At 49.0% G+C, this 70,914-nt stretch overlaps 2 protein-coding genes across 2 annotated transcripts; both read left to right on the forward strand.

Moving 5' to 3' along the window:
- Positions 1 to 3,553: 3,553 nt before the first annotated feature.
- Sft2d1 (SFT2 domain containing 1) lies at positions 3,554 to 23,625 on the forward strand. The gene is made up of 8 exons (XM_026393144.2): positions 3,554 to 3,692; positions 13,281 to 13,367; positions 14,168 to 14,250; positions 15,229 to 15,310; positions 17,077 to 17,112; positions 19,217 to 19,275; positions 20,830 to 20,859; positions 23,101 to 23,625. Exons 1-8 carry the CDS (start codon positions 3,630 to 3,632, stop codon positions 23,138 to 23,140), a joined length of 480 nt encoding a protein of 159 aa, XP_026248929.1. The 5' UTR covers positions 3,554 to 3,629; the 3' UTR covers positions 23,141 to 23,625.
- Positions 23,626 to 29,499: 5,874 nt separating this feature from the next.
- Prr18 (proline rich 18) lies at positions 29,500 to 30,393 on the forward strand. Its single transcript, XM_026393136.1, has one exon. The coding sequence runs from the start codon at positions 29,500 to 29,502 to the stop codon at positions 30,391 to 30,393; it is 894 nt and encodes a 297-aa protein (XP_026248921.1).
- Positions 30,394 to 70,914: the final 40,521 nt, after the last annotated feature.

The following is a 70,914-nucleotide window of genomic DNA, read 5'->3' on the forward strand; positions in this document are numbered from 1 at the left end:
GATGTCACCAGCCCTCTAGAAGACACCTCACTGTGCCTCAAGAGTCCAAGAAGGTCACCTGCAGCAACAAGAGGCATTTCAAGTGGGAATCAATGAAGGCAGGAAGCATGGAATTTGTGTGGAGAGGAACAAGACATTTTGGAGAGCAAGATTCCACACAATGAGAGCTGGTGTGTGTACAAAGTCTAGTTGGTGAACCGTGGCTTCGCAGACTGAGCAGGATGGTCCAGCTGAGCGGGAGTTTCCACACTGTGTACATATGCATGTGCTGGGGAAAGAAAGGGTAGAGCGATGCCTTTGGAGAAAGAAGATGGACCACATCATTACCACCTCCATCATATGATGCCAAGACTGTTGCCTCTACTCTGCAGATAGAGGGAACTGTGGAAGGTTTTTAAACACAGGACGAGAGGCACAGAACCAAGAGAAACAGCTTTCCATTTTAAGTGACCTGTGGCCGCAGGTGGAGAACGAGAGGAAGGCCAGGCTACCGGATCAGACTGCAGGGTCAGTGGAGTTTATCCTGGCCATCTCTGTGTCTTGCATCCATTGGGTCTTTCCAACCTCTCAAACCCCGTGCAATCTATCTGCCTATATGTCTGCCCTCCCTTGGGGAAGGGGCTGCCTCTTCATCATCTTCATGTCCATGACTGCAAGCAGGGTTGGCAACAACATTCCTTCCCTCACCGCAGGTGCACAGTCATGGTACCACTTTTTGTCTCTGCCATCAGAGCAGTGCACTTTGCTTCAAGGAAGCATCAACAGCAGAAACACCAAACATGTAAAGGAAAGGAAATAAGGTTCTCTGGAGAGGAAGCATACCTAATAAGCGGTGCTGCTCTGCAGCTCTGTTGCATCTCTTCTCATCAATCATATTCCTTTCAAAAGGTATTTCTAAATTCTCCTTCTCCCTCATGCCTTGACTGAGCCCTTAATTCTCTGTCAGGGTGGGCCTTGGTTCCCCCTGGTCAGCTCCTACATCAGGTGACTATGGCCCTGACAAGGAAATGGACAATGTTCAATCACAAGATCTTTGGGCCTTTGGCTTCAAGGAAGAATAGCTATTGTGCTACTGTTTTGTACCAGGATTTGTGTACCAGGATTTGATATCACATCCAGAGAAGCAACCGAGACAGCTGCAAGAATAAAAGACCAATGGCCTAAATACTGTTTTTATCCCAAACTCATGGGTCATACACATTTTATACATTTCTAACAGAGACTCAATTTCAAATGTAACATTCTATTTAAACGGTCACAGAAGAGTGACACACTGACATATTCAATGTTTTTGACCAAGAACAACATGAAATCTTAGAGATGGGATCAGGAAATTTAAAACTGTGGCCATCAAGGCTCCACATTACATTTATTTCAAAAGGCTGAACATTCCACCATTGGAGAAAGGTTGGCATATAACCAAGAAGTCCTCTGGGAGCAAGATCTTTAACCAAGGTCACTTGGGTGTGGGATGGTCCATGGGGGTCCCATCAGGCCCCAGGTCCTGTATCTTCCCAGCACAGCCTTGGGCTTAAGGAACTTATTTGCCATTTCAGCACTGTGCCTAGAACCATCTTAAACAGTGAAATATTCAACAACAACAAAAAAGAACAAAAATATTTTTAAAAACTTGGCACTTATGAGGCTGATAGGGACACATTTACAGTATGAGCTGAATCAAGAAGGCAGGAATGTGCACTTTTGTTTGCTTAAAAATTTCAGTCCTCTGTCCAAGTCCCTGAATGACCTTGATTATACTACAAGTATCCACTGACTTGGGGGCTACAAATTTTAGTGGGTTTGTGTGTTTGCAAATACAGAACCTGTGGAATGATGAGAATCAAATTGCACATTTCATTTAATCCTCATAAAACCGGAAAGTAGGAAATATGTTGATTTTCACATATCAGAAATGAAACAAATTTAGGTTGCCTTGTCCTTAACCCTGCTGTTACAAAAGGGTAGAGTAAGGATTCTAACCCTCAGTTTAATGCCAGAGCCCATTCATTTTGTTTGTTTTAGCTATACATGACAGTAGAGTATATTTTGACATATATACAAGGAGTATAACTTATTATAATTAGGAGCCCATTCTTGTGGTTATACATGATGTGGCGTTTCACTGGTCATGTATTCATATATGAACATAGGAAAGTTATGACCGATTCATTCTACCATAAACCTTTATGTCATCTCTATAAGGGTCTTGTCTCAGCAAACTTATGGAGTGTTTTTAAGGAAACTATATGCTTTTATATAGGGTGTAAAAGTAAAAAAAAAAAAAAAATCCCACAACATTCTTAAAGCTTCAATAATACTTGGGTATAAAAGTTTTTACCCAAGTAGATTGACCATATGATGTTGCCCTTTTTAGTTTCAAATATTTTAGTTGATCATTGGCAATTTCATGTTTCAACCTCATAGAATTCTTGGAAAAACTCTTTCATTACTTTATTTCATCATTTTCATAAGGGAAACTAGAATCTTTAAAGTACTTATTCATGTATTCTATGCTTCCTTTTTCTTCTTTATTTATTTTTCTTGGTGGTACTGGGGATTGAACCCAGGGATATTGGACCACTTAGCTCCATCCTAGACTTTCATTTTTTTTAATTTTGAGACTGGGCCTTGCTAAGTTGCTGAGCAGGCGTTGAGCTTTCAGGAGAACTTCAAGTTTCTCCTGCCTCAACCTCCTAAATCATAGATATTACAAGCACATACCATTGCCTGCGAGTATACTTTCTTAAATAGAAGTATAGAGGTTTATTTTCCAAATTATCACCCACTTTCTGATCTTTTAAGGGATAAAAAGATAAGACTTCACACTTTACTATAAATAGGACAAATATTTTGTCTTGGGCTGTTTTGTCACAGGAAGTATAGGACCCGATTCTCTAGGGTCTTCTGTTCTTATCAGGTACAATCTCTCCTGGAGGCAACAGGATGGACACGAACGTCTTTCGGGGACCCCCTTTTAAGGCTCAGATTTCAGCCAAGGGGAAAGTGGGTGAAAAGTTAAACGAGGCTTTTTCAGCCACGTTAACAAATCGGAGGGGCAGAACCTATCGCGACGGTGGGGAGGCGTCGGTGGAAAGGTTCCAACCTTCCCTCGAACCTCTGTGACCTTTCTCGGCAAGGTGGAGGGAGGGAGGGAATGCCACCTCCCGGTCGCTAGTGTCGTCGCCAGGCCTGAGGAGGGCGGCGGGCGCTCGCTGCGGGGCCGGCAGTGCCACTGCAGCCCGGAGGGCGGGCGACCTCGCGGAGACAAGCACGGCTCTCGCGGGCGGGGGAACAGCCGCCGGCTGCGACGTCCCAACAGTGCGAAACCTGCCACCATCCTGCAGCGCCGGCGTCGGCCTCCAGACCAGCCAGCCGCGCAGGAGCGGGACGGACCGTGCCCGCACGGACCCGGCCCCCGAAGGCGTCCTGCAGCTGCCGGGTGCACCCAGCCCTAGCGCGCGGGGTGGGCGGGGCGCCGACGCGCGTGAGCGCACAGCTAGCTACGGTGGCCTCATGGGCGCGCCGGAAGCGCCAAGCCGGACTTCCGGTCGGCGCGTGGGTGGAGGGGACTGGGTTCCGAGTTTCCGGGTGGGCGCCAGCGGCAGGCTCTGCGGCCCGCAGACTGGGCCATGGAGAAGTTGCGGCGCGTCCTGAGCGGCCAGGACGACGAGGAGCAGGGCCTGACCGCGCAGGTAGCAAGCGCGCCCGGCCGCGGCGAGGAGGGCGAGGGGGGCGTGGGGCGGCCGTGCTGGCCGGGGCCGCCGGGGCCCGCGGTCCGGGCCTGCCGGGCTCGGGAGCCTGGAGGAGGACGGGTCCGGACGAGCGGAGTCGTCTGCCGCGGCCTGAGGCCTAGCGAAGGCCTCTTAAAGGACGAGCGGCCCTGTGTCTGCACGGTCCCCGGAAGGCTGGGCGAGCCTGGTAAGCGCGGCTTCCCCGAGTTGAGAGGTGCGGTGGGGCTGCGCGGAAGCGCTCGGGCGGGCGCGGCCTCGGCCCCGCGAGCGGAACTCCGAGGCCGGCTGCCGCTGGGGCCTTCCGCTGGTCTCCTGGGCGCTCCTGGCTCCTTGTCGCGTTTGTTCAGCGCTTCTCGGGGACAGGGTTCCGGGCCAGCCCTCAAGCCTACGGAGACTGTCCAGCCTCTGCCCTCGGTGACTCTTAAGAGGATTGCAGGAGCCCAGGAGCCCGTAGATGACAACATCAGAAGTGACAGCCCATATTCTGTGCTCTACGTTATGCTGTTTGTACCACACTAGAGAGTGGCCATAGAGAGCCATGCGTGGCCACTTACATTTAAGTTAATTAAAATTTAATAAAATTTAGCTCCGTAGTCGCACTGCCCTATATTGAACCTATATTTCAAGTGTTCAGTGGGCACGTGTGGACACTGTATGGGCAGTGCATGTTTACCACATTTCCACTCCAGGAAGGTCTGTGGCACAGTGCTGCTGAGAACCTCGGGGACATGAAATTGATATTGTCCTTTCTCTTGAGGCTACTATCTGGAGTTGAGCAAGATGTGTAGAGATTTGTGTTGACAAATGTTGTTCATTCAACAAATCTTCAGGTTTCCAGCTTTGCTTGGCACTGTTCAAGATGCTAGTTAGCAGTGACCAACACAAAGGCCTTTCCCACACGTTTTAATTGGGGAACATTTAATAAACAAATGCATGCTGCATCAGGCAGCACTAAGCGCTAAAGAAATAATCAGCAGGTCCAGGAGCGAGGGATTGCATATTGTGTAGGGTCCTGGAGGAGGCTTCCCTGTGGGGGTGGCATGTGAGTGTAGAGCTGCAGGCCTCTGGGAGAGTCATGGAGAAGGGTCCCAGAGAACCTTGTGTGTTCCTTGGATTCTAGGCTAAGACAGGGTGACTGGAGCAGAGGGAAAGAGACAGGCATAGGAGGTAACGGCAGGAATGGGGTTGCCAAACTTGTTGTGTCTCCTACACTGTAGAAAAGATTTAGCTTTACTAAGTGTGGGGTGGATGGCTTTTGGTTTTGAGCAGAGTGACAAAGTACCCAGTGGATTTAAAGGATATTTCTCGTTGTTCTGTGGAGAACTGACTGTAGAATATAGGTGGAAACCCAGAGGCTGGTCAGGAGACTAATGTAGGAAGTAGTCCCAGTAAGAGATGGCTCACTGGGTTGCTTGAATTCATAATAGAAATGACAGTGGTGAAAATGGGCAGACTCTGTAAACGTCTTGAGTGTAGAGTTACAATATTTAGATTGAATGTGAGAGCAAGAGGAGTCAAGGCTGCCTCTGTGGTTTTGAGTTGAGTGACTGGAAAGATGGAGGCAACTTTAACTGGGATGTGGAAGGTGCAGATTCAGGGAAGAAAATCACTTCAGCATAGATGCTGTCTGAAGTGCCAGGAAACATGAAGTGGAGATGACAGGAAAGCAGTTGAAGGTAAATTTCTGGAGTCATAAGGAGGAAATAAGAGAGATGAACTTGCAAAAGGGTTGGGTGTAAGTAGAAAAAAGTTGAGTCTAAGATTTGAGACATCTCTGGATATCTCTGGTGTGTAAGGTTAGGAGGGTGAGCAGGCGACAACAGGTGAGGAAGGAGAACCAACCTAGAGAGACATCCTAGGAAGGGAGGGAAGAGAGGGTTTCATATGCTACAATGGATCCCTTAAGAGCTGAGATTATCAATGGAGGTCATTGGTTTTGGTGGTTATCTATGGCTCCGGAGGAAGAAAGAAAGAGATGATGACTATAGTATCTCAGTGATTTTGCTGTAAGGCAAAGAAGTAGATAGTGGTGGGATGATAAAGTAGGGTCATCTTTTTTTGCCGTGCTGGATATAAAACCCAGGGTCTGTTAGACAAATGTTGTTAGACTGCTTACCTATATCCCTAGCCCCAACATTTTATTTTATTTATTTATTTGGTACTGGTGATTGAACCCAGGGATACCTAACCACTGAGCCCCACCCCTTATTATTTTTTATTTTGAGACAAAGTCTCACTTAAGTTCCGAGGCTGGTTTTGAACTTGCAGTCCTCCTGCCCCAGCCTCCCAACATTTTATTTTTTAAGCTGGAAAATACTGGATGTTTCTGCAGACTTGCATATGATCCAGGAAAGGAGAAAATTATGATTCAGGCAACACAGTACCTTTGCAGGGTGCCTCCTGGGCATGTGGCAGTAATTGGGAAGCTGTAGGATTAGATGGGCAGTGGGAAGAGAATTGTGCAAGCTGCTGGAAGCAGATGCAGACGCAGATGCAGATGTGGTAGGTGGAGCAGGTGAGTTCTTCAGTGATTCCTGAGCTATTCTCACTGAAATAGGAAATACGGTTCCCAGCCATGAGTCTGGAGAAGGTGGGTCTTAGAAGTCTAAGGAAGAGGTATAAAGTAGTGGTTCAGAAGACTGGGAGTAGTGAGTCCATAGGGAATCACAGTAGACTTGTAGTTCCTCATCCCCACCTGCTGGTAGTGGTCCTAAACTGAAAGTGAGAGTTGGCAAGGTGAGCATTTTCTCTCCAGCCACATTTGCAGTGGAAGTGCAGGACAGGGTTCAGATTTGTCTAGTGAAGATGTTGAGAGCCACAGCCGAAGGGGCCCCAGCAAACTTCCAGCTGCCAGCTGATGAGTGGCTTACAGCAGCTCCAGCAAACTTCTAGCTGCCAACTGACTGGCTCCTCTGTGGTGATGCTCATTGGGTTGTTTCCCCGCCCTTTCAGACCAGGAGCTGCTCATTGGGGGACTTTTTTTGGCTCCGCCCATGCGACCCAGCCAGTCAGCCTCAAGAGCAGGAGGAGTGGGGGAGGTTGAGAGGCTTGTGGGAAGCCGGTGGTGGCAGTTGGGCTCTGAGGGTTTTCCTGAAGAGCTGTGTGGTTTGGCGTGTGTTCTAAAAATAAAGTTCGTTTCTTTTGACAAGTGGCTCCTGAATTGTGCCCAGCCAGACTGCGGCATATGGTGGCCCGTAGGGGGATCGAACCCGCGACCTTGGCGTTATCAGCACTGGGAGACCAACAGGGCATAGGGAGTTGGGATGGAGGGAAGGGGTAGACCCTTGGACTGTGGATGTTGGTGGGTGGCTGACTAGAGGTGCTGGAAGGAAGGAGTGATGTCCAGAAAATGGGGTACTTGAACTTGAGGTTAGAGACTACTGTGTTCATGGTGTGCTTGCTAGTAATAGATATGAGATTTGGTGGTGGAAGAATAAGCTCAGTGTGTCACTAGGACTGGGGTTCCAAGGAGGTTCCCTAAAAGGAAGTGGACCTCTTCTTAGGCTGTGAGGATCCTTAATATTGTTGCAGTAAAGAATTTAAGTTTGGGACAAAGTGAGGCACAGATTGATTTTATTGAGAAAAAGAAAACAGTGCCCACCCAGAGGAAGGTGCTGGCTGCAGTTTAGCAAGGCACATTTATGCACATAATATCTATAGTGCAGAGATGTGACTTAAGAAGGCCTGGTAGTCCTCATTTGTGTTGGTGACTGGACATGTTGACCAGTACCCACTAAGGGCCACTTTCTGTTCTTCTTTGTTTTTGGTGGAAATTGTGAATCATTTCTCCACCAGGGTTCAGTGTTCTGCTTTGTGAGCTTAAACAGTACTATGTTGGTGTGACACCAAGAGTTTACTGGAGAGTGTGACATAGATGAAGTAATTAGACCCTAAAAATACAAATCATGAGAATTTGTTGAACAGAGGCATTCTCTGACCTGATTTTCTTTTAGGTCCAGGTGAGGAAAGAAGTTATTTATGGATGGATTTCTGGCTAAGGTCTAATAATTGACTTAATAGTGCTGTTTGTGATCGAAGTTTGGGAAAATGACCTTTAAATCTGGACTTTTAATCCATGTGAAAGTAGGCTTTGAATCATGGCCCACTCTTGATTTGTCCTACATGTCTGCTTTTTACCTATTCTTATGTCTTGTTGGGGACGTGATGTAATAGCCCTGGGATGGTCGTGGCCCTCTGCCAGCCGAGAAGCTGGGTGAGGCAGTGGGTGTTGTGAGGTGTTCAGAAGCCTGGGCTGTTTCATCCTGCTGAGGTGGCTTGAGTCCTTGGGAGATGCCAAGTAGCCAGAGTTCTGGGCCTTCCTTATGAGATGTCTGGAAGAATTCAAGAAGGGAGAGGCCTGTAAATCCAGTCTTAAGAGGATCCCATTGTGTGTCCTCACCATAGGACACCATTGAAGTAAATCCAGACTCTCCCATGGCCTCTCAGAGCTGCCCTGCCTGGCTTCCACCCTCCTCCTTTGTGTCCCCAGGGCTCACCGTGTTCCAGGCCTCTTTTCTGGCAGTGGCATTTCTTTTTCTCTGAAGTGCCCCAGCCTGGCTCTTTTCAAGATTATATTCCTTGCTCCTGTGTCTTCAGAGAGGCCCTTCCTGGTTGCAGTACTCATTACCCCTGTGCTTCCTCTGTGTAACCTGCCCCCTTCTGTCACTACCTTTGATTTGTTGTTGGCTTTTTGTCATTGAACGTAAGGTCTTGTCTGTCCTGTCTACTGTTGTACATCCAGAGCCTATCAAGTACTTGCTGCGCAGTATCTGTTCTCAAGACTTGCGGGCCAGACAGGTGAGTGCTGAGAGGTTGAACTTGAACAGCTGCTGGGAGAAGAGCATCTGTTGTTAGTCACATAGGAAGGATCTCACAAGGGAATGTGCTCCACAGGTCTTTTATTCCCCCCAACTTTAATAAGTTGCAAGGTATCTCAGTCTCTTCTGGTTGTTCTAACAAGATACTTTAGCTAGGTGGCTTACAGACAACAAAAGTTTATTTCTCACAGTTCTGGAGGCCAGAAGTCTAATACAGAGGTACCAATAATCCTGTGTTTGGTGAGAGTTGCTTTCTGATTTGTAGATATACTTTCTTGCTGTGTCTTCCTGGTTGAAAGGGGCCAGGGAGCTCTCTGGGGCTCTGTTCCCATGACCTTATCACCTCTCAAAGATTCTGCCTCCTTCCTTTATCACCTTGGTGTTTAGGGTTTTAACACATGGATTTTGGAGGAACACAGGAACTCACAAGTTTTGAGACAAGTCGCTTGTGGATCGACTGTGTTTACAAGTGGAAGTAATTTGTCTTAATGTTTCACTTAAAAAGTTCATCACATGGAAGATGGTAATAAGAAAAAAACAACATATTGTACAAATTAAGCTCTCTTTCCTTTTATCACAGGGTTGGAAGTATAACATCTGCTCTCATATTGTGGAATATGTATTTGGTCTTCCTCCTGCTTCTTGGCATACAACTCCTAAAATCCTTGGAATCTCTGATGCAATAGTGTTTTTCTGTATGCCAGTGAATCAGCCTACAGGTAGCTTCAGGATGGGAGCTGATCCCCTGAAAGACCAAGGCAGGATTAGAGGATTTGGAACTATTAGCCTTGTCCTCCAGCCATCCAGGAGAGTTGAAGGTTGTCAATCACCAGTGGCCAGAGATGTGATCTACCTATGCAGTGAAGGACAGGGCTCTGAGCTACTGAACACAGAGAGGCTCCCAGAGGGTGTAAGCCCCAGTTGACCCTGGAGGCTCCATGCCCCTTACCTCGCCCAGTGCCTTTCTCTCCCCTGAATCCTATATGACATCCTTCATAATGAACCAGCGAAGGTAAGCAAGTGTCTCCCTGAGTTCCAAGAGCTGCTTTAGAGGAATCATGGAACCTGAGGAGGGGGTTTTAGGCAGTCGGTCAGAAGTGCAAGGAAACAAGAAACAATTGGCATCTGAGAGGCAGTCTTGGGGACTGGTCTTTGGGTCTGCATTGCACCCAGGTGGTGGGTGAGTTCCTGCTAGGTCCATGTGCAGTGGACTGCCTGCCTGGTGTGAGCAGGCAAGGCTGAGTTTGAGTTGGTGTGCCCTCTGTACCTTCAGAATTCCCTTACCTGTCAAACTTGCTGTTCCTTGTGGATCTTGAGGAGGTGGTTAGGGGGAGAGGAAAGAAGGTGAGGACAGGATCAGGAAGAAGCTCTTCCCTTCTGGGGAGAGGAAGCTGAGACTGCAGAGGGAGGGGACACAGGAACACTGGACATTTGAAGGCAGTGCCATAGGATGAGCTGTAGAGCCTGGCCCCCAGGGGAGTGTTGAGGGTCTGGTGCTGCTGAAGTGGAGATGAGACCACATAGGTCTAGGTGCTAGTGCCCTTGCCCAGCACTTAGAACAAGTAGCAGCACTCAGTATGCATTCTTTAAACCAGTAGGTGAGCACATGAATGAGTGTGCAGAGGCGGAGGGTGACATCAGGAGAGATTTTGTATGTTTAAGATAGAAGAGGCTTAAGCATGTTTAAAAGTAGGTGGTCATGGTCTTAGGATGGTATACTAGAGAAAAACCCCATTAATGTTAATTTTGGAGAGTGTCTGAAGGACTGGGTCCTAAAACAGGTGGGCAGGACCACCAGAGCTAATAGGAGAAGACCTGACCTGGGAACCAGAGCAACATGTAATTTCCACTGAAAAAGGTGAAGACAAGGACCTGATAAGGGCTCCCCCAAGGCTGAGGACCAGCCCAAGTGGTAGCTATTGAGTCAACTTGCTGCTGGGAGAAGTTTTATCATTAAGCTACATACTGGATTTTGGCAGTGCAGTAGGAAGGGATTTCAGTTAGGAAGTGAGCCCTGGGAGTGGGAAGTGCGAGGAGTTGGGGAGGGTGGTGGAGGCCACTGTAGGTTAGGGAAACAAAAAGACCAGGCTATTCACATGGATGCATCACAAGGATCAGAACAGGACTGAATGAGATAAGAAGAGCAGAGGTGACCAATTAAGAGGGTGAGGGGGGCTCTTGAGTTTGTGAGCTTGAGTAACCAGTGGGCAGTACTACTTGGAATGGCCTTAAGGAGAGGACCCCAAGGAGGTGTGGTGTGGAGCCCGTTCCAGAGGGTCTTAGACACTTCTGCTCATTTGCTTTCTGATCTTTTTTTTTTTTTCTTTTGACATCATTATTTTGAAAAAGGATAGGTAGGAATACTGGGTTTGGTGTAGGAATTGAAAGCCACACACATTTCCTTTCTTCCATGGCAGTAGCTGGGAACCAGACCCACTAGCACCCCCAGCCATGCAGTGGCTTAGCTCTGCTGTTGCTGGCTACAAATTAGCATCTGGTTTTCTTTTTCTTTTCTTTTATTAAGTGCAGTTTGGTTGCAAGCAGTACTTTGTTTACTGCAGCAGGAAGAAGGCCCTGAGAATGGGGAGAGGGGCCCTTACTCTTGAGGCCCTTTCTCTTTGCTTCCTCTTCTGTTGGTGACAAGTAAAATAATTGGTGGCAATTGAGGGGGAGGGGGATAGCAGTTTTAAAGAGTTTGTATTTTTGTCCTAAGACTAAGTGATCACCAAAGTTGCTGATTTAGTGGGATAGTTCCTCATCCCGTTGTTACCCAACAAGGTCAAAGAAGAAAATAGCACCTACATCTTATGCAAAACAAAGGAGGGGGTGGCTCTTTCTCTTACTTAGAAATGCAGAGCCAGGTTTTCTTGCATGTTGAAGCATTGTAGAATTTTCTTACTTAAGAGTCGGGAAATCTGTGGTGGTTTTTTTTTCCTGTGCCTGGAACACAAGTCATTTGCTTATGAATTTGATTATTCTGTATTTACAAATGGAAATAATTTATCTTTATTTTCATTTTAAAGATCATCACATAAAAGATGGCAATGATAGGCAAAAGACCTATTGTACAGTTAGCCATGCCATTCCACTACTGCAGGAAAAATAAATGGAAAAATGAACCGTTGAACATGGAAACAATGGGGTGACTTAAGTTTGCAAAGGAAAGTTAAATGAATGTTTTTTCTTTTCCACTTAAATCCTGACATCATTGTAGTTTCACATCATTAGTAATCATGATCAGTGTACTATTTCCACTTTTTAATTGACATAAAAGTTGTGTATATTTATGGTGTGCACCATAATATTTTGATATATGTATACATATATTGTGGAATGATAGAATGAAACTATGAATGTTTCTAATTTTTTTTAAATGAAACATTTTTTTAAAAATGAAATAGTGTACAGGCTTTAGGTTGTATTCTGTTCTAGGTAGTTAAAATGTACTTGGTATATGTTTTCTCTGATCAGAATGAAATTTAGATGTTCTCGTAGACAAGTTCATTCTTTATCTAAAACCAGGTAATTTGTTTGGCTATGACATTGCTGAAAATGTTTATGAATTAAAGCAAACTTTAAAAAAAATGTTAAAAGTGATTTGTGTGATATTGACATAGTACTTAGTATTTTGTCTGATTTTCATGCTGCATGTGGATTCTCAGCTTGACCACTGAGGTAAGGCTGTAACCAAAGGTATTGTGAGCTGTTGTATATAAACTTCCTGATTTTGTTTCATTATTCTTGAAAATACATTATAAGCATGTGGTCTTATTTTTAAGTGTTATAATAATGTAAGTTAGAAATTTAAATTTGGGGATTTAATTCAAGACTGTTGACAGTTGTTCAAATTCATTGGGAAGATAAGTTTTAATAGTGTCTTGGTAGTCTAAATTCACTAGGTCATCACTGTACTGTTCAAAGTATGCTTCTGCTTCTTCCTACATAGTTGGGTTAGAATTTGCATGGCATGTAGTCTTTTCATGGTGGAAGAGGTATCTAAGGCTCTCAAGAGAGCTTTTTGAGAGTAGATGTTGTCCAAAGGTACTGGTGCCTGCCCAGGCGTCCTGCTCAGGCCCTGCAGTGTCCTTTGCTGCTGCCCCCTGTAAGTCTTGCAGTCACCCACTGGGGAGGGGTTGCAGAGCGCCAGCCTGCCTTAGGCAGCCCTTCACTCTTGCCACTCATCACCAGGGCCCAGGCGGACCTCCAGCTGAAACACTGCCTTTTTTGGTACCTTCTGCTTCCCTTGCAGCCTCTCTCATTCCTCTTAAAGGATTCTGCTGAGAACAGTTCTTGTAGGAGCATCCCATCCCAGGCTTTAAGACCTGCAGAAGTTGAGGGAATGTAGGATGAACCCTGTGTGCCCCACCCAGCTTCAGTTACCACCTGTTACCTGCTTTGTCTTATCTTTCCCACTTTACATCCTCAAGTGTGTCACAACATACCTCACACATGATGTCATTTTATCCAGATCAGTATCATCTATGGCCCTGAACATGTAAGGGCTGTACTAACTCCTACTACCAAACCTGGCAAAATTACGTTATTCCTCAGTGTCGCCTGATACAGACCATGTTCATATGTCCTCCACCACCGTGGTAGTGATACTACAATGTACAAAAGAAATCAAAGGTTCAGTGTATGTGTTAAGGTAAAACATTGCTATAAGTTAGAATAATCAGTTTAGTGCATGGTGATTTAAGAACATGTTCTCAATTGTCCCTTCTTCCCTTAGGTCCTGGATGCCTCGTCTCTTAGTTTCAACACCAGATTGAAATGGTTTATCATATGCTTTGTGGCTGGCATTTTCTTTTCTATCCTTGTGAGTTAAGGCTTTATATTGCTTAATTATTTTTATTTTGTATTAGATTAATATCCCATTTGGTACAAATAAGCAATCTGCTTTATCTGAATTCCTGTTAAGACTGTTTTGATGGAGCATAGTCACTTGAAATAAAGGGATAGAGATTAATAAAAAGATGCAGAAATCAGTAGTTCAGGGAGTTCTAAGAATTATTGAAATAATTTTAAGAAAAATCATGCCTCACATGCGAGAGGCCCAGGTTCAATCCCCAGCTCTGATAAGAAAATAAAAGAGAAATCAACATGAGTTAAGAGAACTGGAAAGTCAAAAATTTAGATATGTTTATTACATATCTTTTTTTTTTTTTTTTGGGTACCGGAGATTGAACTCAGGGGCATTCAACCACTGAGCCACATCCCCAACCCTTTTTTGTATTTGATTTAGAGACAGCATCTCACTGAGTTGCTTAGCACCTCACCAATGCTGAGGCTGGTTTGAACTCGCAATCCTCCTGCCTCAGACTCCTGAGTTGTTGGGATTACAGGGGTGAACCACTGCGCCCGACTTTATTACCTTTTTTAACTCGCCATTTAAAATGGATGTTTACTTTAAATAGCATAAGATTTACTGAACAAATACAAAGACAGTTTTCTTCTGGCTTATTTATATTTGTTTAGGAAAATAGGCAGAGGATTCAATTTAATGTATGTCATTGAAAATTAACTGTTTTTATATGTAACTGGACTCATAGTAACACTTACATTTTAAGCCTTTAAGATTATAAAATCATTTTTACCTCATTGTAATGTCTGACTCAGGGAACTGGATTGCTGTGGCTTCCTGGAGGCGTAAAGCTTTTTGCAGTGTTTTATACCCTTGGGAATCTTGCTGCATTAGCCAGGTATGGATATAATTTAGCTTCTCAAAATAGCTTGTTTGCTGTCACTTCTAAATTTGCCTTTCTCATAGCACTTTGCTAATAGGATGTTTCCATAGGTCTACACATGTTGTAAACATAGCCAGACTTTATTCCATAAATACCTAGTGATTCCGGCCATGTGGCCAGCTACCATAATACAGAGTACTACTATGAGTAGCCAGCATTTGTAGGAGCATGTACTGTGCACCAGGGACTATTCTGAGTGCATGGTGTCAGGATAGCAGGTTTATGGGGCAGGTACCAGTATCGTATTTAGCTGGAGATGGTAGTGCAGAGGGGGCAGGTCACTTGCTCACCATTTGATCCTCATAAGTTGCCTGGGGCAGACACAGGGCTCCAGAGCCCAGGCTTGTAGTGGCTATGCTGTAGTTCTTCTCTTGTGGAGCTTGGGTTTTATGAGGGAAAAGTCACACAGTAAACCAGAAAAAGATCTGAAGTTGTTGGTACAGGGCAGAGAACATAAAATTGGTGCCCCAGCAATGACAGGGTAGCTGTATTAGGTTGGGGTTTGAGGTTTCCTAATTTATAAAAGCAGACATTTATTCCTTATAACTTCAAGGGCCAGGAAGCCCAAGAGCTAGGATTCAGTTGTCTGGTAAAGGCCACATCCTGGGGGTGGGGGGTGGGGGGTGAATGCCCCCTTCCCCTCCCTCACATGGTAGGAGAATGGAAAAGCAAGCCTCTGGGGACACCTTGTTTATTGCACCCTACTCTTGCTCCAGGGAGCGGCCCAGGCCTCCTCACCTCTCAAGATGCAGTCGAGTTGATGGCACAGACTGTAGGTTGTCTGCTAGAAGAATTGGCAAGTGTCCTGTAAAGTCAACGAAAAGCAAAACAGATTGAGGGAGAGAGCTAACAAGGTTTCTTTTTTTAAAAGTTTATTTTTGTTTAGCCAGACAAATGAACGTGATCTCTGTTATTTTTTTTTTTTTCAAATAGTACGTGCTTTTTAATGGGACCCGTGAAGCAGCTAAAGAAAATGTTTGAAAAAACTAGAGTACTTGCAACAGTCATTATGCTTGTAAGTAAATATTGGCAGTTTTAAAAACCGTATGTTGTAGTGTTTTTCATTATTATGTCCTCAAGGCCGTGTTGTTAAAGAATTTGAATTATAGAGTGTTGTCTAAAGTTATTGGATTGAAGAGGCCTACTTACTATTTTTGTAGCTTTGTAATTATAATTATAACAAAGACTGGAGCTGGGTATGTTTTCATTTTCAAGCCTATAGATTGTTGGATGGTCTGTAATCTTTGGAGGGTTAGGAGTAGAAGACAGGTGACTTCTGAGTCTACCTCTCAGGTAGAATGGGCATATTTGTCGTTTGGTTTTTGTCCCTTCCCTATTTACTAGTGGACAAATAATTCTGCTAATATGGCTTCTGTGACCACACCTTTAAGTTGCCCTTCATTGCGTTGGGGGTTCTGTTCCTATCAGTCATCACTCTTAAATGACTTGTTCTCTTTATCTTAAACCAGGGGTGGGGGGTATGAAAGCCACACTTATAGTCAGAAAGTTTCCATCATCGTACATTTTGAATTTTAGCTGAAAATAAGTGTTTTGTGTGAGATGGGTAGAGGAACCCTTCCTCCACTTCATCATCCTGCCTCTGGTACCAGCTTACCTATTCTGCTTCTCTTATAGATTTTTTTTTTTTTTTACTTAAAACATTTGTGCTATTTAAAGAATTTAAACATAAGCATTAGCCAATAAGTGTTACTTTACTTTTAACTGTTAACATTAGCTTTTCAAACACAACTCATTTTTAGCTTCTTTATTCAACTTTATGCTTTTTATTATCATTTTTATAACTCTTCCAGTTGTTTTGAATTTCCTATATTAGCATTTATATCAACATATGTCTTAGCATTTAACTTTGCCTAAGTTACTAGGAAACTATCTCCTACTGTTAGACTACAGGATGTTTTTATTCCACTAAGATTTTGCTTGGATTTGTTTTATTTACAATATCCTGGCATTTATGATTAACAGTTTTAGTAGTATACCTTAAACCAACACATGTAGTGAAGAGAATGTTAGACTGCAGCAAGTATCCCCCAAGGGACCATAGCTCCGGTGTGACACATTGTGGAATAGCTCAACCTGTCTAGCTCGCTATTGACATGGAGATTTGTTTCTAACTCAGCCCCCTATGCCTGCCAGCCCTATGTCAGGTGTGTCATAGAAAATCCTTTTAATATTTTGAGCAGGTGGATAGGTGCACCTCTTTAAAGAGAAGAAAATGTCTAGATGGGCCCACTGTTTAGCAGGGACCCCTAGGTTATAGGTATCAGAACTAGGGTCCCTTAGGTCTCTAGCTTAGACCTCCAGCCTGCTTGTGAAAACATAGGGTGGCTGAAGTTGCTTTCATGAGGATGTGGAATGATAATGTAATCTTTTGTATGAAAAAAAATATTAGGGTCACCATGTAAAATTCAATACAACTGAACTTACTATGTACTGCCAGTTGTGCTAATGCTAACCATTGGCACTGTTATTAAATTTTAACAGGAGCATAAGAATAGCTTTTTGTCATTCGAAATATTCTTAAACTCAAAAGTTCTTTCAGTTTAATCAAACATTTATTAGGTGCTTTACTTTGCCAAGGAGTATTGCAATCAGGGACTTCAAGTAAAAGAATAGTCGTGGAAGATACGTGTAAAACTAGTCCGCCGTCTCATTGTTTTAGTTGTAAGGTATATTGCCTATGCAAGTGAATGCAAGGTAGTCAGTGTGTTTTTATTAGACTTTGAAGATCTCACATTTATTACTTATCTTCCCTTCCTGTAGCTCTGCCTCATATTCACCTTGTGTGCCGCTCTTTGGGTAAGTTGCATCAGCTTGCTAGCTTTCTGCCAACTGTCCCCTCTGCACCTGAGGTGTTCTTACATCATCATCTCAAAATGACTCCCAAGTTCAGTTTCTTAGGACTTACCGAAGATCGTGTGTTCTTAAAACATGACTTGGCAACATCTAGTTGGCTGGACATAAGGTAGATACTGCTGCCCATGAGATAGATAGAGGAGGTTGTTAACAAGTGGGTCCCCTTGTGTGTACTTACCCTTAGGCTGTGTTGATGCCTCTGACCACACCTGGATGGGGAGAGGCCCAGGCAGATGCCTGGGTCCTCTGCTGTACATGGGCTGTGCTTTTCATGCTGCTACAGGAGGAAGCAGCAGTGAGCAAGTGCAGTGATGAATGACAGGTAGGCAGGCCAATAGTAGAGAGGCCTGGAGAATAGAACGGTTAGCAACAAGGAACAGCAGAGTCTCAGTCACTCCTGTACCACTTGTGAGTAAGCAAGCAGCTCTTTATTAGCTCTTGAAGAAATTATATTATAACAATTCATTTTATTTATTGGTGTGCCTGATTCTTCATTATATTTCTTTACTTACAATCCTTTGCCTCCTTCCCAAGAGATTTTGAGGCAGTTCTTGAGCGGTCAAGAAAACATCACATTTTTTAAAAAAAGGGTATTGTACAATATATTTTAGAAATATTCTAGCTGGGTGCAGTGGTACACACCTGTAATCCCAATGACTCAGGAGGCCAAAGCAGGAGGATCCCATAAGTTCAAAGCCAGCCTCAGCAACTTAGCAAGGTATTTTACAACTCATTGACCCCTGTCTCTAAAAAATACAAAAAAGGGCTGGGGAATGTGGCTCAGTGGTTAAGCGCCCCTGGGTTTAATCCCCGGTACAAAAAAAAAAAAAAGAAAGAAATATTCTATAAAGCCAGTCATGGTGGTACATGCCTATAATCCCAGTGTCTTGGGAGGCTGAGGTAGAAGGATCACAAGTTCAAGGCCAGTCTGGGCAACTTAGTGAGATCTTGTCTTAAAATAAAAAGTGTTGGGAATGTGGCTCAGTTGTTAAGCACCCTTGGGTTCAATGCCCAGTTACCGCCCCCACACCCCACCAAAAAATTCTGATTTTCTTTTTTTATTCTGAGCATTTAAGACTGGCTTTAGTTATATGAGATGCCTTCTAGACTTCATTTTCCAAAAATAAAAGAATATTTGTTTTTCTTTTGGTACCAGGGATTGAACCTGGGATGCTTTAACCATTGAACTATATCCCCAGCCCTTTAAAAAAAATTATTTTGAGATATAGGGTCTTGCTAAGTTATCTAGGGCCTTGTTAAGTTGCTGAGGTTGGCTTTGAACTTGCAATGACTCAGCCTCTCGAGCCAGTGGGATTTCAGGCATGTGCCACTGTGCCCAGCTAAAAATGTTCTTAAATAATTTTTGCACATCCCTGGGAAATACTAATTTCCTATTTTGGAATAGTATAGCAGCCTGCTTGTAAAAAGATTCGCAATAAGTAAATAAAAATAAAAAATAATTATAAGGATGGAAGTGTAGCTTGGTGATCGAGCATTTGCTTAGCTTACTCAAGGCTCTGGGCTCAACCCCAGTACCACAAAAAAGTAAAAAATAAAAATAATGATAGTCAAGAAATTGTCAAGATAGATTATTTTAACGCACCCATGGAACTATTTATATTCCAGAAGATCATAGTAATATACAGTTCTCCTTCAAAAAAATCATTCAAAAGGAGCAAGGGGAATGAGTAAGTAAATTCCACAAGAATTGTGAATTTAACTAAGTAGGATTTTAAATATTGATTCTGGAAAAGTTGACATTAATGTCAAAGACCTAACCTTTAAAAGTTTTATATTTTCAGCCTGTGCACAACTATTTTAGTGAAGTTTATTTAATGTCATATATTTTGCAGTATTTAAATTAATAGTTAAAGACACTTTTTGAAAGGAAATATACTTTATGGGTATTTAAGTTTCTTAAATCAGACTACAATTTAATAAAGAAAATAAAATATCTACATTTTTAAAGGGGAAGAAGAATTGAACTTAATTGTACAAAGTATGTTTTAAAAATTTGAACTCACCATTCTCTGTTTTTGCTTTTTAGTGGCATAAGAAGGGACTGGCCTTACTATTCTGCATATTGCAGTTCTTATCAATGACCTGGTAAGTCTTTTATTACACTAGTTAAAAAGCTAAAGTGACTTGAAATGTTATAAACATTTTGTTTGGAACCTGTAACGCCCTAAAAATGGACCCAGATCTCCTGCAAGACCAGGGGAAAGGAGGTTTGGGGTGAATCCTTTTGTTCTTGACAGCATGCTTCAGTGGTACCTTGGGAGAGCTGTGGAGTTGGTACACTGGTAGTGGGCTGGGAGTGGGAGTGTTCTCAGGAAGTTACAGAGCACTGCGTTCCATGAAGAAAAATAAGAAATGTAGGGGATGTCACATGGATCCATCAAAAAGGGAAATGTAGGACACACCCAGGAGGATCAGTTTACTGGGCATTCTGCTCCCTGTTGCTGGGTGATCAGTCACAGGAAGAATTTATTCCCGTATGGCCCCGTAAAGGCTGGAGTTTTCCTCTACATGGCAGCGATTATGTTACTTGTTAAGAACTGCTTTTGAGCTGTCTCTCTCTTCTCCCTCTTCTCTGAATGTTGAGGTGCCCTTCTCTTGTGTGTCTTGCACTGCAGCTCATCTTCCTGCAGGCAGGCAGTGCATGTTGTCTGCTTAAAGGTGTCCCTAGGCTAGCTCCTTGCCTCTTCTGTGTTGGAGGGATAGAGTGCTTTTCCTGTTCTTTTAAAGCCCTGTCTTGCTTGTCGTAACTCCTTCCTAGTTTCAGATCTCCTGTTTGATGTCACCCATCCTGGGATCAGTCATTGTTTTGGCCTAATTCCCATCCTTCCCTGATAGATTTAACATCAGTGAATGTTAAATATAGTTCTTTACATATTTCAAAATAACTATGCTGTTATATATAGTGTTACATTTTACTTTTTCATTAGAATCTGAAGAAATTTAATTGAATCTCTTATTTTCTCTAATATTCTACCTTTTAGTATCTAATCTATACTCAATAATTGATTTATCCCCAAAGGAAAACATAATTAACATTGTTATTTTACAAGTTCCTATTTTTTTAAAAATAACTTAAGAGAATAACTTTTTTATTATAAGAAGCTCAAACTTCAGTATGTATCAGAATCATCTAGGGAGTTTTTGTTAATGTTGGTCTGGGAGCGTAGCTCAGTAGTAGAGGCTCACCCAGCTTGCTTAAGGCCCTGGGTTTGGTCTTACAGACAAAGAAAGCACAGAATGCTTGATAAAGCAATCTTGTGATTGAGGAGGTCACAGTGGGGCCTTGTGATCCACACCCCACCACCCCCTCCCCGTACCGGGGTTGAACCCAGGGGGAACTTTGCCACTGACCTACATCCTCAGCCCTTTTTATTTTGAGACAGGCCTCACTAAATTGCTGAGGCTGGCCTTGAACTTGGGATCCTCCTGCCTCAGCCTTTCAAGTCACCACATCTCCCAGCTAGTGATTTACACCTTAACAAGCTCTCAGATGGTACTGTTGATGTTCTGAGCTCACATCTTGAGAACCATGATATAGTATTCTGCTGCCATGCTGGTCATGCTGCTAGCCATTGCCACTTGGCATAAAGGAAGCTATGATGTAGAACAAATGTCAACATACTTGAATTTTTCTTGCAGGTATAGTCTGTCGTACATCCCATATGCAAGGTGAGTTTGTTTGAATTCTGTCTTATTCTTTCTGGTCCTTTAACTATTTTTACACAAATACATAAATTTAAATAATTTTTATATTAAAACATTGTTTAAGAAGTTTTTCAGTTGTCTTTGGCTACGTTTTTGCTTAAAGAGATAAAAAGAAGGTTGTCATATAAAGTATCTCTGTTGATGCGTTCTTCAGGCTGGAAATTTACTCCTGTCTTACCACATGAACTTTCTCAGGGAATTTTTACAAGAGATTCTGGATCCTTCTATAGCTGTGCATGTTCAGTAAGTAGGATGCAGAGACTCTGGTAAAAAATATTCTGCTTTTGAACAAAATGGGAAAGTTACTAGAAAATGGCATATGATATATAGATGTTTTTAGCAGCAGAAACATCTGTAATCTGCATGTCAAGAGATGACAGTTAATTCCTTACATTTTCCAGAGCAGTATATTAGTTTTAGTTGGGGAAGAAAAACAAAACTAATTCCAGCCTTCAACTTGATAGATTTAGAAAAAGGTTCTGGTCACCATTTGACCCAGTTATCCCTCTCCTTGGACTATACCCAAAGGAGTTAAAAACAACATACTACAGGGACACAGCCACATCAATGTTTATAGCAGCACAATTCACAATAGCTAAACTGTGGAGCCAACTTAGATGCCCTTCAGTGGATGAATGGATAAAAAAAAAATGTGGCATATATACAGAATGGAATTTTACTCAGCAATAAAAGAGAATAAAATCATGGCATTTGCAGGTAAATGGAAGGTGTTGGAGAAGATAATGCTAATTGAAGTTAGCCAATCCAAATGTGTTCTCTGATATAAGGAGGCTGACTCATAGGGGGGTAGGGAGGGAGAGCATGGGAGGAATAGAAGAATTCTAGATAGGGCAGAGAGGTGAGAGGGAAAGGGAGGGGGCAGGGGATTAGCAAGGATGGTGGAATATGATGATCATTATTATCCAAAATACATGTATGAAGACAGAATTGAGTGTCAACATACTTTATATTCAAACAGAGATATGAAAAATTGTATACCTGTATTGTGGTATATATGTGTAATAAGAATGGTAATGCATTCTGCTGTCATTTTTTTTTTAAATCAATTAAAAAAAAGAAAAATGTTCTGGTGAGGCATGGCTTTGTTTCTTTGTAAAATTTGGAAACCTATGTATTTTAAAAGCCAGCAAAATTACATACCTAATATGAACAGTGAAGGGAATTGGTAGAATTTCTATTTTTTAAATTTTTATTTCACTTTAAAAAAAGAGAAAAAGCAGAAGAGTCACAGATGAGAAGACTGTAGAACAGGGTCCACGTGGTAATTGTACTTCAGCAACTTGGCTAGGAGCCTCTCCATGTTTTGAGATGTACTGTCCACCCCTGCCTTGCATGAGGCTGCATAGACAGGGCACAGCTTCTGGAAAATGACCCACCCCTTCCCAAGGAGTTAGGATCCTGCATTGGAAAGTAACATGCAAGAGAAGCCTCAGATTTTATTATTGTAATTTTTAACAGTCTAGGCTGGGGCCATGGCTCAGTGGTAGAGCACTTGCCTAGCGTATGTGAGGCACTAGGTTCAATTCTCAGCACTGAATATAAATAAATAATTGTCCAATGACAACTAAAAATGTAGTAAAAAAAATTATTAAAAAAAGAGAGAAAAAGAGAATTTTTAATATTTATTTTTTAGTTTTCAGCGGATATAACATCTTTATTTGTATGTGGTGCTGAGGATCAAACCTGGGCCGCACGCATGCCAGGCGAGCGTGCTATCACTTGAGCCACATCCCCAGCCCTAAAAAAATTTTTTAAAAAAATGTAACAGTCTAGGTAAAAGGGTTTTTAAAAAATGAATAGACATTCTAAGTAGGAGTTCAAACATACGGTTATAAAAGTGTGAAAGTTTGGGAATTGTTAAGATGCAATAATAAGCATTTTGCTTTTAAAATCCAGTTTCTTCGTTCTTTTTAAAAGTTAATTCTTTTGTCAGTTTTGGTGTTTATATTTATTTCTTCGAGTTAAAATCAGCATATGTGCTGGTAAAGATTTTCTAAATAACATTTTAAAAGTTAGCAAAATATTTAAGTCTCGGTTTTTGATTTTAACTGATATTCAAAACCGTGTAGTTGATCAACGTGCTGGAGCCCACCAAGCCCATTGTAGAAAGGCAACTGAAAGTTTGGCAGGGAAACCTGGAGCAGACTGGTTACATTCTCTGCGCTTTCCTTCCTCTTGTCACAGGGATGCGGTACTTAAATGCTGCTCTTCTCTTCTAAGTTGAAAATCAGAAACTGCTCCTGGAAAAGCACCTTGGGATGCTTAGAGTCCCTTGCTAGTGAAGCACACTGTTCCTGGTGCAGTGGTCACTCCAGCAACAACCACAGGACAGCGTAAGCCCTTCTGCATACTGGTCAGACCACACACTCAGTTAAAAAGCTAAATGTGCCTAGCTTTAACTTTGCTGTATCATTAACATGCTCTTCCAAAGATAAAGAGATTTTAATCATTGCCAATTTTAAATAATTTTAGCCAGTTTTTTTAATCTTTTCAAAACAACTTTTAAAATGTGAATATTTAAGGGAGAAATCTGTGCTGTGAGAGATCCTTAGCTTATTTGGCTTTTTAAAAGTGTCTATGTTTTTAAGACATCCTTTTTTTAAAAAACTTTAAAAATGTGAAACTTTTTACTGTAAGCTTAAAATTGCTTATTACATGTAATAAAAATAATATATGTGTATATATCTTTAAAATTTGAAATAAACCCATCCTTGGAAAAAACAATAACATCTTCTGTGTTGAATTTGTAGTATTTTAAGTGATTCAGTTCAACAGAATTTAGTCGGGCATTATATTCTTTCTGTAGAAAAATAAATACAAAAAAAAAAATAAAGAAAAAAATAAATACAGTCTCTGTCCTGGCTGTGATGGTGGTGGCCGGGTGAGTCCTCTCAGGTGCCAGCAAGGACAGGAAGCTGCCTCCACCCTGTGGGCAGGGGTGGAAGTGGGGGGTGGGAGGGGTTGGCTGCCCCAAAGTACCTGAGGGGGCCTTCAGGGGTAGTGGTAGCCTGGCACTAACTGCTCCCCCTCAGGTGCCCATGGGTTGACCCTCACCTGGTCAGGGGCCAACAGGAATGGATTTACAGGGAAAGGCGTTGGCACTGTAAGCATGGTAGTGTAACGAGAAGGCTGTGTGTTGAGAGTTAGGGGAAAGGCCTGCAAAGGGCCATGGAGGATTGTTCTTTGTGGTTAGTGCAGAGAAGGGTGGGACAGCGAGCAGTCCTATGCACCATAGCACCATAGCATAGTGAAAGCGGAGGAAGCGCAGGACTTCGGTGTTGCCAGAGTGAAAAAGTGGGTGGTCTTGGGAGTTTGGGGGGAATAGCCAGGTCAGACCCCCAAGGACTGTGGAAGTCACTGGCCAACGCCCACCTTCATTCATGCAGAAGGGCATGCTATGGGGCATCATCAGGTCCAGCACCTGGCCTGGTGCTAGGAGGAGACCCAAGACATCCTAGTTTTTACAATGCGATTGCAGAGGTACCACAGGGGTGCTGCTATGGGGTGCAGAGCGCAGCTCACTAGCTGCAGGGTGAGGCAGTGACAGCCAGAGAAAGAGCCGGTGCAGAGGAGTCCAGTCCAGTATGTGTGGAGTGCAAGTAGAGGAAAGGCTGCAGGAAACCCTGTCAATGAGAAGAGTTGTTTTAGACAATTACAGATGACAGGAGTCATGAAAATAAGAGAATTTAGTTCTCAGTATACATGGGGAGAAAGCAGCCACATGGTCCCCAGGGACCTGCTTTTCCACACCATGGCCCTGCCACAGCCTTGCAAATGTGGAGCTTCGAGGCCAAGGTCTGCTAGAGGTCTGTCTGTCCGCTTCCACTGTGCTCTGCTCTACCTTTGAGTCATCGTCTCCATCCCCATCTGCAGGCTGCAGGAACCATGCACTGGGAAGAGAGCCAATTGGGAACCCCACTGGAAAGTGTGTGTGTTTTCATTTCCTGAAAGACTTTAAAATTCAAATGGTGTGTTTGCCTTGTGCATGACCTGTCCCCACCCCTGCCTTTTCTCTTCTGCACCCACAGTGCTACTCCTTCCTTATAGCCAGTTCTCCTCTGGCCAACAGCATGAGCAGGAGGGATCAAACCTGGCAAGTACACAACGTTGATGTTTTCCCGGGTCTGTGTCTGGCTGAGCTCACTCAGTTCACGTGAGAGCAAGGAGCCTTCCTGTGAAAAACTCATGTCTAGGGCTCACAACTGGAATTCACTGATAGATTTTGGGGGTTTCATGGTCCCCTCATTCCTCACATTGTGTGCAAAATTCTGTGTTCTGTGTGTAGCATTTCATTACTTTTCCTAGGTCCTCAAAGACATCCCCAGAAGGTTAACATCTGCATGAACACCAGAGGCCCATCTCTTGAAGGCCAGCGGCAACTAAACTCTGAATAGAGCTGGGGCAGTGGCCCTGGAGACCCTGCAGCCACTGGGAGCTGGAGGCCAAGTGTCACAAGGGCCTGGACCAGCACCAGAGTGGAGCTGTGTGAAGGGGCAGCTCCTGTTGGCCTTTACAAATTTCTTTCATCTCCTTTATCCCTAGACTGGTGTGGCCTAAGAAAGCATGGACTTTGCTCTCCTCTTTCCTTTAAATGCTGATTAAACCATCAATTGAAATACAGAACTAGGAGCTGGGGCTGGGGCTCAGCAGCAGAGCACTCATCTCGCATGTGTGAGGCACTGGGTTCAATCGTCAGCACCACATATAAATTAAATAAAGTCAAGGTATTGTGTCTACCTATAACTAAAACAAAATTTTAAAAAAGAACTAGGTATGAAAATGTTTTTGAGACACTTACCTGTCCGCCGTGCCTGTGCAGAGCCTCTCAGAACTTCTTGGATTTGCAGACGCTCCATTGGTGTCCCCACCAGAGGTGGACAGTGGGGTTGTCCAGAAGCAGCAACAGCTGCGCCAGCTAGGTAATCCCAGCTGATCCACACCCAGTTTAGCTTTCAGGTAAGCTAGTTAGAGAACATAAAACTAGATGCTTCTGTGGAGAGCAAGGGAGCAAGTTGAATTGCCAGTCCCTCATGGAAGAGTGTTCACTGTTTGTATTTAGAGTATGATGGAATTAATTGAAATCACCAGGGAATGGTGCTTTGAATTGCTTTTCCTATGTTAAAATTCAGATTTAATTTTGATTTGACTGGAATGAAATATAGCCTATGGGAAAAGGAGATAATTAGAAAAATAAGGTGTTGAGATATTTTTAGTTTTTCTGAGTCTGCATTTAGATGTTATGCCTTAATAAACCAAGCAGTTGAATTAATGGGGAAAATTGGTTTTTAGAATAATTGTTAATTTCTTGGTATTATGACTGTGTTTACCAGCCCTAATTTTATTCACTGGTAATTGTGTTGGTCACAGACGGAGCAGCCATCTTATGTTTTGCGGTGGCCCGCGTGTACTGCGGATCATTTCCATGGCCTTTGTTGGCAGTGCAGGGTCATCACACCCCTTGGTCTTCCAGAGCCAGTAGTTCACACCTGTGCAAAGGCCTCTCTCTCTGACTTATATGGGCCTGAATATAATCTTTCTGGTATTATATTCCAGTGACCGAAATTTGCTCCATGAATATTAAACTCATTCTGGAAGTGTCTTAAACCTTGTAATTAAAAGTCTTTACTCTGACAGAATAATTTCCCAATTGTGAATAATTATTGCTATTGTTATATTTGAAATGTGAAAGTAAAAGAAACTTAATTTGAAAATTAAATGACAAAAATATGCACAGATCTAAAGATATATATTTGGTTTTGTTACCTGATCTTTCCAATCAACCAGCTTATTTGAGATAGTAAATTTAGTAACCTCTGGAGGAACACGATCACATATTTTGGAGATGGGCTCTTGTAACCAAGTGAACAGCGGTGACCTGGAGACGCAGGCTCACCTCAGAATTCTAGTTCTCCAGTTCACTTGGACACTTGTTGCCTTCCTTGTGCTCTGGGCATGTTACACAAAATTCCATGTAAATTATAAGTTGACTGGACTTCTTGACACTGATTACTTTTCAGTACATCTGTCCTGAAATCAAGTTTGGTCACCTTTTCGAGCGACCAAACTTAATTTCAGGACAGATGTACTGAAAGTAACTGTCCTTGCTGTAACTGTCACTAGCTGTCCACACTGACCAAATGGAACGCATAACGGATTCTGTAACAGTCGGTGCTGAGCCTGCAGCCGGCGACATTGTTCTCCCTCCCTGCCTACAGGCCAACCCACTGTCCTAACCTCAGAGGGCCCAGGGTCTCAAGTAGCAGAGGTAGCTGGGCAGGGGACAAGGGCTGCTGTCATTTGGTGCTCAGAGTCAGGTGTTGGTGACAAGACACTTGGCATGTCCTTCTCTGCCTCAAATGACAGGCACACGGACAGCCTTCCAGGTCCAGCTGCCATCGCTGGGGCGAGCTGAAAGGACTGGGGGGAGTCCCGGTTCCTGGTCCTGTCCTCATGGGCATCAATCCAACACATTTTGTGTTTGGCTTTTGCTGGTCAGGAATGGACTGAGTGAACCTCGCCTACCAGGTTGTGGGGGTCTCAGTCCACAACCTGACTCTGCCTTCTCGTTAGAATGCTAGTTAATCCTGCTCTGGTCTCACATTCCCGGGTATGAGTCTCTGCCATCCCTCTAGAGCTGGGTGATATTGGGTGGTGCCTCCCATCTGTAGGCCCCACTTTCCCAGGAGAGTGCTTGCTTCATAGACTTCTGTCAGTACACATTAGCTCTTAGGATTAGGAGCCTGCCCGGCCACCCCACCTGCAGCCCTCCTGCCAGACAATCTGCTGAAACCTCTGAGGGTTAGGGACTAACCTGTAGCCCACTGAGAGAGGCAGACTCTGAATTCTGCACACCATCACTGATGCCAGCACAGCTTTTGAACAGCTGGGGTCTGCACATGATGTCCAGACATCAGCCATCGGTCGATTTTTCTCTGTAGTCCCTGCCTTTCTGGCTGTGCCCAAGAGATGGCAGCTGACCTCTTGCCCCCTAGTCCTCTCCTGGCACAAAACTGTCAGCCTGCAGCCACCTAGAAAATAATCTTAAAACCTAAACTATGATCATGTTAGCACTTGGGCACAGGGGCAGAGGCTGGCTGCTCTGAGTGGCATGGGAGTGCCCCTGTGAGCTGGAGGCCTGTCTTGGAGCTGTCTTTGCAGTCCGTGGACTGCGAGTGGTTGTGAGGTTGTTTTGGAAATGCTGTGTGAAAGTTGTGGGGCCTAAACTACCACCAGGCTCTGGTGAGAAATGTTTCTTCCACCTATCAAGTTTCCTTATCTGCCCTGTGTCCACAGCCATCCAGTTCCCCAGTGCAGCCAGTCGGGGAGTGGGGGGGTGCCACCCTGGTATGACTGTTGGGCATATTGAGTTGATCCATGTTCACATATGCTCTGAGCTAATGTAGGTCTATAAGCATCACACAACCTGGTTATGGACCCAGGTTTGCCAAGGAAAGCATGTCTAATGGAAAAGTATTTTTGGGATATGTGAACAATTGAGGTTAAGTACTGCAGGGGCTGCGCCTATGTTTGAAACTTGGATGTGGTGTTTTGTAACTGTAGAATTGTTAGTTTATTCAGCACGCACTTGAATATTGTAGGAATGTTACATCTCCACAACCAGAATTTAAGTTGATGGTAAAGATTTGTCTTACTCATACTGATTAGCTGTAGGGATATACTGTCTTGCTTGCAACAATCATTCATTAAAATAACTTGATGTCTGATATTTCCTATGTCATATGACTGAAACTGGACTGTTCTGCCTGTTTGTAGATATCAAGTTACACTTTTAATTCTAAAACTTTAAGGAGTGGCATTACAGTTAGTGAAACCAAAGTGACTTACAGGCCAGGGGCGGGGCCCAGTGGCCAGGATGCCTAGACCCGGGGTTCTGTCCCCAGGACCGCAAAACAAAAACAAAAACGAGAGTGACTGGCTGGAACCGTCCTGCCGCCCCGCCCCTGTTCCAGCCAGCCCTCTTTGTGATGCCGGAATGTGGCACTGCCAGATTGACCCGCGATTTCTTTCCCACCATCTTAAAAAGGTTTTCTCTCCCACGTACGCGGGCTCCGCCTACGACCTAGGAGCCATCCGCCTCCCCGGGCGCCGGCTTCCCGCTGCTGAGGACTGAGCGCGACCTCGGACACGGGAGGGCCGCGGGGAGACGCGGGGCGCGGCCGGGCACTTTGTCTCCGGCGCTCAACAGTCGGCGGGGACTCCAGCCCGGCGCCGCGCGGGACTCGGCGGCCCGCGTCCTCGGCCGCGCTCCGGCCCCTCCTCCCGGCGCCTCTCGGTGGCGTGGACCGGGCGGCGCCCGCAGGTCCAGCCCCGGGACGCTGGGTTGGGGGAGCCCCGGCCGCAGGAGGGAAGGGGTGGGAGGCGCCTTCGCTCGAAGTCCCGGGGCTTGGGCGCGGGGATGTGAGGAAGCCGGCGATGCTGCGGCTGGACGCAGGTGGGTGCGGAGGGCTTTCGGGGCCGCCTCGGCCACAGCTGCGGGGGGCGCAGGTCGCTGGACCCCGCGGGGCGCCCGGCTCCGCTCGGCGCTCGGTGACTGAGACCCGCCCCTCTCCCTCCAGGGCACCGATGATCCGCCCGCTCGGCGGCACCATGCCTTTCCCGCCGGTGCCGCCGCCCCCAGCCCCGGCCCCGCGGGTCCCCGCCGCGCGCCCGCTGCCCGGGAGGCCCTGCGCGCCGCCTTCGTCCTCGCCGCCCGCCGCCGCCGCGGGGGAGAAGAAGAGGAGGCCCCCCGAGAGGCCGGAGGTGCTCCTCTCCAGCTCCTGGCCCTCCGCCACCCTGAAGAGGCCTCCCGCCCGGCGCGGCCCGGGCCCCGGCAGGACGCAGCCGCCGACCCCTGCGCGCGCCCCTCTCCAGGCCTCGCCCGGCCGCGCGGGGACGCCGGCCACCGGCGCCACGCCCCGGCTCGTCGGCTCCGGCACCGGCCCGGCGGGGGCCACCTTCACGGGGGCGGTGGCCGGGCCCGACGACGGCATGCGCTTTTCCTTGAGCCTCACCCCCGAGGCCATCCTGGTCATCCAGAGGCGCCACCTGGAGAAGCAGCTGTTGGCTCGGCCCCGCAGACCCTTCCCCTCGCCCTCGGCCGACCCTAGACGCCCCCTCGCCCCGGGCCCCCGGGCCAGGGCCACCGGCCTGCGGAGGGGCGGCGCCACCAGCGGTCCCGACGCGCCCCCAGCCGCGGGCCCTGGGCGCCGCACGCCGCCCCGCGCCCCGCTGCTGCCTGGCGGTCTACAGACCCCGGTGCCCGGCCCTCGACCCGCGGACCTGCGCCCGGTGCTTAAGGTATCGCTGCTCAACGAGCGGCACAAGTATGACGATGTGGAGTACGAGGAGGAGACCGAGGTGGTGGATGAGGGTCTGGTGCGCAAATGCACCGAGTGGCTGCGTGGTGTGGAGTCTGCGGCTGCTGCGCGGGACCGCACAGGGCGCCTGGACACGCTGCCGCACCTGAGCACGCTGTGAGCCAGCTGAGCCTGGCGCCACAGGATGGCCTATACGCCCACCTCCTCCTCCTGAACTCACAGCTCCACCTGGGAACGCGGACCAGGTAGGACTGCGGGGACCTCCAGCACACCTGCCCCAAGTGGACGCACTGGTGGGAAAAGCACAGCCTCATGTGACATCCACCGTCCACCTCGTGGGCACCTGTATGCCAAGTAGGCACTCGTGGGACAAACAGACAGCCCTGTCCAGCTCCCACAGCCCACCTCCTGCCCACTCCACTCACCAGCCAGATGAGTGTTCTCTTCTGCACAATGTGGCCTCTATCTTAGAAGTCCACCCTCTGTACCTCTGGGCCTCCTCCTGGCTTCTCAGCTGTCCTTGCAGTTCACGGGGAAGTAGGCAGCTGTAAAGATGCCCCAGCTCCCACGAGGATTCCTACAGGTCCCAGGGCCCCACTGCCCTGTGCCCTGCCTCCCTCACCCCACCCCTGCATACCCCTCCTCTTTCTGTAGGTGACCACTGTGAGGGTGGGTGGCCACAGAGGGTGCCTGCCATTGTGGAAGTGGGACATGGTGCTACGTTTATGATTTTGCTCTCTTCCAACGTTGGGAGCTGGAAAGCTGGGGAACAGTGCTCCAGTTTCCAGCCGCAGGAGTCCTGTCAATGAGCCGTCTGGGGAAGCACTGCCCCATTGTCACTGCACAGGTGGATTGTCACAGATTTGTGCTCTGCAGGCCGGGTGTGCATCACACTGGCCCCCACACAGGCACCCACACATTCATGTACACAATCACATAGTCACACGCATGCAGACTCATGCATGCATGCAAAAACCAGCACTTTGCACACTCCCATATACATAGTCACACACAGGCACAGGCACTCTCACAGGCACGCTGGCTCATCAGTACATGCACAAATCACACCCTTGTGCACACTCCCACAGACACATGCACAGTTGCACACATGCATACACATATATACAATCACACAACCATGCGAGACACATTTTCACAGTCACACATACGTGTGTGCTCATGCACACATATTCAAATCATCCCACCCAAGCACACTGCCACATACACACACTTAGTCATGCACGCCTGTTCCCTGAAGCACAGTTTGGGGAATTATTTAATAGCTGGATTGAGGCGGGAGCAGGAGTAAGATTGGGCTTTTGTTAAAAATGTGGTCTTTGTTTGAAGGCTTACAAAATGTCTCCTGTGCCAGGGAAGGAAAGAGCCACCGGGGCCGAGAGTGGTGGCACCAGGAGGCAGGGAGGATCAGTTGATTTGGAGGGAAGCAGGAAGTCCCTGGGGGTAAGGGGGAGGTGTGTACATGTTTTGGTGTTTTTTATCACTGTGAGTAAATCAGTGACATGGTGGCTTTGTACCGCTGTAAAGAGTGAGTTTTAAAAGTGTATTTATTATTTGAATTAAGAGTGAGACACTGTCTCAGTAGCCCCGCCCTTCCCCACTAACTGGATGCCGAATGCAGGACATTTCTTCCATGCTTCTGAGTGCATTGAACTCTAAGGACAAGAAGGAAACAAGGAGTCATGATCAGATAAGTTGGCTGTAGAAGAGTAATGCACTACCTCAATTTTTTACTTATTTTGTAATACTCAATAACCAGTTTAGTGTTGTTAGATTTTAATGTGTCAAGTCTAAATTATATTTTAAATTGAAGCCTTACATTTTTAGAAACTAATTTTATATTTTTCTTGTGGTGATCTTTGCTCTAATATTTATCTTAGTGTCTCTCTCTCTCTCTCTCTCTCTCTCTCTCTCTCTCTCTCTCTCTCTCTCTCTCAAGTTCTAGGCACAAATTCCATCAGACATGAGACACTGACTTCAGTGGGAGCTAGATCAGTCACCAGATGAGTTACACAAACAAAACCCCACCCACTGAGCAATTCCTCTTTTCTGACCCCTGTCCAAAAGCAGAGAAATAGACTTTATTTTACCTAAAATGAGTATACTAATACTAAGAAAAGGGAAAAATTAGCAATACTGGCCAAAGTAAATTGGAGACACCCATGTCCCATAAATGTCTTTGTCCTCCAGGAACTTGGCTGAAGGTCAGCTCAGGAGGGCTTGCTGAGTGGGGGAAAGTGGGGCAGGTGGAGTCGGTAATGCCTGAGCTCAAGTGGCACCACCAGGTTGGCGGCACCAGTAGTTAACATACCCTGCTGGCTGCGCTTGCTCATGGGAACATCTGTGTTTTGAAGACTTTTCTGGTGGCCTCCTAAGGGGACCAGCCTACAAGGCATCTTTCTGCCTCAAAGTCCCCACACCCACCTGAAAGACACTGTCACTCTCTTTATTTTCTCTCCCCTCTTTCTTCCTCCAGGCCCCCAGCCCTGTCTCTCTTAACTGGCCACATTTTAGCACATCTCTCCAATCTGCATTTGTGCCCTAGGGTTTGTGCGCCTTGCCTTCAATCTAAGGGCAGATGAGGGGAATGTGTGTCGCCCTTTTTGATCAGAGGTGTGTACATGATGTGTAAGGTCTATTCGTTGCTGTTCCTGACATGTTCCTGATTGAGAACATTTGCTAAGTCACTGTGCTACAATTTCTTACTGTTTAAATAAAAAAGAAACTCAACAGCTTGTTTGTCTCATTAAATAAAAAAGAAACTCAACGGCTTATTTGTCTCATGGGGAAGATGTGAATTCAGGACAGAGAGAGATCTCTGGAGTATGAAGAGCGGTGCTCGCCTCAGGGCCAGGATTTCAGGGGTTGGCTGAGGGCAACTGATTTCACTACCTGAAATCACTTGGATTCAAGGATTCTAACAATGAATATGATCTGAGAAGGCAAAGCCAAATATGCAATGACACTTAAACTTTGAGGACTCACAAATCCTCATGAAGGCAATATTCCAAATATGCTCCTGAAAAATGCACCACATAACAAGAAAATTACATAATCTATATGTATTTCATATAAATTAAAGCTCACAGATCCCAGATGAAGAACTCCTATATACACTCATTAAAATACTTTGCTTTTGCCTAGGATAGTTTCAAACTGGTTATATCAATCAGAATCTAATAGGTTAATATGAATCAGAAAGTAAATGTTCCATTTGAATATCAGCTGAGGCTATTAGATATGACAAAGGGAAATATTGCTTATTAAGTATGCTTTGTCTTTGTATTTTTGGGTCCACATAGAAAAAAAAATAATGAAAGAATCTCTAGAAGTGTGATTGGAAAAAAATGTCCCCCATCTCTGTGTGTGTACATGCCTACCAGTATTATCAAATTCTCCCGTGACTGGATTGTCCAATAGGAGGGAGTGAGGCCGACTTCCAGCCAGGGGGCACCTTGCATGTGAGGCAGGGGAGAGCACTGCACCTGTATCTATGCACATGTCAGTTCTGAAGATTGACCATGTAAAACTTCATTCCATGATTTAGAGAATACCTGGAGCTTTAAGATAGGTTATTTGTGTTGCTCTGCTTTTCTTTAGACAAAGTGGATGCCAAAGTGTCAGAAATTTAGTTCTCTGGTTTGTCAGAAATTTAACAGTTCCAGAAATTGAGCAATTCAATTTCCAGCGGGCCATCTGTAGGTTCGGGACAGGTTGAACTTCCTCCAAGATCATGATTTTCTACCTTTGTGTTTCGGCATGGTAGTTTCAGCCAAGTGTAGTGTATCATTCAAAGAAAATACTAAAATAGAAATCTCTCTAATGAAAGAAAAGAACAATTTTGCATTAACATCAATGTATATGGATGCCTTTGTCACCTGTGGGAAAAGCCCAGGTTAACATATCTCAGACCAGTGATGCTTCTGGGCAGGTACTGATGGGAAGGGGGCTGATGCCCCCGTGGCCTGCCATGGTGACCTCATGTGTACCCCCCCAGGGGCTGAGCATCTCTGGTAGCATGGGGGAGAAGGCCCCACACCCCAGGAAAGCTGGGCTTTGGAGACCAGAGTTAATGCTGATGCTGTCATTCATTCGCCAGCTGTCTCGTTACACTTCTGTGTCTGCTTCCCCTTCTGTCTAGGAGGGTGATAACGCATCCATGATCCTGGTATGAGGTAAAGGGTACACTTCAGAAAATGCCTGCTGTCTCCACTCAAGACAACTGTAATTTCTCACTATCTCAAAAAAATCTCCACTGCTCAAAAAATACCACTCTCTGACACTCTTATGTGCACCTTTGGTGGGGCTGCCCTTTCACTTCCCATAGGTATTAAAGAATAAAAATGTCGGCTGATCTGGGAGAAGAACTCAGCGGCTTGGCATTCTCAAGACCCTGAGTTCAATCCACAGAACTGGGACTGGGGGGCAGGGAGGGTATTTTGTTGTTGCTGTTGTTGTTGTTGTTTAGTATCTATTTATTTTTTAGATGTAGTTGGACACAGTACCTTTATTTATTTACTTTTACATGTTGCTGAGGATCGAACCCAGGGCCTCACACATCACAACCCCAGCACTACGCTATTGTGTTTTACTGCCATATCTCATTTATTTCCCGAAGACAAAAATGTGGTTCTGAGTTTCATGGTAGCAGATGCAAAGTTAGAAGTAATGTATTATATAATCTCAACATTTAATAACAAGAAACATGTTATAAGAGACATTTTAGAAAAAAATTATTGTATATGTTTAAACACAAGTCATAGACCTTATGTCCTTAAATGCAGTGTCTCCAAGATGTATGAATGCTTGTGAAGTGGCACCCCCTTTCTCCACAGAAAAGCCCTCTTCACCATGGCTGATGTTAGGACTGTCAGCAAAAGAGTCCATTGTAGATAAACTTCCTATTTTCATGTCGCCCTGTTTACTTGGCCACTGGCCGAGAAGATACCAGCACTCCAGGTGCTGGACACCCCTTACTAGTTATCACAAACGTATCCAGTATAGTACTTTGAAGAAATGTGCAAACAAGGCCTCTGCCTTGAGCTGGGCTTCACAGAGATGTCTACATCCTTAAGTTACAATGGGCTCCATGGTAACAGCTGGCAGGGGAGGGAAGAGAGGGGAGAAGAGGCTCTCCCCTTCTCAGGTGCTGTCCTTGAAGAGTTAACTTGCCCAGAACAGTGAAAGAAAAAGCTAATTTCATGTGAACTTCTGCAGACTGTGAACTTCTGAGCCCCTCCCCTGACACACTGGGTATAAAACTCTGAAACTCCCTGATCTTGGGGTCCAGGGGATTGATTGATTACAGCAGAAGCTGTGCCCTCTGAACCTGGCTGTAGCCAAATAAAACTGTTTCCTGCTGTCTTTGGTGCCTTGCCTCGTCTGTCCCTACAACATTTTTGGCCACCACGAAGGGACAGAGGAGGTATAATAGAATAGGCAGAATAGCCTCTCTTGTCTCCGGGGACCGGCTTCCCTGTGGCGATGGGGGACAGCGGTCCCCTGGCGTGCCCAGGCCACTCTTGGCCTGAAGGATGATTGACTCACCCAGTGCCCTGGGGCTGCCACCCTGGAGCACAACAGAACCCACAGGCAGCAGGAACCAGAGTTAGGGTTTTGGAGCACCGCCCAGCTGAACAGGTAGGACCCAGGTCCATTTGGTTTTGCAGCCACCTGACTTCCCCTTCGAGGCCTAAGCGGGTGGAAGAGAGGCTTGATCACCCTCTGTTGGGTCCCGAGTACCCTCCAAAGTGGTTGGAGCTGAAACGGACCCGGGGAGTTGCCCAAGTAGCCTCTGTTCGGGGTCAGCGAGCAGAGGGGAAACCGTGACTCCCTTTTCTGTTTGGTTTGGAATTGTTGGAATTTGGGCGGTATAGAAATTCTGTCCTGGCCATGTCTGTGTGAAAGTGTGTGAATGAGACGGACAAAGGGAAGGGTTCCGACCCAACCCGAGGGCCAAAGCGAGTGCAGAGTCCTGATCCGTGGTTCCATGGCCCCTCATACAGTCTATGGCGGAATTTCACCAACCAACGTCCAGGTGAAAGCTCCAGGTCGGGGGTTGATACCTACCCACAAGGCTAAGAGGGTCCTAAGTCCCCTCGAGGGGAGCGGCTGGAGATGGACTAAGCGAGTCTTGTCCTAAGTGTGTTTTGTTCTAAGTGTGCGACACCGATGCAGGGTGGAACATGGGAGGCACACTAAGGAAACTGAGCCTCTGAAATGTGTGTGAGAAACCTTTGGGAAGGTTTTCCTGGTGACAGTGGGGTAAAACTCACTCCATAAAGGTTGCAAACTCTGTGAATTAGAGTGGCCCACCCAAAATGTGGGCTGGGCACCAGAAGGATCTTTAGATGAGAGAGTCATTGCTGAGCTCCTTTTGATTGTTTTTGGAACCCCTGAACCAATTCTCTTACATTGATTGCTGTCAAGAGATAGTACAGAAACAGTCCCCTTGGTTGAGAGCCTCTCTAGATGGACAGTCCAAGCTGAGGTTAGCCAGGAGCATAGTGGTCTCTAAGACCCAGCGGAAAGCAGCTAAATAGAAAACCTGACTAGGAAAGACAGGAAGGGATCAGTTTTCCCTGTGAGCCAGAAGAGGACCCAGGACCTTATGTGCCACTCAACCAACTTTGCCAAGACCACTGGGACCACAGACTGTCCCCTAGCCCCCTTGTCCTCAGAGGCAACAAATGATGGCCCCCAATACTGGCTACTCCTTCCTCTGTGATGGCCTCAGAGCCAAAGGCTTCCTAGGACCAGAGACTCTTTCACCCCCCAAGATGAAGGTGGGAGATTTGTCCTGAGACCAGAGCCACAACTCAGATGAGAACTCTCCAGATGCCCCTGCAAGGGACTAAAGGACCTGCCCATATTGACCAGAGGGAAATGCCTGAGGGAGACAAGGCCGTTTTGTGTGCCAGCCTTTCTCCACCTCTGAGCTCATAAGCTGGAAAAAACATACTCCCTCCTACACGGAGAAACCCTGGCCATGACTGATCTGATGCAGCCCATTATCCAGACCTAGGATGGGCCCCAATGAAGAAGAAGGTCTAAAGATAAAGAGATGTCAAGAAGCCCTCAGAGAAAGTCTAAAAGAATAGAAAAAAAGAGAACAAAACACACTCACTGTCTGTGCCCAAGAGTTAGAAGGAATCGGAGCCAGCCCTGAGCCCTAGCCTAAGCCGAGCATCTGCAGACAGACAGAGCTGAGCAAAGCCTCCTGCTGCTCCAGCATCTCCCTCTGGCACCCTCCATAGCCCTGAATATTTCTCTCAGCCCCACATCTGCCTAAGGCCCCTCTGCCCTACGAAGCTGGTAGCAATGATCAAAAGAGATGTGCCCAACTGACTCAGAGCTAAATGTCCAGTCCATTGCCGCTGCTGCCCCTCTCCCTGCCCAGAGGTGCCTGGGAGAGGAGAGGCACCATACAAACATTGCAGCTGCGATGCAAGTTTGTCAGTGAAGAAATGCACAGGCACAAGCAACAGGTGATGAATGCAGCCTTTGTGGGACAGGCTCAGAGAGCCATTTGCCAAAAATTAATATCCTAGAGGGCTTTACTGAGAAGTGTGCCAGTGAGCTGATTAAGGTGGCCACCACAGTTTTCATCAACCGAGATCCAGAGACTCAAAGATAGGCAGAGCAGAAAGATGAAGAGGAGGATGAATCTCCTTACAGCTGCCCTCACCACAAACCCAGGGGTCACTCAAAGGGGGGTCTCACTAGAACAAAGCCAATGGTCCAAATGTTTATAAGAAAAAAAAAAGCATGGCCAGACAAAATGGGAAGCCTCCAGTGCCGGCAGGCAAGCAACCACTGCCATGCTCAAATGCTAAGCCTTGAACAGAGAAGGAATGACTGTTTTGGCCCCAGCCTCTCCTTTCAGTTTCTTCCCACTTGCTCGGAAGTTGATGATTGACGTATATGGCAGGGGTCCCATAGACACACAGAACTGCATCTGATGCATGGGAGCCAGCACCTCAGGAGGGCTCAGCTGCTGCAAGCCCCAAACGAACCAGGAATATGTTCATGTTAACAGCCAGTAGTGGGCCATAGGTGCTCACTCCAAAAGGACATGCCTCCCTGGCTCCAAGCCACATGCTGTGAGCCACCAGCAGAAAGGGCCACAGAGCCCCATGCACCCAGGCATACTGAACAAAACACAAGCAGGACAGCTACTATAGACAATTAGAGCAGGCTCCCACCTGACAAGAGGAGAAAAGCCACACAGACAAGGAGAAACACCTAGGTGGGCACCATGTGGCTGCCACACCAGGACCTGCACGGGACCACACCACTGCCCTCCAACCTTGACAGACGGCCCACGGCGAGATTGACATAGGTGCTGTTTATACAAATGATGTCCCAGGTCATCAGTCTCTGGTAAGATTTACATTAGATTTGAGAGTTGGAGAATCCCAGCAGCCAAGATCCTGCACTGGGAGATAACAAAAAAATTCCTGCATCTTAAAGTGCCAGACGCTCTATGTATGCCTCCCTTCCCTAAAAACAGTTCTTCCCAGGGGCTCAAGTACACCATCCTTGGGACAGCACTGGACTCTGACTTAAAAGTCCATATCTATCAAGAAAAAGGTCAAATACTTTGGTTACCATCAGACTCAGCAACAGAACAGACAATAGCAACTGGGCCTCAAAAGAAACAGGAGCTCTGCTCAATTCCAGTCCCTCCAACCTGCCATCAGACTAGAGAACTCTTGGGGGCTACTGGGTTCAGACATGTATGGATCCCCAACTTTCAGTTATGACAACAGCCCTCTATGAAGCCACAAAGTGGGGAGAATGGGATCCTCTTATGTGGGGGTCAACTAAGCAAAAAGCCTTTGAGGACATTAAACAAGCACTCACCAGTGCACCTGGATTAGGGCTCCCTGGCCTCACAAAGCCTTTCTTTCTGTATGTCCATGATCGGTCTGGAGTGGCTATAGGATTTTTGACTCCTCAGATGCTGGGGACATGGCACTGTCCAATGGTCTATTGGTCCAAACAGCTGAACTCTGTAGCCCAGGGATGGCCACCTTGTTTATGGGCTCTTGCAGCCACAGCTCTTCTGGTGTTGGAAGCAGGAGTTTGTGTGGATATTTACATAGACTCAAAATATGCGTTCGCTACCCTTCATGTTCATAGGGCCTATGTAGGCTAATTAACTCAGGAGAGAGAAAAAAAAAAGAGACCTGATGTATGGGCAAGAAATTCTTAAACTTTTGGATGCACTGTGGGCTCCCAGGAAGGTTATGATTATATATTGCTGAGGTCATCGAAAGGGAAACACTGTGGTTTCTCAGGGCAACTGGAGATCTGACAGAGAGGCCAGGTTAGCTGTCTGCAAGAAACGGGAAGAAAATCCAGTCCCAGGTTTCAATGCTGCCCTTCTGCCTGGCCGACTAGCTAACAGAAAGGGAGCCAACACACTCCCAACATGAAAGTAAGTGATTTAAGACTGAAAAAGGAAATTTTCTCCCAGGTGGATGGTGGAGATTTTCTGATGGCTGGAATAGCCATCCCGGAGATTCTAGCCCCAGCCTTTATCAAACAGTTTTGCAGGAAAATATGTTGGACATACAGCACTTGAGACAGTTCCAAGTCAACATTTCTATGTCCCCCATCTCACAAGCAACACCTGGATGATCTGCAAATAATGTGAGGTTTGTGCTCACAACAATCCAAACTATAGGAGGAGCACCTTTTGAAGACTTGGAAGTAAACTTCACTGAACTACCAAGCTCACGGGGCTATAAATAACTTTTGGTTTTTATGTGTTCCCACTCTGACGGGTGGAAGCCTTTCCCACCCGCACTGAAAAGGCTAAGGTGTCCCCATAATTATTGGCTCAGACAATGGGCCAGCTTTGGGGCAGAAGTGATACGATTACTGACCAAGAGTTTAAATATCAGATGAAAGTTACGAACTGCCTGTAGGCTGCAGAGTTCTAGTGAAGTTCAAAGGATGAACAGGACTTTAAGGCTCAATTGGGTAAGCTGTGTCAGGAGACACACTTACATTGTGATGAACTTCTCCCTATTACACTGTTGTGGATTAGATCCACTCCCACTAGGAGGACTGGATTCTTTTCTTTTGAGATAATATATGGGAGGCACTCCCTCTTATTAGGGGACTACAGGGAGACTTAAGAGAGAGAGGAGAATTAACCCTGAGATGACAGCTTCAGGTCTTAGGGAAAACTTTACAGGTTCTCAACCAATGGGTTAGAGAAAGGTTGCCAGTAAGTTTGACCCAGGTGCACACTCCTTCAAGCCTGGAGATTGAGTCTGGGTCAAAGAATGAAATATTCAACCCCTGAACTTCTTTGGAAGGGCCCTTTCACTGTTATTTTATCCACCCCAACTGCAGTCAAGTTTGCAGAGATAGGTCCCTGGATTCACTACGCCAGACTCACGCCTGCAGCTGTGGACTGGGAGTGCTCTCCAGATGCTGCTACGCCCTTGAAGCTGACCATCCCGAAGAAAAAGGAGCACCAGAGAAGCTTGAGGATCAGAAGGACAACAGCCCTGCTCCAGTCACTCCGGAAGCTGACTGATCTACGCACGGCCAAAGCTTGAGGAGACTACGGCCCTATTTCAACCACACAGGAGGGATTGGCTGATCAATGCGCAGTGAAAGATAAACTTCCCACCAAGACTAACTCTTTCAACCCCTGAGATAGTTCCTATACTGTAAAGCATTGCCACCCCTTGCTTCTAGATATATACACAGTTCTCTGTTTGGTTTTTGCTACTGGTTTGATAACAGTAACTCCTACTGACTGGATTCTGGGTAACAAAATTTCACTTATACTTTTTATCTTGCTTATATAAATTTTCTAGGATTTGTTTGGTGTTATTAATTTGGCTTTGTTAATTTATGCTGTTTAATCTATGCTAACCAAAATGTTAGTCTATTATTTAGTTTGGTTTCCTTTGATAACCTTAAGCGGTTCTGTTCTACTCCTATTCCAACCATGGAGATCACATGAACTATGTGTCACGGCAATCCACTATAACCAAGAGGTAATAAAACATATATTTAGGACCTGTCCCACCAGAGGAATGCTATAGATGGATGACAGTTTGTAAAGGAAAAAGAGGTCCATTGAAAAGAAAATTGATTTAGGGGGTCACCAATCTTGGGGTGAAGGTAACTGGCCACCCTAGAGGATTATTACCACTTAGGGTCCTGCTACCTGGGCACAAAATGGCAGTTGAAATTATAGAACTCCTATTTACATGTTAAACAGAATTATTCACTTACAAGCTGTACTAGAAATCATTATTAATCAGACTGCCATAACCTTTGACCTCCCAGCCACACAACAGACCAGATGCGAGTGGCTAACTATCAAAACCGCCTGGCATGAGATTACCTACTGGCTGAGGAAAGAGAAATATGTGGAGAGTTCAACAGCTCAGATTGTCGCATCCAAATGGATGACAATAGACAAGCAGTTAAGAATACAGCCAACAACACAAGAGAACTAGCACATGTGCTCATTCATACCTAAAAGGGCATTAAAGTCTGGGTCCCAATCATGTTTTGGGAGATGGTTTTCAACTCTTGGTAGATTTAAAAGCTTAACTGGTGTAGTGGGTATTCTGCTGTTAACCTGTTCATTGCTCCCATGTTTGGCTCTACTGTGCATTAAAACTATTGGGTCCACTGTAGAAGCTGCTGTTGAAAGGATGACAACAACTAAGGTTTTGACATTCTATAAGGCTTTAAGCCAAGATAATAATAATGATGCTCTTAAATTTAAAGGATTAAATTATGGGGAGCATCATTAAAGGGGAGAATTGAAGTGGCACCCCCTTCCTCCACAGAAAAGCCCTCTTCACCATGGCTGATGTTAGGACTGTCAGCAAAAGAGTCTCTTCGAAAAGTCCAATGTAGATAAACTTCCTATTTTCATGTCACCCTGCTTACTTGGCCACTGGCCGAGAAGATACCAGCACTCCAGGTGCTGGACACCCCTTACTAGTTATCACAAACGTATCCAGTATAATACTTTGAAGAAATGTGCAAACAAGGCCTCTGCCTTGAGCTGGGCTTCACAGAGATGTCTACATTTTTAAAATAAGTTACAAATGGGCTCCATGGTAACAGCTGGCAGGGGAGGGAAGAGAGGGGAGAAGAGGCTCCCCCCTTCTCAGGTGCTGTCCTTGAAGAGTTAACTTGCCCAGAACAGTGAGAGAAAAAGCTGCTTTTATGTGAACTTCTGCAGACTGTGAACTTCTGACCCCTCCCCTTACACGCTGGGTATAAAACTCCGAAATTCCCTGAACTCGGGGTTCAGGGGATTGACTGATTACAGCACAGGCTGTGCCCCCTGAACCTGGCTGTAGCCAAATAACCCTGTTTCCTGCTGTCTTCGGTGCCTTGCCTCTTTGTCCCTACAACACTTTCCTGCTCTGCCAGCCCTTGATGAAAACCAGTGGGGTGGGACTCAGTTGTACCTTGCCTGGGTTGGGCTTGTGGAGGTGGATCAAGGCAGACCTGCCAGCTGGGAGAATCTTTAGGAAGTAGTTCACATCTGCTCCAACACTGGCCTGAACCCCAGGGATCAGTACACTCAAACTGTAAATGTAAGACATAGTTGTCAAACTTTCTGGCCTGAAGACTCCTTTACACTCTTACACAATATTGAGAGGAACAAGAGTCTTTGTCCATGTGGGTTTTATCTATTGACACTGCATTAGAAATAAAAGATCCCAAGGGGCTGGTGACCCTCGACTATCTTCAGGCCACCACTTGGAGAACCATTGGTTTCCCAGGACACATATCAGTTCCCTAGCCTTCCGTGGGCACTCGTTAGCTGCTGTCAACTACCAGGGAAACCTTCCAAATACAGATTTCCCAGGCCCAGAGATTCTAATTTAGTATATCTGGGAAGGGTCTTGGGCAGGAGGGGCCTCAAGTTGTGGCCAGGCTTGGAAACCCCTTTATACTGCAAGAAATATAGGACGGGACTCAGAAAATAGGACAGTTTCCCTCCTTGTCCTATCATAAGAGATCCCATTGCCTCTGGTAAGACCAGAGCCACTTCTTCCAGGGGGTTATACCCCCACTGCCAGCCAACTCCTCATTGCTGTGACCAAAATACCTGACTAGAACAACATAGAGAGGAAAAAGTTATTTGGGACTCTTGGTTTCAGAAGCTCAGTCCACGGTGGCCGACCCCATGGCTCTGGGCCTGAGGTGTGCAGAACGTCACGGCGGAAGGGCCCAGCGGAGGAAAGCGACTCAGGACACGGCAGCCTAGAAAGGACAGGGAGGGGCGTCAGGGACAAAATATAAATCTCAAAGTCACACCCCCAGTGAGCTTCTTCCTTCAGCCGGGCCCCACCTGCCCACAGCCGGCTTCTAGTAATTCATTCAAATGTTTGATCCACCCAATGGATTAATCCACTCTTAGGTCACACTTCTCATTGTCTCAGTCATTTCACCTCTGAACACTCCCGCTTTGTCAAAGGAGCTTTTAGGGGACACCTCATATTCAAACCATATACCGTCCACGTGGCAGGGAGGGCATGAGGCACTGACCACAGTAATGAAAAAGATCACGCTCCAGCCTCATGGCCACCGGCCCAGCATTGCCTGGAAGAGATGGTGCTGGAGGCCAACACTTGGCATCTGGGTGGCCTTGCCTTGACCCCGAGTTCTCCTTCCTGGACCACATTATAGGACTGCCACAGTCGGCTCTAGTTGTGACTCAGTGCTTCCCAGGTAGGGACTTCATAACGTACCTCACTCCACATCTGTCACCGTATTACAGAGAGGAGGGGCTTGCTCCAAGGATCAAGGACATGTGGACCCTGGTTAAGCGCCAACTGTATGTAGTTCAGTGTCTTGTGACTTAGGAACAAACTAATGAATAATGCAGACTATTTTACTTGAAGCAGAACAGCCTGGGAGGAGCCCAGAATAATTTGGCTGTTCCTCTGGAACTTCCTCATGCATTTCTCCTGGACGAGGAGCACAGGAGAGGCAAACTGACCAGACCAGCTCCCTGCAGGACTGAATGCCCTTGCTTGTTAAGAGGTGTGATGGATATCAGTTGCCAAGAGCAATGATTTTGGTTTGAGGACGGTTTCTTTTGAGTCGTTCTTCAGGACAGCCGTTGGTGTGTTTGTTCAGGCCACCGTAACAGAGGGCCACAGACTGGGGGACCTGAAAGACATTTTTTTTTTCATGGTTTTGGAGGCAGCGAGTCCAAGATGGAGGTATGGACCTGTTCCCTGGGCTTGCTTCTCGCAGGGCCTCTGGTATCTCTTCCTCTTCTTAAAAGGATACAGTCCCCTCTGCTCAGAGTCTACCTGTGACCTGACCCAGGCTTGATTACCTTGTCAAGGCTCTGTCTGCGACTCAGCACACGGGGAATTACAGCTTCCACATCTGGATTTTGAGTGGGACACCTTTGTCCATACCTGGTTCCTGACCTGATGCTCTGTAAGGCTGCAGCTCCTACTCCAATGGCAGGACGTGAGCGTCCGCTCCCTCCTGCTGCCTACTGTACTCACCCCGCACAAGCACCTTGAGAAGCTTCAGATGTGAGAAGAGCAGGCTTTACTGAAATCTGAATGGTCCTTAGTCCAGCCTTTTTGTTTCTCTGGACAAGAAGGCGGAGGTGAGGTTTGTCCACTGGGGCAGAGACCTTCAGGCCAGGTCAGGCTGGTAACCGGGGATTCCCTCCCCTCCCCTTATTTCTGCCTTCGTGTTTCACTTGAGCTGTGGTCTGGACTTTCTGTAGCATCTGCCCTGGGGGTGGCCGTGGAGGGAAGGGCCAGAGGAGGCCAGCCCGGCCTGTCCCTGCTGCTCCGGCTCTGCCCAGCGCCTCACTCGGGTGTGTACAGCTGGCCGCCCTCTGCTGTGTCTCCTCTCATCATCTTACCACCTTCTCCTTCTCCTCTTCTTGGCCCTTTTCTTTGCCCCTCAGGTCCTCGTCTCAGGTGGCCTCTGCTTTGGGAAAGTCCAGCTGCCCCTATGCCCAGAACCACGAGGAGGGAGCGCAGCCCGCCATGGCGTGTGGGTGCTCTGGCAGTGCCCTCACCCCCTCCCTTCTCCTCTGCACATTTGCACCTTCCCTCAGGACACCTGTGCAGGGACCCAGGCACACACCTGCTGCTGAAGCCAACAGGGACAACGTGCCCTCTGCTTGGGTGGGGGGTGGTGTGCGGGGCTGAGAGCCGTCCCCTGCACAATTCCTGCAGGCAGCTCCTTCCCGTCCTCCACAACCCTGGAGGCTCGCGCTGCTGTGCAAACTAAAGGCCCCCCGGGGGCAGGGAGGTTGAGCCTCCCAGCAGACTTGTTGGCAGCACAAGGTAAGGCTGGACTGAGGCACAGTGGAGCTGAGCTCCTTGCCAGGCCACCCGTGCACAGGCTCTCCGTCATCATGCACAGGGTGGGGGAGCAGACCACACCAGAGGCCTTGCCAGGACCCACCTCAGCGAGGTTCAGGCTGCCAAGGGCTCACGGAGCATGGACATAGTTAGGTGAGTGGCTCAGCAGAAGTCAGTTAAAGAGGACACAACGACAGAGCCAGGAAGACCCAGAGTTGGTTATTTTAAACATTAGATGGAGCAACCCTCGGTCACTGACATCGTGAGCCTGCTGCCGTTCACATGGACCAAATGCGCTGCAGCGTCCCAGTGGCAGGATTTGCTGAATAACAGTGCTCAAGCGACACCACTTCCTTTTTTCTTTTATTTTGTTAATTTGTTCCTTTTAGATATACATGACAGTATTTGGACGTATTGTACGTGGAGTTTCACTGTTCATGGATTCTTACATGAACTCAGGAGAGTGATGTCCATCCATTCTACTGTCCTTCCCGTTCCCGTCCCCCACCTGGCCTTCCCCTTTGTCTAATTCAATGAGCTTCTGTTCTTCTCTCACCCTTCCCGTATTGTGGGTTAGCATCTGCACGTCAGAGAGAACCTTCAGCCTTTGGTTTGGGGCATGGGCTCATTTCATTTAGCATGATGGTCTCAGACCCTGACATTACCAGCGAATGTCAGGCCTCACCATTTTCATCGATGGCAGTTCACTGAACACTTGTGGGTCACCTGGCATCATAAGCCGGGCAACCGCAGGCTCTTTTGGTATTGGGGATTGAACCCCGGGGCGCTTAAACACTGAGCCACATCCCTGGCCCTTTTTATTTTTTGAGATAGGGTCTCACTAAGTTGCTTAGGGTCTCACTAAATTACAGAGGTTGCCTTTGAACTTACAATCCTACTGTCTCCGCCTCCCACATCTCTAGGATCATTCACGTGTGCCACCACACCCAGAAATCATAGGTTCTTTTATTCCAATCTTAATTTCTAATATCTGAGACACTCAAGTCACACTATTTTATATATGTGTATATGTCATGTTTCAGAAAGGCTAAGGAAGGGTTAAGGCAGCCACAGGGGTCCGGAGGCTGCAGAGAGTAGATCCACATGCAGAGAGTCACTGTAGGTGTCAGAGAAGACTAGGAGCCAGCTGGGGCACAGAGCTGTCAAAGGACGGGGCTGATTCTAGGCTGAGGTCCCCACTATGGCAGTTTCACAGTGTCAACATGGACTGTTAACTCTGTCAGCTTGGAGTGGGCCACACGTGTTCATCTCAGGTAGGAGAAACAATCCGCATTGTGCAGAAGCCTGAGGACAGAGATTCGGACATTGTTCACTGCGGTGATCTTCCTGGCCAAGGCTGAAGACCAGTGACCAGGTGAGGGGCTGAGGGCCAGGGTGTCCAGTCTTGGGGTGTTCCTACTTTTCTGAGCCTCTAGTGAGGAGGTTGCTTCATTTGGGGCTCGGGTGTGTTTGCTGGTGTGTTCTATAAGCTCGTGGGCCTGGTTTTCCCATAGGAGTTTGATAAGTCCCTGCGTCTATATGCTTCTGATTAATTCAACAAGTGCACAGGTGGTAGTTTTTATTGGCACGATTAATTTAATTTCAACTTGTGCCTTGTGGTTGTGCCTGGCATACAGTGGTTGTTTGCTTGTACAAACAGGAGTAAAGTCACTCAACCTCTGCCTTAAACTCAGAATAGAGTAGTCCTTGTCAAACTGCTGCTTTGCAAAATGGAGAATCAAAGGTTAGGCGCAGCCTGAGGACTGCTGTCCTACACTCCATGGAGTCACCAGGGCAGGCCCAGCCTGAGGACTGCTGTCCTGCACACCATGGAGTCACTAGGGCAGGCACAGCCTGAGGACTGCTGTCCTACACACCATGGAGTAACTCAGGGCAGGCAAAGCCTAAGGACTGCTGTTCCACACACCATGGAGTCACCAGGGCAGGCACAGCCTGAGGACTGCTGTTCTACACACCATGGAGTCACTAGGGCAGGCACAGCCTGAGGACTGCTGTCCTACACACCATGGAGTCACCAGGGCAGGCACAGCCTGAGGACTGCTGTTCCACACACCATGGAGTCACTAGGGCAGGCACAGCCTGAGGACTGCTGTCCTACACACCATGGAGTCACTAGGGCAGGCACAGCCTGAGGACTGCTGTTCGACACACCTTGGAGTCACCAGGGCAGGCACAGCCTGAGGACTGCTGTTCTACACACCATGGAGTCACCAGGGCAGGTACGGCCTGAGGACTGCTGTCCTACACACCATGGAGTCACTAGAGCAGGCACAGCCTGAGGACTGCTGTTCTACACACCATGGAGTCACTAGGGCTGGCACAGCCTGAGAGCTGCTGTTCTACAGACCATGGAGTCACTACAGCAGGCACAGCATGAGAGCTGCTGTCCTACACACCATGGAGTCACCAGGGCAGGCACAGCCTGAGAGGGGCTGTACTACACACCATGGAGTCACCAGGGCAGGCATAGCCTGAGGACGGCTGTCCTACACACCATGGAGTCACTCAGGGCAGGCACAGCCTGAGGACTGCTGTTCTACACACCATGGAGTCACTAAGGGCAGGCACAGCCTGAGAGCTGCTGTTCTACACACCATGGAGTCACCAGGGCAGGCACAGCCTGAGGACGGCTGTCCTACACACCATGGAGTCACTAGGGCAGGCACAGCCTGAGGACTGCTGTCCTACACACCATGGAGTCACCAGGGCAGGCACAGCCTGAGGACTGCTGTTCTACACACCATGGAGTCACCAGGGCAGGCACAGCCTGAGGACTGCTGTTCTACACACCATGGAGTCACCAGGGCAGGCACAGCCTGAGGACTGCTGTTCTGCACACCATGGAGTCACTCAGGGCAGGCACAGCCTGAGGACTGCTGTTCTGCACACCATGGAGTCATTCAGGGCAGGCACAGCCTGAGAGCTGCTATCCTACACACCATGGAGTCACTAGGGCAGGCACAGCCTGAGGACTGCTGTTCCACTTACCATGGAGTTACCAGGGCAGGCACAGCCTGAGGAATGCTGTCCTATACACCATGGAGTCACTAGGGCAGGCACAGCCTGAGGACTGCTGTTCCACTTACCATGGAGTTACCAGGGCAGGCACAGCCTGAGGACTGCTGTCCTGCACACCATGGAGTCACCAGGGCAGCACATCCTGAGGACTGCTGTTCTGTACACCATGGAGTCACTCAGGGCAGGCACAGCCTGAGGACTGCTGTTTCACACACCATGGAGTCACTAGGAGAGGCACAGCCTGAGGACTGCTGTCCTGAACACCATGGAGTCACTCAGGGCAGGCGCAGCCTGAGTACTGCTGTACTACACACCATGGAGTCACCAGGGCAGGCACAGCCTGAGGACTGCTGTCCTACACACCATGGAGTCAGTAGGGCAGGCACAGCCTGAGGACTGCTGTTCTACACACCATGGAGTCACTCAGGGCAGGCACAGCCTGAGGACTGCTATGCTGCACACCATGGAGTCACTAGGGCAGGTGCAGCCTGAGGACTGCTGTCCTGCACACCATGGAGTCACCAGGGCAGGCACAGCCTGAGGACTGCTGTCCTACACACCATGGAGTCACTAGGACAGGCACAGCCTGAGGACTGCTGTCCTACACACCATGGAGTCACCAGGGCAGGCACAGCCTGAGGACTGCTGTTCTACACCATGGAATTACCCAGGGCAGACTCAGCCTAAGAGCTGCTGTTCCACACACCATAGAGTCACTCGGGGCAGGTGCAGCCTGAGAGCTGCTGTTCTACACCATGGAGTCACTAGGGCAGGGGCAATCTGAGGACTGCTGTTCCACACACCATGGAGTCACCCCGGGCAGGAGCAGCCTGAGAGCTGCTGCTCTATGCACCATGGAGTGACTTGGAAGGACACAACCTGCTTGCCACACTGATCAAGATAAAAATCCAAGACTGGGTGTGGTGGTGCACAAATATTATCCCAGAAGTTCAGGAGGCTGAGACAGGAGGATCAGGGGTTCAAAGCCCCCCTCAGCAAAAGTGAGGCCCTAAGCAACTCAGTGAGACCCTGTCTGTAAATAAAATACAAAACAGGGCTGGGGACATGGCTCAGTGGTTGAGTGCCCATGAGTTCAATCCCCAGAACCAAAAAAAAAAAAAAAAAAAAAAAAAAAGAGAGAGAGAGAGAGAGAGAGAGAGAGAGAGAGATAAAAACTCAAAATTACAAATTATAAAGATAAGAATTAAAAGAAGGGACACAACTCTGGAACCTAGGGATTTTTAAGGAGCATTTGGACAGTGTCATAGACGGGGGTCAAAGGCTTTCAGCCCATCTAGTGTGCTGCAACAGTGTTATCAGAGCAGGGGCTGACCAGTGTCTTTTTTCTGTGTTATTTTAGCAAAGCGTTCCTTCTGTGGTCAACATATAAGTGGCCAAACATTGGAGGCAGCTGATGCACATGTGACTGAGGCTCTGGTCAGGCTGGAGGAAGGAAAATTTCCTTCCACAAAGCAGTAGCTACTCACAGCTCCCTAGTCACATTGTCACAGGAGTGTCCGGAAACTCTCACCCTTTGCAGACACAGCCCGGTTCACATGAGCACAACATCCAGCTGTGGAGTGCGTACTGCACCCTGGGTGTCCACTGCCTGCCCTCCCCTGCATAGGCTGGACCACGCCCAGCCAGCACTGCACTCCGGGGACCCTCTTTGCTCTAGAGTCTGGTGTTGGAGGTCCACTCGCCCACCAACTCCTGTAATGTCATCCAGGGGACCTGCATTAATTTCTGAGGTCTCACCTTCACCATTGGTTTGGAGGTGACTCTTTGGCTGGATTGGTGCACCAGGGGGGCAGTTCTCTGTGACATGGGAGTGGCAGCAGCCAGTCTGTGCCAACCCACAGTCACAGCCTCCCTTTCTGAGGCTCTCTGCTCCGCCCTGCGCCGCGCACCCAAAGGACTGTCCCGAGATGTGCACTGAGGACAGCGTCTCCCCAACTCCACTCTTGATGCCCTTCCTGCACATTCTGGCCACTCTGTCCCTGCACAGCAGAGGGGCCAGCAGTGCTCCAGCTTCATGGCTATTTAGGGATTGCAGAAAAAGAGCAGCTTTATTAAATTATCTCACAAGGGAGGGTGGGCTGGGGCAACCTGGTTATGAACGTGAAATCCCCCTCCAGGGACTTGCTTACAAGATGCATGGGGGAAACTGACTGGCAAGATGAGAAGGTAGAGATGCCCAGGGATTGGGCAGCTTGAGAAGGGGCCGGGGACCCAGGTGTCCTGCTCATGATGAGGCCGGCTGGCTGCTGGGGATCCAGGCCCAGCCCTTGCCCAGGGAGCAGCCTCTCAGCCACCTCCCCCCTGGGCTCCTTTCCAGGTGTGGAGGCCTGTGCCAGGCACATGGTGGGACGGCCTTCTCTGTCCTTGGTCACCATCGTTCTCATCCTTTGGCACAGGACAGGATGCGAGCCTGACTCGACTAGAACGCTGGGCGTCAGGGGCACAATGGAGCCTAAGAGTCGTCAAACAAGAGCCCCAGTCTGAGTCCTCTCATCAGTGTGTCAGAGAGCACACATGCGCCTGAGGCAGGGACAATGGCCTCACTCACCCGGCCAGCACAGCACAGCAGGACTCCTGGGCCATTCCTGGGTCTGCGGAATGGCAGACCTGTCACCATGGTCCCCTGTCCCCACGGTTCCCTGTGGAGTGGAGCAGCCAGCTGAGGGGAGCTCCCGGAGGCTTCTCGCTTACCATGACCTGCCATGCCCACCCCAGGGGGCTCCAGGGGCAGCCAGGCCACCAGGGAAGCCCTCCGCCATTCCTGGGCTTCCGCCCTCACCAGGGCACTGGGAAAATGGGCGCAGCACATTTCACAGGGGTGGGGAGGGAGCTCATGTGGCTCCTGAGAAAGGATGGGCGGATGGCCGGGGGAGATCTGTCACCACCACAGCCAGGGGTTGCCACGTGTCCTTCTTAGGTCACTCTTCTGTTGTTCTAGAGCCATCCAGAGATGGGGTCAGGCAGCCTCATGTGGAGCTGAGTGGGAGGGCAGGTTTGGGATCTGTGGGGAACTGACTGAGAGTGGTCGGTGGTGCTTGTGAACACAGAGGCTGTCTGGAGGGCTGCTGCTGCCAGGTTCCTCAGTTCTCTGTCACCATGGTCCCCTGTCACCACGGTTCCCTGGCCAGCCATCAAGAGAGCAGACCAAATCCGCACCATCACGTTATCGTCCACCACACTTTGGACCCTGTCCCTGGAGGGCACCACGTGCCCCTGTGTGGCTTGCCACTTGCTGGTGCCTCCGGGCACTTGGACTTTGTCCCGTGGCCTGGGCGTGTTGATGTGTCCACAGTTGCCCTTTCCTTCCACAGACCAGCATTTCAGGTTCTTGAAGTGATCACAGGGTGGACCGCGCACCTGCTCTGGGTGCTGCCTCGGTGTGTCTACCTCTTGCCGTGTCAGAGGACCTGGAGGTGGTCTCGCGTGGGCCACCAGCTGTGTCCTCTGTTAGTCCATTTTCTGTTCCTACACGCAGAATCCCGCAAAGAAGCCAAGTTATAAACTCACAGTTTTTTTGGCTGGAAAGTCCAAGGTCAAGGGCCAGCATCTGGGGAGGGTCATGGTGCATCATGCTGTGGTGGACAGAGAGACAGAGCAAGCAGGGCCACTGGACTGGGGCTACCCGTTCCCTTGAGGACTCCTGTCATTCACCTGAGGACCCTCAAAGCCCCATACTTGTACAGTGGCAGAGCTCAACACGAGTCCCAGGGGACACTCAACCACGGCGCCTGCCTGCCAATACACAGGTCTCTGACAGAGGCAAAGAGAAGCTGCTGCCAGGCCCCGCGGGGTGGGGCTATTTCCAGTTAAGCTTTCTTTTTGTTGGTGGGGTGGGGGGTAGCACTGTGGATTGAGCTCAGGGGCACTTGACCACGGAGCCTCATCGTACTTTGGATTTTGTATTTTATTTAGAGACAGGGTCTCACTGAGTTGGTTAGCCCCTTGCTTTTGCTGAGGCTGGCTTTGAACTCAGGATCCTCCTGCCTCAGCCTCCCGAGCTGCTGGGATTATAGGCGTGCCTCCCTGCTCCTGGCGAGAGTCTTCTTGAGTGAATTTTTAAGATTTTTCTAATTGTTTGTACTCATTGTGACTGATAATAGCAGATGTGCAAAGACAGAGTTGGGCGTTCCCAAACCCCCTCCTAGGACTTCCTTTCTAAAGTGGCCACAGTCAGCCTAAGGGCGCATGGTGACCTGGGCAGATGTTGTGGGCCACGAGGGCCTGCCTGGGAAGCATATGTGTCCAGTGGCAGGAGGGTGGCCACGCTGGGCAAAAGGAAGACCCTGCAGTGTCCACACCTGGTTGTGGGGTGACTTGCTCAGGAGACTCCAAATCCACAACAACTGCAAATCCTGGCCTTCCCAGGGGCATTCCGGTTCACTAAGATTCTTCCCTCCCATCAGTTCTAATTTATTTTGGAAAATTCATGGTTTGGCCGAAGGTAACTGAGGGGGCATCACCCGATCTTCTTGTCCTCTCCTCTGGCAGGTGCAAGGGTCAACTCTCTGTGCTCTCCGGAAGTGGCCTCTCAGGTCATCCTGAATCAGCAAGGGACCCTCAGTGCACAGCAAATCCAGAGTGGGAGATGGCTGGCTTTATTCAGAACTCTCCAGGCTTCATGGTCAATGATCATTTCTTACAGTGATAAAACCCCTAAAGGGTTCCAACCTGCCGCCCTCAAGACACACCTCAGCTCTCCAGCCACGTCCAACCCAGCCAGCCTGGGGCCTGGGGGGCTGGGTGCAGGCAGTTCCGTCTCCCTGACACCCACGTTCCGAAAGCTCCTGCAGAGGTCTTGGGAAAGCTGCTGTTTGTACATCCAATGACCAACTGCAAAACTGATTCACCAGGTTTCTCTGTTCTCAAAAAATCAATATCATTAAAAGTTGATAATCAAGTACAAATTTTATTGTATAATTTGTGACAAATGGAAATACTAGATCCCTAGGGACATTTAAGGAAACCCTCATGGCTGCACAACAGTGAAGTGAAAGATCAGGCGAGCTCTGCTCTTGACACTGGCCTGGGTCACTGCGCAGGCACCGCCATGTCTGAAATGCCTCCTGAACGAGGAGTGAACCCATGTGTTCTGTCCTGACCAATTCGCCTCTTTGAATTCACGGATCGGGAAGGATGGCCTCAGTGCCCGTCAACGGGGGCTCACATCCTACTTTCTTGGCACCTGGAGAAATCCACAGGCAGGCAAGGGGCAGAGTGAAGGCCTCCGGTGACTCCAGAGGGAAACAAGTGACCGGTGCCACCGTGGTTTCCCCTACAGTCCAAACTGTCCCTCTCAGCTGTTCGAACTTTAGCTGGTTGGGATTCTCCGCGGCCACTGGACTGCAGTCTCCGGTTTACCCTTGGAAAGCTCGCCTTGGTCGCCACTGCAAGTCGTTTATATCCATCTTTACCTAAAGAATTAAGTAGCCAAATGAGACTGTGATCTAACAAAGACCTACAAAGATCTAACAGAACGCGCAGCAGCAAGAAAGTGATCTCCAAGTCTCCTCCGTGGGAGCACCCGCAGCATCAAACCTGCCAACGAGCTGAGGTCCTCGTGCTAGTAGGCTCTTGACCTCAGTGCCAGGGGCCCTGGAAAGGATGGGGGATTTTCACATTTTGGGGGGTGCCATATCCTGTGGGTAATTAACACTAGGATCACATCCCATGGCTTTTGGCAGGTGTAATCTTCAGCTTTGTTTGTGATTGAAGCGTCTACTCTCTGCAGAGCGTGATAGCACAGTGCAGTTGGCAGAGCTACACACAAACACATGCGGGGCTTAGACCCATCATTAATTGAAGACAATGTTGGAGTTGGAAATGTAGCTCAGTGGTAGGGCCCTTGCCTGGTGGGCAGGAGGGCCTGGGGTCCACCTCCAGTACTGCCAAAATAAATAATAGATGAACACAAGTGACCCGAAGCCCTGCTCTTCACTGTCTGCAAAAGCATTTAAACAGCAAAGCAGAATGCATTTTTTAGGATTCTTTGGTTTTGAGTGAAGTGGATCAGGATGTGCCACTTGAAACACGCCACCTGGGCGCGAGAGCTATTTTGAGCTGATGAAGGCATTTGCCTGCCACCCCTCATCTGCCTGAAAGCAGAGAGCCCTAGAATTCACGAGTTAAATTCCTCCCTCCGGGGCACCTGAGTCTGCTCTCTTCAGAGAAAAGCTGTGCCACCCCAGACAGACTTTGGGACAAGACGAACCAGCTCCCAACCCTTCTCCTAAAGGCACATCAATTTCTCCCAAACATCTTCTTTCCGCGTTACTGAGTCGGCTCTGCAGAGCCCCGGCCCGGCCCCTCCCTGGGCCTCATGGATGCCTGCTCCCGGTGGCGGGTTCCTGAGCACCAGCCTGCTTTTCTCTTGTTCTTCTGTCTGCTGCTGGTTTAATTCAGAGGTGCCCCCCACTCACCCCCTCATTACTAACTCAAGAGGATAGAGGAAGAGTTTTTCTCCCCCTGTTAACAGCGGAAGCCCAGCCTGCCTCCACCCACGAGGGAAGCTGAAGTCGGCCGGGACGGAGGTGGAATGGGAGCCAGGGTGGAGCCGCCGCGGGGAACCAGGCACAGGGTGGGCCTCTGCCCTGCCCTCACTCCCCTCAGGCTGCAGATTTAGGGGAGGGGGCCGCTGTGGTTTGACAGCCCTCTCAGGACAGTACAGGGAAATGAGGGCTCCTGGCTAGAGGACAGGTGTGTGTTGCCTGCAGTGTCCCTCACTCGCATGGAGACCTACTGCGTGCTGCAGGGTCCCTCACTCGCATGGAGACCTACTGCATGCTGCAGGGTCCCTCGCTCGCATGGAGACCTACTGCATGCTGCAGGGTCCCTCGCTCGCATGGAGACCTACTGCATGCTGCAGGGTCCCTCACTCGCATGGAGACCTGCTGCATGCTGGGCACCGTGTGCGGCAGCTGTCCCCACCCAGTAGCCGGGTCCAGTCGCGAGACAGGCTCTGGCCTGAGAGCTTGGGGTGCACCGTGGAACACAGCAGCCCTACAGGCCTCATATTTCAGATGTGGAGAGGATGTGGGAGGCTCTGGGGTGCACAGGTGATTCGTGCAATTGAGGAAAAAAAGCAGATGAAGGTAGATCAAGGGCATGCAGGCAGCAGCAGGCTGCCATATTGAATCAGGAGGTAGATCTGAGCAAAGCCTTTGGGAAGGTTGGGTTGGGCCACATACTAGGGACGCTCAGCCTTGGCCAGCAGACCAACCTGCCAACATCAGGACTGAGCTGCAACAAAGTCCAAGGAGCCACTCAGGAGAGAGTGGGTGGAGCACATGGGACCTGGGAAGCAGGACAGGGTCCCTGGCCCAGGTCTGTGTGGCCAAGTGGCATCCACACAGAAGGGTTTTTGTGCTCTCAGCCAGCATGCCCTCTGCAGCAGCTGCCAGAGGCCGGGGCCAGGCCCCTAAACCTGGGCCATCCCCTCTCTCTGCCAAGGCAGACAAGGTAACCAACCGGGCAACCGGTTTGTCTACTGTATTGCTACATTGTCTCAGTAGTGGCTTGAGGAAATTTGAAGCATCTTTAAACAGGCAATTAAGTACAGAAAGAGACACTCTGTAGCGTGATGCTGGTCACCTCTGTCTTTATCCTCCTCCAGAGAGACAGAGGTGTTCACCAAGCTGCCGGGCACAGCCACTGGTAGGGCAAGGCCACCTGCCACACATGCCTCTGGATCCTAACCAGAGGAGGATTATTCTTGCTAAGTACCCTGCCCTTGGTTACTGGGTAACAGTATTCAGAGTATTTTCATGACCTTTGTCTCATTGTTCTACTAAGGAAAACACCATGGTGAAAAAGCCAGGCTGGCTCCCCAGGGGGGAGGCGTTGGGCAAGGGAACAATGCAAAAGAAAAAAGGTGCTCAGGGCAGGAGTCCTGGGGTCTGTGCTGGGGAGGGAGCCATGAGCCCAAGGCTCTTGTCTCCTCCAGATCAGGGGACCCTCCGCTCCTGCGGTAGTTGATTTAATGCTGAGGGCCATTGCCAAGTAGGAATGACGCATCGAAATTTCATTGCCAGCGTACCCCATGCTGCTTAGAGGACATTCGATGGGACATTGCATGTATGCTTTAGTAAGGTGACCTTGCTCAAAGACCAGGGCGGATCCAGATTTAGAGCTGATCAGGTTTGAGGAAATTTCCCGCTCCTTGAGTTTAAGGCATTCCTGGTTTAAGACAATAGGGGTTTTAGGGAAGTTGGAGGTTGAAGATTATTGCTGCTGGGATTAGGGTGTTCCTGCTGCTTGTTCCCGTTGAGTTCTCGTGAGATTCAAATGGGATTTGGAAAAAGCCTCGTGGAGTAGGTAAATTGGGCGGAGAGATTTTAGATTGCCCCTGAACCTGTGTGGAGGCGGTGTGAGTTCCGGAATAAAGGATTGCTGTTTGAATCTATAAGGTGTGTGGTGGCTCGTGATTCTGTGCCAAGCCGAGACCTTGGCAATTTAATAATTTCTCTAAACAAACCTTTAGCTTGCACTCCCTAAATACCTATGGCACAGGGATGCCTGCCCCACGACTACCTGATGTCTGTGCACCTTATGGACATTGGATTCTTCTTGAAACAGCGTCTGGAGAGTCTTCCAAGAGCACAAACATGCTGGACTCTTTCTGTTGACTTCCTCTGGGAAGGTTTCATGGGTGCGCCCTCTGACGCGGTCCCTGGGAACTCTTTCCCCTGCACTCCAGGACACTGGGCTCAGGGATTTTTAAAGTGTTGATTTCATGGGCTGCAGCAGTTAGAAGACAGCTTGTTGAATTTCTTTGAGAATTAGAGAAATTGAGAAAAATAAATTTTTTAAATAAATTTAAAAATAAATAAAAATAAAAAATAATTCTTTGAGAATTAGAGAATTAGAGAAATAAAGAAAAATAAATTTTTCTTTATTTTCACGAGGTGATTGTCTTTGTCTCTTCCATGATAAATTGCTCACCATGGCTGCTCTTAAACATTTTCTGTTCAGTAAATGAAAACTGACAATGACAATAATGACAAACATGTAAAAAGTATTTAGTGCCTAGAGTAGAGTAGATGGAGGGAACAGGGGAGGGAGAAGGAGGGAATCAGGAAGCCCTGGAGAATGAAAAGGAAAAGATTAAATTTCATGCAGGTATGATTACATCAAAACAAACTCAAATATTATGTATATATATGATACACTAATGCAAGCATAAAAATACAAATTTTGTTCAATAGTATCACGTAAAGTCTATTTCCTAGAAGGGAGTATTATTAAAAAAATAGTAGTGTCTGCTCAGCGTCACTTCCAAACACTGCACATATATTAACTGATTTAATTTTCTTGACACTTTTGAAGTAAGCATCATTTTGCAGACAAGAAGATTTTGAGGCCCAGAAGAACTGGTCAACTTGCCCACCATCACACAGCAAGAAACAGGGGAGCCAACACTCAAACTCAGTGCAGCTTGGCTTCTAACCACTGCCACACGTATAGTCTCCCAGGGGCTTGAGGGACAGGGGGCAAGAGTACTTCCTGTTTTATGATGAGTAAAGAAACTCCCTCAGCGGGGTTTCGCTTTCCTCCCCCTGAGATCAGCACCCTGTCCTGGCTGCAGCCCTTGAAGCTGAGAGGGTGGGCCTTGTGTGGCCACAACAGGGGTGTCCATCTCTCATCAGGGGGCCCCGTGACTTCCAGGCTGGGGTAAACTGTGAGCCACAGGAAGTAGCTTCAGTTGTGCCCCTGTGTAGCTGCCCGGCGACTGGGTAGCTGACCACAGAGGCAACCGCATCAGGTGGCACGTCCTCACTGCCCAGGCAACTGCCCACCCTGCACAGGGCAGCATTCTGTAATGGGTATGGAGCGGCTGGGAGGCCCTCAGGGCAAAGGCTTGTTCCCCAGGGGTGCTCTGGAGAGCTGTGGACGTTTCAGAGGGGAGGCCTAGTGGGAGGTCATCAGCCGGGTGCTCTTGAAGGGGAGTATGGGACCCTGGACCCTTCCTCTCTGCTCCTTTCCCCCTTTGGCTTCCTGGTCAGGAGGAAGCAGGGTTTTGTTCTGCCCTGTGCTCCTGGCCATCGCCATCTGGCTCCCCACCAAAGGCCTAAAGCAATGGGTCTGCCCCATGGGGGCCTGCAACCTCTGAACCATGATCCCAAAGGAAACTTTATCTTCATACACGAAATGTCTTGGGCATTTTGTTAGAGTGTGGCAAAGCTGACAGATAAACGTACTTCCAGGACCAGCTGTCCAGGTCTGTCAGGAATGCTGGAAAGTCCAGCCATGGAGAGCCATGGCCATACCCTCTCAAGTTTCAGCAGGAAGATTCAAGGAAGAAAAAGGAAATTTGTTACATTCTTAAATACTCTTTGAGATAACTGTTGAGTTTAAAATAACCAGCAAAAGTATTTTTTATGTAAAGTACTTTATATAAATATATGGAATGAATACACAACTCAGTAGTTACTTTTTTGAAGCTTATAACTGCTTAATGCGGAACAGCTGTGTTAGTAACTAAAGTAGCTGCTGAGTCCCTCCGAATGAATGTCATAGCAATGGCTAACTGAAGGTCACATGCTCACTAGCACACTGGGGTCCTAGGAGACTGGGGTGCAAAGCAAGGGTCTGGGTAAATTCAGACGCTGGTAAAAGCGCAGACAAGGCTCAGACCTGGGTCTAGGTCCCGCCAAGCCGGCTCTTTGCCTTGGACATGCCCAGTGTGGATGGGTGTTGAGAGGCTACTCTCGGTACAAGTGAGTATCAGGCCGTGCGCTGCTGAAGGCACTCCTGGGTGCCTCCTAATTTTCAGGCAACGGAGAGACAATGGAGAGCAGGAGAGATTCCAAAACCTCGAGGAACTTTCTTGAAGGAAGAAATCTCAACAGCAGAGCATAATGGAGCAAGGAGGAGCGCGCAGACCCTGAACCACGAACCACGGAGCTACCTACCAGGTGCTGCTGGAGATAGCAGTGAATGACCCCGGTGCCCTGAAGCAAGGGAGTGCCCAGCGCAGGGGCGAAGAGCGCAGGGTGGCAGGGCCGGCTCTGCTGTGACCACCGCTGAAGCGCAGAACCCGTGGTGAGTCCCTGCCCAGCGCGTGGGTACTGCCAGGTCCCGCACAGTGTCCCCGGCTGGCCGGCCTGCGCCCGGAGCCACAGAGAGCCAGGGACTGCGCGTGGGCACCGCCTCGAGGTGGCAAGACAGGAGGTGGCCACGGAGGCTGCTTCAGAGTGCGGTGCCAGCGGCCACCGAGCTCTCCCCAGGCCACCTGGACGCCACCTCGAGGCAGCCCTTTACAGCAGCCCGGGGAGGCCAACGGGACACCGTTTGGTACTTTGGGGGTTTTGTTTGTTTTGCAAAAATGAATCCGGGCAGAGAGCCAATGGCTATAGCCCTCCAATTATTTTGAAAATGATTCAAGAAAAAAGAAATTTATCACATTTTGAAATACTCTCCGAGACCATGTGAGAGTCTTTGGTGTTTTTTGTTTTGTTTTTGTCATTAAAGTGACAAAGAGCGGTGCCATTCAGACATTTCTTTTCCGGGTTGTAACACCTGTTGTGTCCTCGGCCCTGTCCACCCCCCCCCCCCCCCCCCCCCCCCCGTCAGATGGCAAAGGCGCCCAGGGAGGCGGATCTCTGGGGGTGGCCGGGTGTGCCTGGCCTGGCTCCCTGGTGACTCTGTGGGAGGCCTGTTAAAGCTTCCCCTGCCACTCCCACCCGGGACCTTCATTACAAGCTTTTAAACTGGACACACTTGGCAGTTTAAAATCAGAGCCTACTTCATTTCCTCACTGTGGTTCACAGAGGAGACTGGGAAATGCCCATCCAAAGAAAGCTGCATGTTTGAGGAGCAAGGGGAAGGGACAGAAAGTTCCAGAGAAGTTTCCGTTCCCAGTAAGTAGACCTGAGGAAGCTCCTGAGACTGACGGCATTCCTGGAACTTCCCGGGCAGCCTGTGGGGTGGGTAGGAACCCGCTGGACCCAGCCAGATGGGGCCAGGTAGCTGGGCTGGTTTGGACTTGGAGGGAACAGGCTGCCCCTTCCAGCTGTAGCCCAGGGCCCTAAGGCAGGGACTTGAACTCCTGGCTTCGGTCAAGGTCATTCCACCTCTACTGAGGAGGCCTGGGGACTCCAGAAGCAGAGTGTTCCCAACAGGGGACACACCTGGGAGCAAGCCGTGTTCATCCACTTTGCAGTCGTGTGGCTTTGGAGAGTTCAGTGACCCAGATCCACAGTGAGGGAAGGACAGGGTAGGAGCTAAACCCCAGCCCCCCTGTCCTGGGGGGCTCTCTGCAGCGTGGGGTCTGATTTTAGGCCAGTTAATTTCATTCTGCTCCCAGCCACAGGCCCACCTCCTGGCCCGTCTCCCCTGGGGACTTAGAGGAAGGGTCACTTGTGCTGTCCACTCCCGCCCATCAGTGTCCACTGTGGCCTCCGGTGGGGAAGGCAGCTTCCCTTTCAGGAGGCATGGAGTGGATGCTCCCAGTCTCACAGCCGGGAGGGGGTATCCTTCCCAAAGGCTGATCCTCACATCACCCTCTGTCTCTGTCTTCCAGCAGCTGGAGGTGGCTCTCTCAGAACATGGCCACTGGCCTTCACCTCCACAGGAAGACCACCCTTCCTTCCTGCAGCAGCTGCCGGCTGAGCAGCTCTCATGAACAGGTGATCTTTTGGACACCAGGTCGCAGAGGAGCTAAGTAACTACATTTCAATAACAGAAACCCGCCTGGTGCCGCCTTTCTCTGCCCCTTCTTTTGCTGGGAACTGGGTGGCTACCACAGATCTTTAGTCAGGTTAGATTTGAAGAGGAGGAAAGCGTGTGGAAGTCTAGGGAAAATCCAATATCTGGAGGACAGACCCTGCCCTCTGGCCACAGGGGGTTGGCTGTATGACATGGCAGGTGGGTTACATGAAATTCCTTCAAAAGCCTGAGGGTCTCCCTGCTCAATGTCAGTGTTTATTTCAGTACCATCACAGCTTGTCACAGTAATGGGTACAAAATGTGAGACCTTCCCCTTCAGGTGACACACTGTGAGGGGCCAGCGGAGCTCACGTGGAAAGCAAGAGAAGGAAAGGGAGGGCGAGGGCATGAGAGTCCACAGAGCAGGGCAGGAGGAGAGAGACCTTCTTTAAATTCGGCTTGCCATTGTGGGTCCGGGAAGTAACCAGAGCAGCGGTGTGCTCTGAGGGCCAGGTGTCACTAGCAGTGAGCTCAGGCTGGCCGGCTCCGTCATCTGTGAGAAGACCCATCCCAGCGGCTCCCGGAGTCTCCGGCTCTAGGTCCTCCTTCCTGCTGCTGCCCCTGTGCCCACCCTGTCCTGGGCTTGCCACCCTAAAAGAAGGACGTGGGTGGCTCCTGGCACTGGGGCCAAGATCACGTGTCCTTAAGTCAGATGGCCTCTCAGAGCACAGACTCACAGACTGGGGCGGCTGGTCACAGGGAGTGGAAGTCTTGCATTTCAGAGGCATATTCTGGTCTCTGCCATCTGGTTCCCAAGAGCTCCATGTTGCTTGGTCCCCTGCAGAAGCCACCAGGCTCCCCTCCTCAAGTCTCCTGCTGTCTTGTACTGCGTAGCTGTTAAAGAGAGGAAACTTCTAGCGCACTGCTTGGAAGGCTGCAGGGTGGCAGGCCCCATGTTCCCAGGGGGTGACATGCCCCATCTTGCCCTCCCCTCCCCCACTCACTTCCCTGTCCTTCTGGGCTCCTCTGTGCAGGCCCTCCTGCCTGGGCTCCCTCCGTCCCTCCTTCCATACTGGGTGCACATGTGCGATTCCTGCCAGAAGAGCTCTTCCCTTTCTCCTGCGCCCACCGACATCCTGCAGGGTCCAGGTCAAGAAGGACTGTGCCCGAGCAACCTTCTTGATCCTCTGGTTCCTTTGACTGCTACCTCTGGGGATGCCAAGATGACAACACCCACCCGTTTCTTACTTCCTGCTCTTGTCCTACCCACCATATAAATGTGATGTTTTACCAGTTGGGGTGGTTCACCTACTCTTACATCATAAGACCCTTGCAATCCGCAGTCAATGCCAAATATTTCTCTTACGTTCTCCACCATGGCAGGGACACAGGACTAATGTATGGAGGTTCCATGTATACCAGACACTGAACTGAATAGACATGTCCTTGTCCTCTGGGAATTTATGCTTGGGTGGAGGAGACAGATGCATGGTTTTGCCACTGGAAGGTCAAGATCAAGGAGAGAATTAAGCCAGTGTGCTCTGGGATCACAGAGCTGAGGGATTCCTGGGGACCCATGTTTGGAGGGCTCTGCGAGGCTGGGCATTCAGGGAGGGAGGGCCAGGGATGTGAAGCTTCCAGAGGTGGTGGGGCAGACTCACTTTCACCCCACACTGCCCCCACCTTCTTCAGCCACAGCCTCGTGAGGCTCTGAGTGCGACTGCTGGGCGTCCTCCTGGTCAGCACCTGTGTGTGTTGGGGCAGTGGGCCATGAAGGGACACCTGACCTGCCCCAGCCGTGCTGGGCCATCCGCCAGGGCAGTGTCACTTGGTCCTGCTGCTGGCTGGGATCCGGGCACGCCAGCACATGCCTGGGTCACGGTGCAGGAACCTGTGGTCTTGCCCACACCTGCCCCAAGTCCTGCACCCGACCCTCCTGATCTTTCTTCTGCACATGGCCTTTCCCTGGCCACCCCAAGCACACCCATGCCTGCCTGTGACCTCCCCTCCCGTCCACCCGGCTCAGGCGTCAGATCATCCTGCCAGGTTGCGCCACGCTCCCCTCCCTCGGGCAGCTGTGGGTCTCTTCTCCTCTCTGGGTTCCTCCCGTGCCCTCCCCCCTTCTTCCCACACTCTCAGAGTCTTTGCCACCTGGAGTGCTGCCCTGGTTTTGATGAAGTTGGGTGTGAACGCTCTCCTCTGCTCTGTCAGCCTCATCCGGAGTTCTCCTCTTGGCTGTCACTTCCCCCTGTTTCCTCTTCTCCACTCACACTGACCTCGGCTCCACTGAGCAGACAGCACCCACCGCTCAGGAGCTCCACTTCCTTCCTGTGGCTGGCTGTGGCTCAGTGTTGCTGTGGCAAGAAGCAACCCCAACCCCAGGGCTTGCACCCCACGTCAGGCAGGCCAGCCAGGCCTCTTCCTCCTGTCCCTGGCAGGCCCAGAGGCAGGCTCCTGGGCAGCGCTCCTCCAGACACAATCTCAGGCGGGGGAAGAGCCCCAGTGAAAAGGCTTGGCCGCTCGTGGCAGCTCTGGACGCAGAGCGCTGCTGCAGGCTGCAGGTCAGGTGCAGTTTGGTGGGCTGGTGGGTGGTCAGCAAATGTTTTGAACAAATGTCTGTCTCGAATATTTGTTTCTCTTCTTTCCATACACACAATAACCACCACCACCCCCACACACACAAGGGACAACCCCAAAGATCTCATCGGCTCAGTGTTTAGGTCGCTGCGCTGATCTCCACATCATGGCTACAGTTGGTACCTTTGATCCAGAGGCCTAGGAGTTGAGCCAGACAGTTAATCAGTTATTAAAAAATAAATGAGCTGGGCTCAGTGGCACATGCCTGTAATTCCGGTAGCTTGGGAGGCTGAGGCAGGAGGATTTCAAGTTCAAAGCCAACCTCAGCAAAAGCGAGGCCCTAAGCAACTCAGTGAGACCCTGTCTCTAAATAAAATACAAAATAGGGCCAGGGAAGTGGCTCAGGGGTCTAGTGCCCCTGAGTTCAATCCCTAGTACCAAAATAAATAAATAAAGCCAGCCATCTTCAGACCACATTCTCAAAAGACAGTGTCTGTGGACCTTGTTGGTAGCAGAAGCAGGCAGTCACCCAGGGCCGCTCTGGAGGGCAGTCTCTGACCATCTCTTCCTCCCTGGAAGGAGGTTCCCAGGCCGTTGTTCTCCATGGCTTTTGGCTCAACCTTCTGGGAGGTTCTTCATTTTCCCTGTGGAGTGGCCAAGTGGGGAGGAGTGAGAATGTCAAAAGTGAAGAATGGACGCCACCAGTGGCTTTCAACCCAGCCCCAGACACCTTCCCCTGGGATCCTGGTCAGAAGCCAAATGCCCGCTGACCCATTTTCCGCAAGTGGATCGACCAAGCCTTGGCAGGCAGTTGCTGTACTGAGCTGAATCCCCAGTCTAATTAATTATTTTATATGTTTGCTTTCCAAACTATCTGTGAAAAGGATCAGGTTTTGTTATTTTTATCACATTTTTAATTTCAGTGAAATAAAAAAGATCTTACAAAATACAAACCAACTTTCTCTGATGAGATGTAACAGACAAAAGTTCTCTGTTTCATTTGCTATGAAAGTTTCAGAACCCTTCCTGCCGATGTCTGCAATTACTTCTTGCAGCCCTCACTTTAGTAGCATGGGTTCTAGAGAAAGCACCGTTGGTCCTTCACTGGGCGTCTGTGGATCTGGGCATGCCATGGCCCTGATGCACCTGGCCATTCGTGGTTAGGAGACTCAGCTTTTAAGAAACCAAAATAAAGAATCGATCCAGATTAGTGGGTGCCGGGGTTTGAAGGTTCCCCCTGAAGTCCACATACTGCCAATGAATGGTGGGGAGGAGCTGGCCTCCTCTGTGTGAATGGAACCCAGGCTCTGTCAAAGCCTCATGGGTTGGCGTCCGGCTCCTTCCTCCCTTGCCTCCCCTGCCTTCTGCCATACAGGACCAGCAAGAAGGCCCTCACCAGACTCCAAGTGCTGGCCTTGGTCTTGGGCCTCAGCCCCCGGAGCTGTGAAGTGGAGCTCTGCTCTGCCTGCCCAGCCTGTGCCTGCCATGGCCGCCAAGCAGACCAAGACGGCCAGTGGCACACCTCCCCTTGGGCTTCTTTTTGTTTCTGTCATTGAGCCCCATCTTACTTTTCTCTGTGATTTTCCGTTAAAGCATTAGTTTTCCATGGTGCTCGCTCACTCTCTATGGGTCAGGAGCAGGGGTCTTGGCAGGTGCCTGTGTGGGCTGGTCTGCTTGGGCGTGGGGTGTGCCCCCCAGCATTCCTGCACAGGGGGCTCCCAGCCTCAGTCTTTGTTTCTCTTTTGGGAACCGATTTCCTCAGCTTAGGGGAGAGCCCAGCGTCTGGTTCATCCGGTTTCCTCCACACAGCATGCTGGTTCTGGGGCAGAGAAGAGTGTCTGCCCATGAACTTGTTCTCCCAGGCACGATGCTAAAGCACCCTCTGAAAGCAGGAGCCTGAACCTCAGCTCTGCCTGGTTGTGTGTGCAGATGGGTCCTCTTTGTTTTCCTTCTTAATAATAACATTGACTCCGCAGACATGGGTTCTTTCTAGTGCCAAACACACCAAGAATAAAAGCTCTACCACTTTGACGTGTTGGCTGCAGACAGTATTGATTAATAATCAAAACCAAAATGATAATAAAAACAGTTAATTGAAGACTATTAACAGCTCATGGAGTGGTGAGGAGTCTGGAGAGCAGGAGCCCAGGGACCAGGGTGTCCAGTCACACGGGGTCACTAGGCGCACTGGCCACCGCGCCATGGGCAGCTGGGCTGCCGGATCCTCAACATTGTGGCCATGCCAGCTTGTGGTCACTCCCCAGCCACCACATTCCAAGCACAAACTTGTGATGGGCCAAGTGTAGGTCCCAGGCCAGGGTGAAGTGGCCAAGGACGGGGGACTTGGAAAGCCTTGTACACTGTGGGAAGGGGTCCTGCCCCCTGCGTGGGCAGGCAGGGAGGGGGCAGCTGACACCTTTGAGATGGGGGCTGCGCAGGTCAGGAGTAGAGTAGAGACGAGTTTACCAGGTGGACAACGGGAGAGAGGCCTTCCTGCCACAAGGGACAGCGCTTACAGAGGTGGTGTGGAGTTGCAGGCGGGTGTCACACCTTCTCTCGGGGACACCACACTGGGCTTCAGGAAGGGCCACGGCAGGTAGCAGTGGCAGGCTGACGAGTCAGGCCTCATCCTCCCGGCCTGGCTGCTCCATCGCCTCACGGCTGGCAGGTGAGGCTGGGTAGGGATTGATCTGTGACGCAGAGTCAGGGTTTCTACCCAGGCCCTGCTCCATCTTCACCTGCAGTATTTGTGTTTTGAACTTCCAGACCCAGGGGGAAAACTGAGGTTTTAAAAACCAAAAAATACCAAAGGGAAAAGAAATTGTTTAAAATAACCAGATCCGGTGTCTGTGGAAAGCATGGTTTCCAAATCTATCGTGTTCCCTTGTCATGGGCTATTGAGTCCCTTTTCAGTGAGCACAAGGGACCTTGTCAGACTGGAGTGAAGCTGGCAGCCAGAAAGAGTTTTAAGACAGGCAAAATACACAAGCAGACGCTTCACCAAAGAGGATGTAGGAGGCAGATAAAGATGGTGGTCCAGAGCCCCAGGATTCCACCACAGACCCCCGAGGACAGCAATGGAAATGCCATGTGCCAGGAGTTGGCCAGGACCCGTGATGACCCCAGCGCTCCTGCTCCGCCTTGGGAAGGCCACACCGCTGGCCTCTGAAACACCAGTAGCCCCGCGTCTTTCAAAGGCAAACACGCACTCACCACTAGATTCCCCTTCCACCCCCGGTTCTGCCCAAGACCAAGCCTGTGCGCCACCACAGAGCAACGGCAAGGTCACAGCCCCAAACCAGAACAGGCCAGACCTCCGTCAAGAGGGAAGCGAGCAACCCAGTGAGAAACAGGATCCTCCTCAGATGTCAGAATCTGGCTCTGTGTCTTCTCAGCCTCTTCTTCCTTCTGATTCCCCTGGCCCCTTTCTTTCTCTTGGACCGAGACGCACAGAGAAGTAGCACTGTGCACAAAGATCTTCTCTAAGACCAAGACCTACCCAGTTGGGAGGTTCAGCTAGGGAGCCTTGAATTTGGATGAAAACCAATTGCATAAGGAGGGAGAGGAAGCCCTGCCCTGCCCTGGGTGTGAGCAGCAGCTGCAGGTGTGGGGAGGCGGGAACAGCATGGCCAGCCCTGAAGTCCGTCTACCAGGGACGCTTTCTTGCTGCCTCACTGTCCACAGCACCGCCAGGAAATTAAAACAAGCCCCTGCCTAAAATGAAGCCCAGAAATTCCAACACCGAGTCTTTAGCTTTTAATCTAGACCCCAAAGGGCTGCGGCTGAAGGCCAGCTTGCAGCAGACCCCGAGGAGAGACTAAGGTGCCACGTGGCCAGTTGGTTGGGAACGAAAGAACACGTGTCCCTTGAGTGCTCGCCCCACCCATCTTTCTCACAGAACCCGCTGCCATTTTCTCTAGGGTTCCAGGGTGGCCATGCCAGGCAGAGGCTGGGAGGACCTGCAGGTCCTCCTGCTGTCCCTGGCCCAGTGGTTCTGCGTACAACTAACAAGAAATTAGCTGGGAACAGTGGCACACACCTGTAATCCCAGCTACTTGGGAGGCTGAGACAAGAGGATTGCAAGTTTGGGGTCAGCCTTGGCAACTCAGCAAGACCCTGACTCAAATGAGGCTGCAGACTTATCTCGTGATAGAGTGCTTATCTACCATGTGCGAGGCCTTGGTTACCTCAGAAAAAAGATGAAAAGCAAAACAAATGAGTTTTGCACAAGTGTTGGGAAGTGAGACCTTTCAGAACTGAAGTTCAGTTGCCCAGTCATGCCCTCCCTGGGGGTGGAGCTGGCTGGGACTCCGCCTCATGTGATCCTGGGAACCTCCTTGGAATTTGCCAGAAGGTAGCTGTCCATCGGTTCTGTGTGCACCACACTGAGGAGCAGAAGCAAAGCCCCGAGACAGTGCAGCTTCGGAGACCCACGGGTGTCCGAATCATTAGAATCTTAAAGGGTGATGATGCTATTTCAGGAACTTAGTTCCTATGCCTTAAAATTCACAAATACGCATTCAGATAGATAAACACATTTTCTTCCAAAAAGTAAGGTCTAAGAAAACAAAGTATTCAGGACTCATTTCACAGAGGAATTGCCTAATGCCTTGATGCTTTTGGTAGGAATCTCTTCATGCCAGAGCCTTTCCTTCTGGCCGATGCAGTGGACGTGAAAAGCCCAAAGTCAGGAACAGAACCAAAGCCATTTCCTCAGTTGCTCAGCTGAAATGGAACTGAGCTGGGGCAGGGAGCCCTTCTGCCTGGAGGCTGCAGCTTCTGCTAGGTTTGCACTGCCCTTCTGTACCGTCAGGAGCTGCAGCAGCCTGGCTGGGCCGCTAGACGGGCCGGAGACCTGAGGGTGGAGGGTCGAAGTGGGAGGGGACTGCAGCCATGACGGGGCAGAGTGGACACTCTGGCTGGTCTGAGCTTGGCATGGCTGGCTGGTAGGCTGGGACAGGAGCCTGGGGTGGCAGTGGTGGGCTGGTGGCAGCCTAAAGGTGGAGGGGTGGGGCTGCAGGCTGCAGAGGGATGGAGCTGGTGGTTTAATTTGCTGGCACCTTCCTTTACACCATGTGTGCTCTCATCCTGGCCCAGGTCCCACGCACTGTGACGCTGACTGGGTCTTGTATCACCCTTGGACCAGGGCATGGGCCTGTATCCTCCAGGAGGTGAAGGCCCAGGAACACAGTAGAGCCCATGTGGTCTAGACAACCCCCCCCCCCGCACCCCAGGAGGCTCCCCAGCAGGGCAGCAGTGTGTCCAGCTGGTTCACAGAGCAGCTGGTCAGGTGGGCCTGGCCAGGACGCCCTCTGTACCTGCTGGAGGAGCTGGAGCAGGAGGAATTCCTGGGCCTGTTGACTTCAGGTTGGAAGCTTGGAAGCCCCAGGGTGACAGCATTTACACTACCGAAGTCTGCAACACACCCCCATGATCCAGGGCCACCTGGGGCGAACAAGCCCAGAACAGGACTCTGCATCTTGCTGTGCTCCCGAGGTGGGTCTTGTCCTGACCAAGGGACGCTGGAGGAAGAAGCCTTTATTTAGACTCAGCAGTGTCATAAACCATGCTTGTCAGAGGCCTGGCTGTCACCCTCGTTCAGCCCAGAGACGGAGTGAAGGTCCAGGGCCGTTTGGACGGGCATGGTGGCAGGAGATCTACTGCACAGAGCCCTGCACACTCCAGGTGCAGCAGAAGGTCCCTCTCCTGACAGGTGGCACAGGAGCTCACTGTCTCCCCAGACCACTGCTGGGCATTTCACCTCTTCCTGAATGACCCTGCCACTGAGGCCAGGCACTCAGCAAAGCAGACCAGGCTCCCAGGATGGAGCACCAGCGACAATCCTCCCCCACCCAGGAATGTCACTTTCAGGGTGTCACCCACGTTCTACAAACAGGTCTGCACAGTCCTCCACGGTGGTGCTGGGGACCGACCCAGGACCTCACACATGCTGGGCAAGCGCTCTGCCACGGAGACACCCCAGCCAGGGTCCCCCTGCAGTTTATTTCCCACAGTCCCGGGGCTGGAAGTCCAAGGCCAAGGTGTCCTCAGAGCTGACTTCTCTTGGGTTTCAGATGACACCTCTACACAGTGACCTCACTGGTCTTCCCTCCGAGCACGCATCTCTGTGTCCCATGTGACTAAATTTCCTCTTCTTATAAGGACACCGGTCAGATTAGATTGGGACAGCCTCGTTTTCATTTCCTCACTTTGGCCCATCATTGGAAGTACTGGGGTTGGGCTTAATGTGTAAATTTGGGGGATGTGTCCAGCCATAACATATTCAGGGCCAGCGGGCAGATTGGAGGTGGCCAGGCCCCAGAAGAGGGGACTCGGGGCTGACTGCTGATGAGCACTGGCTTCCTGGAGGGTGATGCAAATTCAGAAACCGATTGTGATGATGGTCGCCCAGTTCTGCAAAAATCACTAAGCACCTCTGACTCGTGTTTCAAAGGGTGCATTTTGTGTATGTGAACTACGTATCTCAATTTTTAAAAAGGAGTATTTTGGTCACATCAGGAAGAGTTTTGTATAGGTACAGTAGAGAAAGAGAGAAGGGCAAAACCATGAGGAACACTGCCTTTCTGTGGCCCTGTGATGTGTGCTCTCTTCTTCACAAGTCCCAGCTCAGCCCTCTCGCTCCTCCCCGGAGCCTTTGACAAACCTTCTCGCCCAGGACCACTCAGTCGCGTTGCCAGGCTCTGGTCAGGGAAGAAAGCCAAGTAGCAGAACAAGAGTGCTGGGAGGGAGCCGGGGGGACTTGGCTCAGGGAGGGAAAGAATCCTGGGTGAAAGAATCCTGGGTGGGTGGTGGAGACCTGGCAGGCTTCTGCTGCATGGAGCCTCCTTTGCTGCCGGCAGGGTCTCTCTGCTTGGAAAGACAATTTCCTTCCCAGGACATGGGGATACACTTTGGATGATTTTGCCCCGTTCTTCATTTCTCTCCATCTCAGGAAGTCTTTCTCTTTTGTAAGGCAACTGCTCCTGTTCTGTGGCTACCAGTGCTCTAGGGGAGCGGGATAGGAACCCGGCTTGTAG

Source organism: Urocitellus parryii, chromosome 8 (genome assembly GCF_045843805.1).
Source record: "Urocitellus parryii isolate mUroPar1 chromosome 8, mUroPar1.hap1, whole genome shotgun sequence".
Taxonomy (NCBI): domain Eukaryota; kingdom Metazoa; phylum Chordata; class Mammalia; order Rodentia; family Sciuridae; genus Urocitellus; species Urocitellus parryii.

What these genes read in the sequence shown, in the direction of transcription:
- Sft2d1 (XM_026393144.2), top strand. Translation starts at nt 3,630, where the DNA reads ATGGAGAAGTTGCGGCGCGTCCTGAGCGGCCAGGACGACGAGGAGCAG. An exon ending in AGCAGGGCCTGACCGCGCAG is followed by an intron (nt 3,693 to 13,280) that starts GTAGCAAGCGCG and finishes TTCTTCCCTTAG; the next exon opens with GTCCTGGATGCCTCGTCTCT. An exon ending in CAGTTCTTATCAATGACCTG is followed by an intron (nt 19,276 to 20,829) that starts GTAAGTCTTTTA and finishes TTTTTCTTGCAG; the next exon opens with GTATAGTCTGTCGTACATCC.
- Prr18 (XM_026393136.1), top strand. Translation starts at nt 29,500, where the DNA reads ATGATCCGCCCGCTCGGCGGCACCATGCCTTTCCCGCCGGTGCCGCCG.